General features: G+C 38.4%; 1 protein-coding gene across 1 annotated transcript; it reads right to left on the reverse strand.

Annotated features, from left to right (window-relative positions):
• Nucleotides 1-488: 488 nt before the first annotated feature.
• F9 (coagulation factor IX) lies at nt 489-33723 on the reverse strand. Its single transcript, XM_033201546.1, has 8 exons — nt 33612-33723; nt 26947-27110; nt 26734-26758; nt 22934-23047; nt 15663-15791; nt 12878-13080; nt 3245-3359; nt 489-2587 (listed from the first exon to the last, which is right to left on the reverse strand). Exons 1-8 carry the CDS (start codon nt 33697-33699, stop codon nt 2040-2042), a joined length of 1386 nt encoding a protein of 461 aa, XP_033057437.1. The 5' UTR covers nt 33700-33723; the 3' UTR covers nt 489-2039.
• Nucleotides 33724-72089: the final 38366 nt, after the last annotated feature.

Raw genomic sequence — 72089 nt, forward strand, 5'->3', positions numbered from 1 at the left:
CTGGAACACAGCTCACACTGCCTTATATGAAAGCTGGATAACAGAGCATCAAATCTCTGCTGTGTTATATTGCATTTGAAAACATTTTTCAGAGTGTTTTGTTGAATGTAGTGTTTGGGATACCTCTCCATGAATGATTTAACAAGAAACGCCTTAAGAAATGTATTTATTTATTTATTTAATTAATTTATTTTCTTTCTGAGACAGAATCTCACTCTGTCACCCAGGATGGAGTGCACTGGTGCGATCTCGGCTCACTGCAACCTCCCCCAACCCCCGCTCCCCAGGCTCAAGTGATTCTCCTGCCTTGGCCTCCTCAGTAGCTGGGATTACAGGCACACATTACCACGCCCAGCTAATTGTTCTATTTTTAGTAGATACAGGGTTTCACCATGTTGACCAGGCTGGCCTGAAACTCCTCAGGTGATCCACCCACCTCGGCCTTCCAAAGTGCTGGGATTATAGGCATGAGCCACTGGACCAAGCCAAGAAATTTAAAAATATGTTTATTTATACTTATATGTGAAGACAAAAATATATTGACTAAAAGAACTAAAGGAATTAGCAAGAGTGAGGCCTGGCTGGGGGTGAGGTGGGGGCAAGAGAAGGCAGCAGCTTGGTGGGGGTCGAAGTGATTCTGTCAGTAGTCCCATGCATCATCAAATATAGGATGGCTGAATCACATCAACGGGATTCACAAAAAGCCAAGGTATGAACCAGAACACCAGTTTATTAATTCACGAAGGGAAACATATGTCTGTTGGTCAGCAACTCTCTAGAACATTCAAGATAGAAGGATTAACTATAATCAAAATGTTCCACGGTGAACACGAAACCAGAAAAGGACAACTTAGTTGGCTGATTGGAATGACTTATGTCTTTGAGCCTGCTGCACCCTTCTCCACGTCAGGGGCATGCTAGTTAAAGGAGACATGATACTTATGTCCTCTGGTCTAGGCAACTTCAACTTCTTTCTTGACTCTGAACACTGCTGAAGACACACTGTTGAATTCTTCCTCAAAGTCTCTACTAGTTGTAGATTGCAAATGAGCTGTTCTCTTCTTTCTGTTAGCATTATTATTATTAATTTTTAGAAAGAGTACAATATCTGGGTCAATGTCAGCTTTTTTAGTCAGACCTCCATAACCATACAAGCTCTTAGAATGACTTACTGCTTCCATTATGTGTGTGTGTGTGTGTATACACACACTATATATATGTGTGTGTGTATATATATATGTATGTGTGTGTGTGTATATATATATACATATATATAAAATAACTCTCTGAAAGAAATTTTTCCCCCAAATTTTCAGGCACATTGCTTCATCCCTACGTTCTGAAAAGCAAGTCTCCACTATGAAAGCAAGTCTGGGTTTGATAGACATGTATAACTGTGTACAGATGTATAACAGAATGATGCTCCCCATCTCTCCTTTAATGACTGTGGAGAGTAAAAGGGAGAGAGGGAGTAAGAAAGATAAAAACTGATTTGGGGATTGGGATTGGGAAAGGTAAAAGATTCAGGAATAGGATAGAGGAAAAGGAGTAGTGTTTTTGATGAGTTTTAGCCTCTCAGCTACTCCTGTGTTCTTTCTTCATGAGTGTGGTACTGGTCTTGTGATAGAGTAGACCAAAGATCCTGTACTGTATACAGAACTAATAAACATTGATGTTTTGGTTGGAGAAGCAAAGAAGATCGGGAAGATGGAATGCTGCTAAGGAGGGAAAATCAGATGAGTTAGTTGCCATAGAGGAGAACCATAGTATCTGATGGACAGAGTGGTGAATTTCACTTCACAATTTTGTCAAGGGCTGGGCCCTTAGAAATGGCTATAATTTCCTAGCACATTATATTCCTCTAGTGATTCCATTTTCTAATCAATTTGCTCAGGTAAAACATGAAATTCTCCCTGTAAAGAGAAAAAGCAATAATCATAGAATGTATATATTCAAATATAATGAGATGGGAAAGTGATTAGTGAGAGGCCCTGTTAATTTTCAGTGCCAATCAATTAACCTCGGAAATCCATCTTTCATTAAGTGAGCTTTGTTTTTTCCTTAATCCAGTTGACATACCGGGATACCTTGGTATATATTCCATATTTGCCTTTCATTGCACACTCTTCACCCCAGCTAATAATTCCAGTTAAGAAACTGGTCCCTTCCACTTCAGTAACATGGGGTCCCCCGCTATCTCCTTGACACGAATCTCTACCTCCTTCATGGAAGCCAGCACAGAACATGTTGTTATAGATGGTGAACTTTGTAGATCGAAGACATGTGGCTCGGTCAACAAGTGGAACTCTAAGGTACTGAAGAATTGAAGCTGATCTTCCTTTGTTGAAGACTCTTCCCCAGCCACTCACATAGCCAGATCCAAATTTGAGGAAGATGTTCGTGTATTCCTTGTCAGCAATGCAAATAGGTGTAACATACCTGTTTAGCACTAAGGGTTCATCCAGTTCCAGAAGAGCAATGTCATGGTTGTACTTATTAATAGTTGCATTGTAGTTGTGATGAGGAATAATTCGAATCACATTTCGCTTTTGCTCTGTATGTTCTGTCTCCTCAATGTTATGTTCACCTGTTAAAAATAAATTTCATTTTAAGTCACAAACAGTATTTCACATACACAGATTTTCTAAGTGTCTACTCGGGATCACTGACCTAATTGGCAATGTCAAAGATCTCATTCTTATATTGTGATAATTTTGGTTAAATGTAACGAGAGCCAATGCATATTTTTCAGACCAAAAAGCCATTCAGGACTATCATAGAGATGGTTCTGTTCACTCATGCTGTTATAAGCTTTTCATGGATGATAATGGCTAGTCATGCATTATCCTAGATTTTCCAAATTTCAAGTATTCTGACCCCTTTTTTGAGCACAAATTCATTTGGCCATTAATTCAAATGTTTGTTTTCTAAGGACCTGCTACAGGTTGTGCCAAGCACCAGAGATAAAAGGATCAGTGACATGACACTGGTTTTTGGGAAGACTTTCTGGTAGGGAAATGACTACATCAAGAACTAATTGTACCTCACTGAAATGAGTGATAATATGGGTACATCAAAAGAACTATGGAGGGTTGGAGGATGGTGCAAGTTGGGTTCTGAAATTATGACCCTTCTGCCTTTAGCCCAATTTATTCAGCAACAATTTTATTAGACCTTAGTAAAATATGGTGTACAAATCATATTAAAGAGCTAGTGGTGCTGCAGATTATTATTCTTTATTTACCTGCGACAACTGTAATTTTAGCACCCGTTTCAACACAGTGGGCAGCAGTTACAACCCATTTTTCATTAACGATAGAGCCTCCACAGAATGCATCAACTTTACCATTCAAAACGACCTGTGAAAACAAAATGAAGACGCTTACTGCATAATATATTTGATCTAGAAAATAATAAATACGCATGCTGGTTACAGGAATAGGCAAAATATTGGCTTCTAGGTGCTGGCAGAAATGGAGTTTCTGGAAATGTGAGCTTTGCAGATGAATTAGTGTTTCCGGTACATAAACAAAGAAGCCATTTATGTAACTGCATTGAAAGCAACACACAGTGAGAGACAAGGAAGCTTAAGCTGAGGCAACTCTGAGGAATGGCTTCTTTTGGTGATTTGAGGTTCTTGGATTTTTTTCCCCATGAGTCAGTTTCTCTGATGGCAAAATTTGCTTCATGGGGATACAGCAGGTACATTAGGAAACACACTGACTTGACTCCTTGAGATTAATAGTTATTAGGGTGTTCCCTGTGCCTACATGATGAAATTTTTTTGCTACATGTTACTTGAAAAAGAAAAAACTACTGATTTTTCTAGGAGGTCTTTTCAAACCCTTTCCAAACTGGAATATTATGAAACAAGATCTGAGGCCTCCATAAGGACTGTGCTTATAGCCATGCAGGCAGTGAGGAATAGCAGGGCTCATTCATTCTTTCCACTCTCTCTTAACCATACTCTACTCCCCTCTGGCTGGATGGTAAGCTGCCTTTGTCCTAAAATATCAACTTAGCTGTTGTTGAATTTTGGGCAAAGTGGACAAAGGAGTGACGCATTGAGCCTGGGTATTGTTAGATAAGAGGCCATTCCATTATTTCAACTGGATATTCGTTGCATAATTACAGTGGACAATGAATATTTTCTCCATCTCAATGTCTAGATGGACTTGGAGGATTTCAGTTCCAGTTGTAAGCAAGTGCCTTGATCCACCTTCACAGGAAGAAAGCTGGGAAGTGTGAACACTAGAGGGCACACTCAACATTTGGTAAATCCTTTTCAGGCGCTGACTAGTTCTGAACGACTGCCCTTGTATTAAATGCATGCAGTCTTAGGCATAAACCCATTCATAAACAAGGGAAAGGAGGTGGTCCATCACTTTAAGTGGATATCAGATGGTCCTTGGGGCATGTTCTTTTTGTCCTGAATTTAATTTACGGAACACCTACTGTGTCCTGGACACTGAAGCACTAGCCTCCTACCTGGAGACCTAAGGGCTGAGTCATTAAAGGGCTCTGACTTCCTTTTTCATACTCTGGCTCTCCCTTTTTTTTTTTTTTTTTTTTAGACGGAGTCTTGCTCTGTCACCAGGCTGGAGTGCAGTCATGAGATCTCAGCTTACTGCAACCTCCGCCTCCCAGGTTCAAGCAATTCTCCTGCCTCAGTCTCCTGAGTAGCTGGGACTACAGGTGCATGCCACCACGCCCAGTTAATTTTTGTATTTTTAGTAGAGACGGAGTTTCACCATGTTGGCCAGGATGGTCTCGATCTCTTGACCTCGTGATTCGCCCGCCTTGGCCTCCCAAAGTGCTGGGAGGCATGAGCCACTGCGCCTGGCCATCTCCCTCTTCTCCTAGCTGTTGTTTTTTATTCTGAAATGTTGAAAAATACAGAAAAAAACTACATAATATAACAAACATCAGTGTGCATACAACCCAGACTTAACAATTTTCCTAATTTTTTTAAACATTTATTTGGGGGTTTACTTTGGGTTAATCATTGTGGGGTTTATAGACATTTAATACAACATAATATCCTTATGATGTGATATTAATATATTTATAGATGCATGAACTAAAGTTTAGAGAGAAACATTAACTCCTCGGAGGTCAGTTGGTAAAGCTAGGAAGCAAACTCAAGTCTGCCCGGCTCCAGAATTTGTGCTCCTAAGCACCCAATTTCAGTCCAGGCATGGTCTGTGGACCAGTTGCAGTAGAATCATCTGAGGGCTAATCATCCTTATAAAATCATCCTTATAAAATGCAGATCTGGGGGCTAATCCAAGCTTAGTTTACCAGAATATTTGGTGGGTGGGACTGGGTAAAATGAAGCTCTCCAGAATATTCTTTACATAATTAAGTGTGAGACCTGTTATATATCTACTGAATCAGAATTTCCAAGACTTGATAATCTTTATGTTTTAAAAGTCCTCACTCCAAACAGGAATGGCTACATACTTTGTGGGGCTCAGTGAGAAATAAAAATGTGGTGCTCCTTGTTCAAAAGCTAGGAAGAAAGGTGCCATTGAAGATACTAAAATACAAAACTTTTTTCTTTCCTCTGTAGTCTCTTTTGCAACCCATCATGTTACATTTTTTAAATTCGCCATTTAATATTTTGCTCCCTCTAGCATGGGGATATTTGCTGGGGCAGTGCAGACCCTCAAAGGTGTCCAGGAAGTGCACCCTACAATTTAACACCTACATGTCCTTAGGATCCCCTGCCTGCCAGCCACAGGATGCTGGGCCCCAGCAGGGGAGGGTGTGTTAATCTTCCCTTGTCACTGGCCTACTGTGCCAATCAAGGTGGAGACGTGATTCCAAGGGACTCAACTTTCATGCCAGGATGTGTTCCATGCCTGAAATGGAGGTGGACAAGGGGTGTGCCCCCACCTTTCACCCTCCAAATGTGCTGTGGCACATTCTTGGTCCAGAGATGCCACATGGCCAAGCAACCTTCCAAGACAGCATAGGACATGTGCACCTGACCAACTTTAACTCTCCCTGCACCTATGCCCATGTCCCCACCAGGGGAGAGGAGTGGCAGTGGTAGCTGGGTAGAGATGAGGAGGGAGAGTATGTCTGGGCACCATGGGGTGGCAGTGGTCATTGGGCAGGTGTTCGGAGGGAGAGCCAGGGCTGGCTAAGGCACCAGGTGGTAGGGGAGTGGGGGGTCGAGAAACTACCCTGGGAGGTGGTGAGAAGTGGGGTTGCAGGGTTTCAGGTCCCTAGGTAGCCCATGCTCTGGCTGGCTCATCAGACTTCAGTTACAAAACAAAAATGCAAAGCAGTAAACCCCAGATGCACCATCTGTCTGAGTGCAAAGCCCTGTGTAAGTACGCCGGTCATAAGACCATGTGTCTGACTGTAACTCCAATTGATTTTCAGCATCAATAAAACTTGGCCAACACTGTTATATACTGGTCATGATAGTTACAACTGAACATACCTGTTTAAGCAATTGGAATTAAGAACTAACATGCAATGATATCACGGTGCTTCTCCTCTGGCTAGTGTATTAGTGGGGACATTGAACATCTCTCAGCCCAGTAGGCTAGTTAGGCCAGGATGAATGACATCCACAGCCCCTGGGCAGAGAGATTATGATGTAGCTAGTCTGACTCCTGACAAAGACTTGTTTCCTGGAGCTTCTACTACTTTCTGGTGGATGGCTAAGAAATACGGTTGTGTTCTTTTAAGTCTGAAGAGCATTATTTTTGCCAACCCCTGACCAAATATCCTTGCCAAGGAAAAGGCCTAAAATATATTTGCATTTAAAGATATTACAAACTACTTGGTTTTGGAATGTTGGTCATTCAGGATCATAGCTATCAAAATATTAGCTATTTGGGGTATGAGATGTCTGCTCGGGGTATGAGATGTCTTCAAGGAAAAGTTCTTTTTAAGAACTTTTTAAGACACCATTTTGGGGAATAATGGGGAAAATGGGAAGGCATATGCTCTGAGTAAGGCATCTGAGTTATAATCTGTCAAACATTTTTGTTAGTCATAGTCTAATGGGAGCCTGTTTTCCCTCTTTCAGACACACATATATACACACACCAACCACACACATGCTTCTACAAAATATACATTCACATCTGAATTTGTGCTCTTCATTGACGATGCCAGCCCAGAACAACAGCTCTTACCCTTTTGTTCTCTTCCTGACCTTTAACTCCATCGTAACCATTCCCTGTGATTTCAGTAAAACCATTATTCTCCCTACCTACCCACCCAAGCTTTACAATAAAGAGTGTTTGCTCTCACTCATATACAAAGCAAATTCATTTGTCTGTGATATACAGCTTGCTATGCCACAGATGTGGTTTGCCTAGTCCTTTGCTCTAGGTCATTGGCTGGGAACAGATGGGACGTTCACTTTGGTTTTTAATGGTTAACTAGTCATTGAAGTGCATTTCATCAAATAATCTTAGAGGATAATTGTTTAAATGTCTGTCCAGAGTAGCTTTGTAGAGTCAGATGAGGTTACATATGTCACGTTCTTATTTCTCTTAATTGAATTTTTATCATCTGAGATAGGAATAATAGAGGGCTACCTTTTTCAAGTGAAGATACTGCTATAGGCTTAAGACCTTAGTGCAACATCGTGGCCCCTAAGGAAAAACAAGTTCTGGTTCATACATATAATAACTTTGCATGCTATCTGCCACTGGGATGTGTCCTAATCGAACAGAAAGGATTGAATCTCTGTAGCTAGCTGTACAGGGTAAGAGCTGTACAGGGTACCTTTAAGGGTAGCTTCAGACCAAAGCTGAGGGAAGTGGAGACAGGGGAAACTGTTAAGACATTTCAAAGATTTTTTTTTAGGTCAAAAACAGAATAAGAAATAGACCGTTTCCCTGGACATTTTCTGTAGGTTAATACGGTTAACCATCGGTAAATGCATATGCTACAACTTAATATGAGCATAAGGAAAGCTAATCACTTGGCTTCCATTGTATTCTTTTTTTTAAATCTGATAGAATGATCTTCAAATTGTTAAATATTTGAAGAATATATGCCACACACCGAACTGAGGCCTATGGTAAAACAGAAAATGGAAAAACCAGGTACTTCACATAAAGGGCAAATAGTTCTTTGGAAATGTGGGAGGAATTTTTGGGGCCAGTTTGCGCATGCCTAGAATTGTCGGCTGGCAGGGTCATGGCCATGGGATCCAAACCAAATTAAAGCTTTGTTGCTTCTTCAAATCTCTCACTTTTGAGTTGTTGATGAAAGCTATCTAGTAATACAGGCGTTACAGTTTCCCTTTTTTCACTAATGTTCAAAGGCTTTCATTTCTTCCCTATGTAGCGGTATGTAATTCAAGACTTGTTTTAGCTTACTACACCTCTAGACATATACTACTCTAAGAAAAACTCATTTCTGTTCCTGTGTAGTGCATTTAACCCTCTGGCTTCCTCTTTCTACTCCTGAAGTATTTCTTCAGAGACCCTGCTTCCTTTCCCGAGTTCTCAAGGAGCTCTGAGCCCATCGCTGGGCATCTGGAGGGAAACTGAAGTACCTCCTTCCATTGGCCTCAAGCCATTCCTATCTTAGAACTTCTAACCTCGCGCGACTTGAGAAGCCGGCCCGCCCCGCCAGTGCCTTTGGCTTTAGGAGGTAGCAAAGAGAATGGGGCCGGCAGCGCCGTTCCGGAACCATAGGGGGCTCCTGGGAAGCTACCGTCGCGAGCAAGGCGCGGCTGCGTTGGCCCTTGGCTCCAGCGTGGCAAGCTGAGGTGAAAGCCCTGGAAGCCTGTTATCCCAGCACTTTGGGAGGCCGAGACCATCCTGGCTAACACGGTGAAACCCCGTCTCTACTAAAAAATACAAAAAAAAAAAAAAAAAACAACTAGCCGGGCGAGGTGACGGGCGCCTGTAGTCCCAGCTACTCCAGAGGCTGAGGCAGGAGAATGGCGGGAACCCGGGAGGCGGAGCTTGCAGTGAGCTGAGATCCGGCCACTGCACTCCAGCCCCGGCGACAGAGCGAGACTCCGTCTCAAAAAAAAAAAAAAAAAAAAAAAAAAAAAAGAGCCCTGGAATAAGGTAAGAAAGGAGCGCGACCGCAGACGGGATACGTGCTAGGTGAACATGGCTCTGTAGGGTCTCAAAGCCGGACAGGTTCCCAGCGGTCCCTTAGCCTGCTCTGATCTCTCGCCAGGTGAACAAATGTCCTCTCCCTGAATGGGGCTATCCAGCCGCCGCTGTCCCCAGTGACAGAACAGCTCTTTAAGTCAACAATTCCGACAAACATTTGTTCAATCAACATTTGCTCCTAACGCTGCCCAACCTACCCAACCAACCCAGTGGTGGTTGGTTGGGAAGGGCTTTCTTAATGGAGGTCAGAATCTTCCTGCCCGCTTGAAACTTTCACCCTTAAGTCCACAAAGAAGTTGTCTTCCCCTTTCCCTTGTGGCTCTTGCAAACAGCTCACCTACACCTTTTCTTTAACAGACTAAACATTTCTAGTTTGTTCAATCTGTTCTTTACTCAAGATGAAAGTGAACTCTATGTTCTTCTTGGTGAGATTTCTTCACCAAGTGATCACTTTATTTCTCACCCTGGCTAATTTGAAAGATAAAAGAAGCCACTCTGAAGAGAAAGATTCTTATGAAGCATCAGCATTTTGAAACACTGTTTTCTAGGTGACACTGCTAAATAGTATTTCATATTTCAAAGCTAGGTATATAATGTTTTCACCACTGAAGCCCCAGCTGTTGCTTGCTTTCTCTTGATGCCTTAGTCACAGCAGGTTTGCTGCAGTCTGATCTGCAATCAAATCTAGTATTTCCTCCTGCAGATTAACCATGACATGGTGGAGCTGGCCCATCCACAAATGAGAGATTCTGGTTTGTTTCATTTTGTCTAGCAATGACTTTTATACACTCAATTTATCTCGTATTTTTGAAAACCAGTAACCTTTCATAAGGAACTAGATGGAGGTGGTGTGGAGGAAGCAATGCAGAAGTATGACGGGGTCTTTCACAACTACTCTGGAAAGTAGCTCAGCTTCTTGCCTTTGGAAAAGAATAAAAGTTAGTGCTTTGAATCTGTCCAGGTCAGTAATCTAAGTTCATATGGATGAAATAGGGAGTGAACATATGTGCACGTGCATGTGTGCACATGCATGTATGAGTGATCTTGAACATTCCAAATGATCTTAGCTAGGCTTGAGAGCAAAAAGACAACAGGTACAATAACTGTAAGTGTGCAGTGAGAAGGTCATGACATGATTTGAAATGATGTGTATCATTTATATCTTCTCCCTCCCAGAACAACCACAACCACCATCTCATAGTCTTTTCTGCTTGAAAAGAAAATAAAGTGTCTGCTTGAGTTACTAAACGTTCTTTCAGGAAAGATCTGCATTGTTAACACATTGGCAAACATCTGGTTTAAAGAGGGTGGGTGAGAAAGAGAAATTATGTGACTAAACTGAGCCTTTATACCCTGTTCCCCTTTTTAGTTCTGATTTAAATGTATTTGCCATTTCATTTCTGGAATGACAAGGAGACAATGCTAAACTCACAAAGCATACCTTTTTTTTTTTTTTTTAAATCTTGGACTTTTAAAAACGGAAGTTATCTTCTTAGCTAATATATTTTCTGGGGTTCTTGGGTCCCCCACTGTAAGCACTGTTCTATGTCCCACAAAGCCAAGGAAGATAATTGTCATAAAGTAGGATCTTTTTTTGTAACCATGTTATCCATGGAAGTTGGACACATAATGAATGAAAATACATGAGAACGCAAATGACAAAATTAGAGAGAATTAGATACATGGATATTAAATACATCGAAGGCATAATAAGAGTGCTTGCACTCGAGGGATTGTTCCAGGAAAGGTTCATAAAGAAGGTCAATATTACAGAATTGTGAAGAAGAGCAAAGATATGGATGAGTGAAGGAAGGGGTTATGGTGGGTAAGGGAAGCAGCCCTCATAGGATGCATTTAAGTAGAAACAGGAGGCAAAAAGGAACGTACAGTGTCCCATTTATGGGCTATAAGATCAGGTCCAGCAAATACTGTCTTTTTAAAAAGCAAAGGTAAAAGAAAGGGAAAACCTTGCTCGTGATGTTCTGCCACTCTTTGATACCATTCTCCACAATGCTTGTGCAATTATACCTACTGCCCCATCCCCAGGTGTATGTGTAATACCTTACATCCATTATCTTGGAAAATGGCAGGCATTCTCAAGAATCCTGGATAGATACACAGCTAGTCCCAGAAAAATTCCAGTGCTGTTAAAACTGAGGACATTTACCTGTTTCTGGCTTAAATTGTTACCAGTTTGATCATTGCAGTCTTTAAAGTTATCAGTCTGTAATGGCAGAGACTCAAACCTCAGTAGAGAAATCCGTGAAATTACTACCAAATCATGACTGTGGCAACTAGGGAGTTTTAAGTTAGACTAAACTATTATAAGTGCTATCCAATAGAAATTTCCGCAGTAATGCCATGTTCTATCTCCACTTGCACTCTGCAATACAGTAGTTAGTAGCCGCATGCGACTGTTATGCACTTAAAATTTGGCAGGTGCAATTGAGGAACTGAATTTTTAATTTCACTTAAATGTAGTTAATTTAAATTAAATAGCCATATGTGGCTAGTGGTTACCTATTGGACAGCACAACTTTATATAAGGACCATCTTGGCTTCCTGCCTGGGGAGGGGGGCCAAAGAGGTAGGTTATTCCTTCTCACAGATGGAATCTCTTAGGCTTTAGCTGTAGGCTAAGTTACAACCCAGATTTTGCTACAAATGTAGCTCGTGGTTGTTAAATGAAAAATGTGCATAGGTAATTCTACATATGTAGGTTGTTTGCAGACCACACTTGGAGAAATGTCTGCAGAGCACACTGGAAGGACTAGGTACAACAAGTCCCTTATTTGGTGTTTTGAACCCTGGCTTCTGTAACAAGTTCATTTCCTTTGGGCCAGTGTTTTTTGAGATAGGGTCTTACTCTGTCACCCAGGCTGAAGTGCTGTGGTGTGATCACGATTGACTGCAGCCTCGACTTTCCAGGATCAGGTGATTCTCCCACCTCAGCCTCCTGAATAGCTGGGAGCACAGGTGGGAGTCATCACACCTACCTAATTTTTACATTTTTTTTTTTTTTTTTTAAATAGAGATGGAGTTTCGCCATGTTGCCCAGGCTGGTCTCAAACTCCTGGGCTTAAGCGATTCTCCCGTCTCAGTCTCCCAAAGTGCTGGGATTACTGGCATGAGCCGCTGCACCTGGCCTAGTTTTCAAACTATAAAGTGCATCAAAATCACCTGTAGTGCTTGTTTGCACACAGATTGCTGGGCCCCACCCCCTAGATATTCTGATTTGGTAGGTCTAGGGTGGGGTAGGAGAATTTGTATTTCCATGTTCCCAGGTGATTCTGATGCTACCACGAGAACTATAGCTGTAGACCAAGACACTCCCTCATGCCATTTCTTGGAACCTAGTTCTTGCCTTAATCCTTCCTCCTTGATTCCCTTTCTTTACCCCCTTTTAATAATCCAATTTTCTTGGGCTAAAGACTTTCCAACTCTGACCAGTTTTTGCAAGGGCTGAGGCTGAAGTAGTGCCCTATGACCTTTCTTCCAGACTTTCATGTTGTTGACCAGTTGCCTGTCTGGAATCATGCTATGCATTTCCTTAATGCCAAATTCTTCCTGACCTGTATAGTAGCTGATTTGGGCCTCTCTTTCACCAGCTGCTCATCTCTGGAGGCTTTCTCACATTGGTTAGTGCTGAAACTTGCCTAAATACTTCTCACATCCCAATAGGGCTGTCTAGTAAAATAATCTCAGTCTCCCACTTGGCCTGTGTCTTGCCAGCTGAGTTCCAGTTTTGACACACCATCAGTATAAAGTACCTGCCAAGGGAATTGACCTGGTTTGGCATCTTCTCCACCAACAACCCGAGTGAAGTCATTAAATGATTGGGTGCTTTGAGTGATGTTATCCAAAATGGTTTCAGCTTCAGTAGAATTTACATATTCCACATCAGGAAAAACAGTCTCAGCACGGGTGAACTTAGAAGTTTGTGAAACAGAAACTCTTCCACATGGAAATGGCACTAGAAAAACAGAAGAAAAATTAGTAATCTGATATTTCTCATTGGCAAATGGAACATGTATTACAAAAATTGAGATTGAGGCCCATCCTTGTCACTTCTGAGAAGCAGGCCTATCAATATTTTAAAAAATCTAATCAGTGAATAGAATCTCAAGCTAAAAGGTTGATTGCATTATTTTCATGGGCAGTTTTCAAATCCTTCATGAAAAGAACACTTGGCTCTGGAATTCATCATCTTTACGGAAATAGAATAGGTGTTCCAGAATCAAATTTGGTAAGACTTTTACAGAGTCTAATTACTTTCTGTTTAGTTTCTTTACTAAAAAGTCTTACTCCCAGTTGCCATCCCTGAATGGAAGTCTGATGATTGATGCTTTGTAACTTTAACTTTCCAATTTGGTAAATGGGACTTCTGCTGCTTATCATTAAGAAGGTTTCTTTTGCAGACTAAAATGCCTTCTAGATTCCAAGGTGCATTTTACGTATTTTCTGGGGAGAGATCATTGTGATTCAATTACCTGGGTTTCAAATATTAGCCAAAGAGATTGCTAATATAATTATCACAGTCATATTCACCAGGACTTGCCCACCATTTTTCCTTGGGTTCGTTTATTTTCTGAAGAAAAATAATGTATTGATACACTGGGGACTACCAGAATGGGAATTTGTATTCAAACAAAGTCACTTCAGATTTCATTTTCATTTCTCACTTTCCTTCAAGCCACATTCCTTGTAACAGACATTTCTATAGCAACCAGCTGCGACAAAGTATCATGAAGACAGCAAGTGGTTGAGAAACCAGGAAATTAGTTCAAAACACTTATGTATAAATGTACACGATCAACAATGGCTACAGAAAAGGGACCATTATCATTGAAAAGGCAGAAAAGCTTATTTTAAGTTTGGCCTACTTGTTCTGCTAAAGCTAAGGCTATATTCAAATATAACACTTAATAGTTGGAGGTGGTTCTCAATTCTGTTTCTCTTTTATAGCTTAGAAGAGCTTGTAAGGGTTTAGCTACTATGCCATCTGTCTATACTGGAAGTTAGGTTTTTAAGGTTAAAATACACACACAGACACACACCCACACACATATTCATGCTCCTCTCAAGGTAGACTAGCTTTGAGACAGCATATGTGAAGAACCAGGCAGAAGGACAAGTGGGCAGGCCCGTAAGTCTTAGAGATTCTCCATTTTAGTTGCAGTATATATATTCCTGTCTTCTGGTTTGTTGGGAATAGGCCTCCAAATCTGGCCATAAACTGGCCCCAAAACTGGCCATAAACAAAATCTCTGCAGCACTGTCACATGCTCGTGATGGCCTTGACGCCGACGCTGGAAGGTTGTGGGTTTACCAGAATGACAGCAAGGAACACCTGGCCCAGCCAGGGCGGAAAACTACTTAAAGGTGTTCTTAAACCACAAACAATAGCATGAGTGATCTGTACCTTAAAGACATGTTCTGCTGCAGTTAACTAGCCAGACCCATCTCTTTATTTCGGCCCATCCCTTTATTTCCCATAAGGAATAGTTTTAGTAAGTCTTATGACCAACTTGCTGTCAATAAATATGCGGGTAAATCTCTGTTCGGGGCTCGCAGCTCTGAAGGCTGTGAGACCCCTGATTTCCCACTCCATACTCTGATTCTGTGTGTGTGTCTTTAATTCCTCTAGTGCCACTGGGTTAGGGTCTCCCCGACCAAGCTGGTCTCGGCACTGGTTCTTTCTTTAGTTTCCTCTGCCTGGTATAGTGCTGAGATAGGTACTGGAACCAGTTACAGAGAAATGGTGCGCGATTTAATGTACCAATTTAATAAGATATTAGGCTTTAGAAATGCAAAAGAAATTATATCTAGTTTGCTTCAAAAAAAGCCCCTCATTTATCAAATATAATTGACCCTGAAGAGCCTAAATTTTTCAAAAAGTAAAAGTGTCTACTGCTTTCATCTTTAGATAAGAGCTATACGAACATGGAGTGGAGATGCTCTGAATACACTAATCAGCTGTTAAAATGGGGGCATGGTTGATATGACTGGGAAACATTGCTTTGTTCACAGCCATATAGATTGTGCTGACCAGCCTAGCAGAACTTAAAACAGTTCATTGCCGGAATCATTCTGACACCATGTGTGTAAACTCAGCTTCAGACCCAACAATAAAAAATAACTTTCTCAGAGTAAACTAGCCAGCCCAGATGGAATCATGCTTCAAACTTACCGTCCTTGTACTAGAAGCCTATCAATTATTTGTATATATTTTATGATATAGTATTACTACATTGATTTGACTTGATGAATTACAAATATATATGCAGAAATCACACAAATTAATTGCTTTGTGATATAAATGTTAGAGAAAAAATTGGACAAATTGGACACAGAAAAGAATTCAGGTTGTAGATGATTACATAGTTTAAAATATGATGCAATCTAGAAAATTAATTGGTCTAATTCAAGCTACTGATCTTTTCTGTGATTTCAAAAGGAAGCAGATTCAAGTAGGAATTAAAATTATGTAGGTTTGTTAAAATGTTGAAGGTTCAGATACAGATTTTCTTTAAAAAATCTTATTTGGATTATGACCTGCTGGTTCACAGGACTTCTGGTTTTCTGCAAGTCGATATCCCTCGGTACAGGAGCAAACCACCTTGTTATCAGCAGTATTTTTACAAAACTGCTTGCATCTGCCATTCTTAATGTTACATGTTACATCTAAAAGAAGCAAAATAGACAGTAACAGCATAATTTAACATGCATTTCTAAAAAGTACATGGAAATATTGACTCATGTGTGGATCAAATATACGTTGGGGGCATTCATGTTGCCCCCAATGTACATTGGGGAGAGAAATTTTGGAGCCTTGAACTAAGAGTGGAAAGAAAGGTAAAATAAACTTCTCAATAAGGCATAAAAATGGTGGTAGCACTATAATGGATTGGTTTAAAACGAACTGTTTGGATATTCTACTTTCACTAAATCATGGACTACAGGTTTAAAAACCCTATTTATTAATGTATAACATATATTCAAAAAATACACAGAATTTTAGTATAAGTTTTCACAAAGTAAATGAGCCTGTTTAAACACTAAACTGACCAATACATAGCACATTATCAATACCCCAGAAGATGCCCCCTCCCAATCATTCCACCCTTTTTCCTTTTTATAGGTTACTATTACCTGGACTTCTAACACAGTAAACAGTTCTTGCCAGCTCTTGAACTATAAACAGTTCACAATATGTACCCGTCTGCGTCTTTAACATTTTGTCTATGAGATTAATCCATGTTTTGTATAGCAGCATACATTGCTGTGTAGTATTCCATTGTATTACTATTACAGCATTTATTTATTCATTCTACTGTTAATGAATATTTGGTTTGTTTCCAGTTTTTGGCTGTTATGTATAATAGTGTAATGAACATTCTTGTATATATCTTTTGGTGACATAACATGCCTTTTTACTGACTTATAATTATGAGTGAAATTACTGGATCAGATGTTCAGATCTAGTAGATACTGCCAAGCAATTTTCTAAAATGATTGTACGAACTTAAGTTCCCACCATCACTGTATGGGGTTCAGTTATTAGGTATCTGTATTGCAGATATCTTGTCTCAGTCTGTGACTGGTCTTTTCAGTCGAAGTAGTGTCTTTTGCTGAACAGGAGTTCTTAGTTTTAATGTAGTGCAGTTTATCAATCTTTTCCTTTATGGTGATCACTTTTTGTATTTTAAGAAACTTTTCTGCAAGTTATGAATATAGAATGTTATTGTTTTATACTTCATGCCATATGAATATCTAATTGACCTATCACTTTTTATTGAAAACCAGCAATTCCCTTCTCTGCTGCACTGGCACCTCTATCATAAATCAAGCCTCTATATAAGTTCAGGTGTGCTTCTGAGCACTCTATTGTATGTCACTCATCTATTTGTCTATCCTTGTGTCAGTAGCACACTGTCTTAATAAATGTAACTTGATAATAAGTCTTGACATCTAGTAGTATAAGTAGTACAAGTTTATTCTTCCTCAAAACTGTCTTGGCTATACTTGGGTCTTTGCATTTCTGTATGCATTTTAGAATTAGCTTATGAATCCTGCCCGACCTCCCCCCACCAAAAAAAAGCCTGCTGGGCACTTTGGTATTGCATTGAATCCATTAGTAAATATTTGATATGTTTACTATATTGTATCCTTTAATTGATGAACATTGCCTATTCATTCATTTATTTAGGTTTGCCTTAATTTTTCTCAAGTGTCTCATTTTTTATGTAGAGTTCTTGCACATCTTTCTCACATTTATTACTAAGCATCTAATTTTTAATGCTATTATAAAATCATTTTGGAATCATTGCTGGTATATAGACATGCAATTGATATTTGTATGTTGACTCTGTATCCAGTAACCGTTCTATACTTATTTGTTTATTTTAATTGTTTAGATGCTTTGGGTTTTCTATATGTACAAGCATTTTTTTCTGAAAGTTACAGTTTTACTATTTTTTTTTTCAGTGAACACAAAAAGCAACAGCAATTCCATAATCTCATGTAGATACTGCCTTTCTGAATTGAAGTGTAATTTCTATCGCTTAGTTATTCTAGAAATTGCTTGGCGTCCCGAGCTAGACTGTTTAACAGGTTACCTATAAAAGTAAAACCTGGAAGTCTTTAGAAATTACAGTGTTAGAATAGCAGACATGGAATCAACCTAAATGCCCATCAATGGCAGACTGGATAAAGAAAATGTGGTTCATATATACCATGGAATATTATGCAGCCATAGAAAAGAACGAGATTATGTGTTTTGTGGGAATATGAATGGAGCTGGAGGCTATCATCCTTAGCAAACTAGCATAGGAACAAAAATCAAATACTCCATGTTCTCACTTGTAAGTGGGAGCTAAGTGATAAGAACTTACAAACACAAAGAAGGAAACAACAGATACTGGGGTCTAGTTGACAGGTGAGAGTGGGATGAGGGAGAGGAGCAGAAAAGATCACTGTTGGGTACTGAGCTTAATATCTGCGTCATGTAATATGTACAAAAACCCCTGTGGCACATGTTTATCTATGTAACCTTCACATGTACCCCAAACCTAAAATAAAACATTTTTGAAAAAAGAAATTATAGCGTTAGGAAGTCCATTAGGGCCAAAAAGCAACTTGAAGCTGCCTGAGGTGGTTACATATCAAACACAAGAGAATGAAATAGGGTCCTGTACGCTAATTGAAGACCAAAGACCAATTGATGTCATTAGTGCTAAGCATTCCCGTGGTCTACATTTTCTTTACTCTCCTATGCAATTCCCCTTATTAATAAAAAATATATCTTGTCTTTTGAAATGATTTTCCTCTTGGATTCTATTTTGTCTGATATTAAGATTGCTTTCCTAGTTTCTTTTTGTTAGTTTTTACCTGATAGTTCTTTTCACATCCCTTCATTTTAGCCTCCCAGTGTAATTTTAGTTTAGGTATCACTTTTCTTAACCGTATACAATTAAAGTTTTAACTCCAAACTGAAAGCTGTCATTATTAATAGATTAGTTTAACCCCAATTCACAATAATTGTGTGTCCTGATATATTTGGCTTATTCCTGCCATCTTGTTTTGTATTTTCTAATTACTGTGCTTTCCCTTTGTTTCTCCTATGCAATACCAATAACAGGAAGTAGCATGTTTCAGGACTTGTTAGCTTAGACCTGCTGAATTAAGAAAAATGGGCTCTGCTCTTGAGCCTATTTCTGTTTCTAGAGCAGCACAGGAATATAAACAATGTAAGACCCCTTTCCCCTTATGTACATGTTTGACAACAGTAAAACTTTCAATAGAAATCCTCAGTGGTCAGTGCAATCATAACATGGAAAGTTTGAAAATGAGTGACTGCATTAGATACCTTCTATGCACCACCTTCATTCTTCTCAGCTTCACCTGTGTCTTTTTCCAGCATGGTGGTGATTAGCTCTGGGTGGATTTCAACCGACCTCCTATGGCTGTATCCTTGAATTGCCTTGGCTCACAGCTGCACTGGGTGTCTTTTGCCTTGAAGCTTCCCTGTTAATGCTGAGGCATGGATGCCATATGACCCTTTCGGTACCCAAGCATATCCAACTAAGAAATGTGAGGGAGTTAATTCCCCATAAGTCGAACTTCTAACCAATGAGAGACAGATACTGACAAATTCTTTCACCTCTTCTTCCCACTCAGGTGGACTAACCTGAGGCCAATTTGACTTATTGGAGACAGTCCCAGGAAGTTAAGCAATCAATTGCAGTGAGATACGAGTAGTTTGATAACTCATCCTCTTATTGGCTTTCTTTTCCTTTCTGCCTCACTCTTCAGTGCCTTTCTCTTGCCCCCTGGGATTGCACATGTTAATAAATAAGCTTGTGACTTTTTTTTCTGGGGGAACACAGGCTAACAGAGTGACTGTATGGTTTTGGAGAATATGAATTTTTGAGCGACGAATCTAAACTTTTAAACTCTATTTTACATACGCTAGCATAGCCAAATGTAATAATTAGCTCTTAGTCCTTACTGATACTTCAGGAAATAAAGGGAGGCAAATCAACTGTTGCCAGTGGGGGACAAAGGAACCAGCTTGAGCTTTAACCTTTGCTACCAATAATCCACTAAGGGCATGATCCAAAAAGACGGCACTTGGTCCAATTAATTAATTAATTGATTGATTGATTTAAAGGCCTTTCTCCTCACTAACAGTGGTAATATCCCTGGATCTTTTTTTGTTACCAGCTATCGTTTTGTTGCTACGAAGCAATGCTAAAGTGTTCAGCCAAATCAAACATTACCTGTAGAAAGTGTTCCGTCAATATGAGATTGTGATAAATTACGAAAGGTGCAGCTCGGTTTGTCCAGGGCATGCACAATGGGAATGAATAAAGTCTGTGTTTTCTCGATTGTGATTCTGTGTCATTGGCTAAGAAGTAACCAGAACTCTGTATCATTATCCATATTTGTCATTGCCCTTTAGGGCCCAGTACGTTGCTGCTGCTGTTGATCTTTGGCTTGTTTTGTGCAGGAGGTGGGAAATATTGCTTCCTAATCAGCAATCTTTTGCCCTCAGCTAAAAGGCTGAAGATTCCAGAAATAAAATAATGGCACAAAGAATTCCAGGGGAGAGTTCCATAGAGCAGGGCCTAAGGAACAGTTAGAATGGGACTCATTTGTCAATTACTGAGCATTTATATGTCAGGTACTGTGGTAGGTATGGACTCTCTCTGGTCCTGAAGGGAGTCTCAGTGCCTAGAATATCTTTTGAAGAACATCTCAAAGCATCTGTTTTTCTCCCTCCATGTTAACACAAACACTTTCTAATTCTCTTCATGCCTACTACAAATGTTAGTATGTTCTGCTTTATTTTATTCTGCCTTTATATTCCTGATATATCCACTGGTATGACAACCAAAGCTTGGACAAAAGATGTTTTATTTAACAAGTTTACCACAAAATATGCTGTGCTTCAGCTAAACTCAACATAGTTCCTTTTTTCACTCCTCAGAAATATGTAGTAAATAAGACAGTAGTGTCTGTGACATGCTGGAAAATTGAAAAAAGTGTTTACATGCTTGTGATGTTTTTCTTTCCATTCTGCTTTATTCTGGGAAAATGCCTCTGTTACTCTTTAGAAGAGACAGGAATGACCAAATTCTTACAGACCTTCATTTATCTGAGAGATATTTGGATTTGATGTACAGCTGGGAACATCATACAGAGGTCTTTATTCTAACCTAAGGGACCCAATAGCCAATTAATATTCTTTAACTAGAAAGCATGCCCTGAATGTTTACACCTCTCTCTTGCAGTGAAGGGCCTGATGAACAAGGGAAAAAGATAACAAAAAAAACTTATTGATGAAAATCTCCTTTCTTTTTTTCAAGACCACATACGACAAAAGACTTGGGGCCGAGATGCCCCCATAAACTCTGCTATCTAGTAGCTGTTGAAATTAGTCTTTAATTGGAAGCAACAAACTGAAATGGTAATTTGTTTATGCTTTTGCTGTTGCTTTCCTCTATTGTCTGAGATAAAGAACAATTTGTGGGAATTCTCATTTTGTTTGTGAGCTAACTGCGCTGGAAATATTTTTCTAAAACTTGATCAGATTGGTGGGTCAGATCAATATACCTTAGAGGCCAGGAGTGATAATGGCTGCAGTACAGCTGCACAGCCCTGACCAAACCAAAATGTGGGAACATGAGAGTATCCAAGTTGTGTCAGTTGTAGACTTAGCATTTTTGCTGTGTGGAACATAGCCACACATGTAGTAAACTCTGTTGTAAAAGTTTTGTGCTTCTATTTACATTCCTCAGGGTTATTCCCTTCCTCCTTTTAAAGCATCTTTATTTTTAACTAGGTAAAGATATTTATGTTTTCAATTATAGTTTACCACAATGTGCCCTTCAGTTGTAACTGAGACTAATTGAGTTACTCATTCCCTCAGCTCCAACGGTTATGTTATTTAAGCTGATAATGAGTAACTACTCCAAGGATTTCTAGAGGTTTCCACAATAGCAAGATCAAATTTATCCAGGTAAATCTGAATTTCAAATTATAACCTTTCGGATGAAAGTAGCACTTCAGAGATGTTGAATCAATCAACACACTCTCAAGAAAGGTAACCCAGGCATTAGTTTGTCCCTACAATGGAAACCTAAGGGAATGGGAGTCCAAGCCAGGTGTGCAAGTTCATTCAGTCTTTTCTTTCTTTTCAAATGCTTTGCCCTGTCACCTTTTCCTTTTCTTACCTTCTAAGAAATTTTCGAGCCCAAAGGAAGATGGTCAATGAATTTCTTTTTAGTACTGAAAGGATTTCTGAACAACATTACAGGTGACTTTTTTCCTATCTCAATAGGACAAGTGTAGCTGCTACATTTCATTTCATTTCATGCCTTTTTCATCTATCAGGTGGATTGCTATAATGCCTTAATAGAGTCCTGCTAATTTTCTACTCTTTATCCTTAGTCATGTAGCCTGTGGTGTTAAATTCTTCCTTAGGATTGCATCTCTATTCTTCTGGAGTATCAGAGTAGAAAGTGAATTCCTCATTAGCACTGTGTGCATTTCACAATCACAGTACCCGTAATATTGCATCTGGAGGTAATAAACAAGTGGGTAAAGGACACTGGGGTTTACTGCTACAATTACTGAAACCTCGGAAAATGAAACAGTCTAGGCTTTGAGAAGAAAAGGTACACAAGGATTCTAAGGTTGCTATGTAACACTTTTGATGTAATCAATATAGTCAAATTCAGGAATGAGCTTTGAATTTTGTCAATAAATTTAGCATATGAAGTGGTTTGTACATGTGGAGAATTCCTATTATATGGGATAATTGGCCAGTCATACTCCAGTTCTGCACTTAATTGACTTTCACTACCTACATTGATAGCAATTTAGTCCTGATTTCAATTTTCTGGGTTCAGTTTTCTCTGAGTTTTAAATCTAGTAGTTAGAATCATGGGTTTTGGTCACACTGAAGTTTAAGTCCTGTCTAAACCATTTATGCCTCTGTAACTTTTGGCTGTTGGAGTTGCAGTTTTCTCATCTGCATAGAATGGGGATAATGATAACACTAACCACATATAATTGTATTAAGGATTAATAAGTGAGTGGAACAACATTATCACTTAATATTAGTTACCAAATATTGTTACTGATTTTAATATAGCTTCTCCAACTCATATCCTGAAAACCATAACTACAGATGAAATGTTTATGAGCGTTGAAAGTACATTTTTAAGAAAAATTATGATATACGAATATTGCATTTTCCAGTTTCAACTTGTTTCAGAGGGAAACTTTGAACCATGAGTAGTCAAAAAATAGTTACTTACCTAATTCACAGTTCTTTCCTTCAAATCCAAATGGACACCAACATTCATAGGAATTAATGCCATCCTTGCAACTGCCACCATTTAAACATGGATTGGACTCACACTGATCTCCATCTTTGAGATAGGTTAAGAAATTGAATTGGCACATAAACTGCTTAGAATGCCCAGTCCTCCCCTGTAGATACCCATTGGGATGGGAGTCTGATTTTAGGGTCAGAGCAAAACTACTGACCTGGAAGCCAGCTGCCTATAGGCATATGATGCTCCTGTCTTCCTGAGTTTCTAAAAGCCACCCAAACAAAGATCCTTAGGCTGACACTGTCCTAGGAAAGTGCCCTGAGGAAGGCATGTACATAGTTTATGCAATGCAAGGGAAGATGGAGAAGGACGTTTTTGTATAGAAATGTACTATATCAGAACAGGGTGAGGATTTTCAATCTTTCCTTATAGAATGATGGCAGAGTTAATTCCAAGTCAAATTTAATTGCTTCAACAAATATTATCTCTATGTCACACAAGGCTCTATTGCAGGCCTTGTAGAGCAAACTGAGCTAGATAATATATGGTGTTTCCACTTTAGGAACTGACAGCCTAGGCATGGAGCAAATGAATCTGCTTTCTTGTATTGTCACTTAACTTTGATGTATCATATGCGGTAATGGTTCAAGACAATAGAAAAGATGCCAGAAGCATCTGTTACTGCTTAAAGGTAGTCTATGTTCTGTAAATTAGGTTTCAAATGGTCTAGGTAATGTGAGAGACAGCATTCGATATACAGAATTTAAAAAGATTCCACAGTGTGCTTTATTTATGTATGCATTGGTTATGTTTTCATTCTGCCTTTCTTGAAGTTTCTACATTTACTGTGTACTTGAAAGTCTTTGAAGACACTGATGGTAAGAAAACAGGAGGAAGGAATAGGCGAAAGGAGAAAAGTCAGGATGAGAAGGGAACCTTTAAGTCTGGTTTCTTAGTGCTCTGCCTTAATCCACACTTCTAAAGGAGCTTCGGGAGAGAATGATGAATAGAACCAGAAGGGAGGTGGTAGGCACTTTGAACTAGAAAAATATCCCTGAAGGAAAAAATGGGAGCTTGATCTGTAAGACTCAATATATGAGAAACAAAGGAATAAGAGATAAAGATAACAATAAGAATCAAAGAATGAGGGAAAAGGGGGAAACTGAGAAATTTCTAATTATCAGTCATATTTTAGAGCAAATCTCCTTGATATGTGGTGTGTAGATTCCTGCCTGTTCTCCCTCTTCTCTGTCAGAAGTGTGTATCCAGGTTCTGTTGACTAAGAGACTAATATCCCTTTATCATAAATAGTCCCTCCCTGGAAAATTTGCTTGCTGTAAAAATTAGACCTTGTCCCCTTTGCCCCTAGATCTGATATGCTTTTGCACAGATACTCCAATTTGTTCCAATTCTATGAAAACAAAATCTGTTATCTGGTTTATTATTATTGATGTTCAGAACTGGCCTAAAAATGAGCTACATTTGCCCGTTATATTATAGACCAACAAATGTGAATTATTCAGGATGTTTTACTGAAAGGGTCTGGGCTTTCAGCCAGCTACATAGGAACTCATTTTCCGAGACATGTCATTAAAATGAGTGTCATTTTATCCCACATTTGGTTCTCCTTTGGGTTCTTGTCTGTGTGTACTTTGGGTTCAGGCAAAGCCATAGACAGTTGGGGTCAAATACAACAAGAGACAAGACCTTACCAAGTGAGAGATTCCTGTTTAAGACTACCAGGTTCCTGTTTAATGAGTAACTGCATTTAGATTTGAAGTCCATGAGGTGTAATAGTGAAAACAAGGGGTTGAGCAGTAGAGAATTTGGCTTCTCTTCTGGGCTTCATGACTCTCCAACTAGGTGACCTTTGGCAGTTCTTTTAACTTCCCTAAGCTTCAATTTACTCTCCTGTAAAATGGAGTTAATAATGCTTTGGTCACAAGGATGGTGTGAGGGTTAAATGTGATAGGCCTTTTGTAAACTGGAAAGTCCTTGACAGATGCTAGTAATGTGATTCTACAATCATTCTTCTTCAACCAGGCTCTTTATGTGGTGAGTTGATGGTACAGAATAGCACAGCAGTGAGGAGCCTGGGTTTCTCCTATGTGCGAGAAGAAACATGGGCTAATTTTGTAGTGGTTAGGAATCTCAACTGCAAGCGAAAAGAGGCAGGGAGTTTGTTTCTTTTTTGTTCTTGTTTTTGTTGTTCTATTTTTTGGTTGACGAAGCAGTAGTGAAAGAATAATGCCCTCCATGTTTTCCAGATAGCTATACTTGTGGTATAGCAAACAGCGTTACCTATGTGACCCAAAAGGCAAGGGCCCAACTTTAAAATACGATCCTGGGGGTGAGGAGTGAGCAATGAAGGGATTGTAGGAGTTTAATAGTCAGGAATTTTTTGGTGGGGAAAATAGTCATGGATTTACTTTTAGAAATAAATCATGTGATTCAAAGTTCTAAATTCTGCAGGAATGGAGATTACAAAGACCTATTTGGACTAACTTTAGGGGGCACCTCAGTAGAAGTTGGCATGGTAGTATTCATTTCTAAGATCAAGAATAGTTAGATAAAACAATGTAACAGAGTCAACTATTTTTCTCTCATGATTTAAAAACAAAAGTGGAGGAATTATGAGTTACCAGAGTAAAAGAGTGTCCAGTAGTGTCTCCAGAACATAAACTGTAGGAAATAGAATTGAATTTCCAATTGATGGAAGTTGGTGAATTTGACATCTGGATTAATTTCTTTTTATTTATGCAGATAGTCCTGGGGAAGTCAATCACTGAAACTCACCCTCCCTCAAAATCCTACTGCTGAATTTTAAGTTATTGTAGTTTTAAAATTAGTTGTCATTAAGTTTTGAGTTTTCCTTCTTTTGGTCAATTCGTTTGATAAATATTTACTGAGTACCTCTTTTCCAGATACTGTTCTAGGTGCTAGGAATATATCAATAAACAAAACAATTGAATATCCCTGCCAACATGAAACTTGCATTTTGGTGGAGTAGGAAAAAATAAATGATAAATAGTATGAATAAGAAATTATATGATACATTAGATGGTGAAAAGCTCTGTTAAAAAATAGAGTGGGGTACCGTACAGGTGTCTAGAGTGGTAAGGCTACTGGGGCAGGTTGAAGTTTTAATAGATGGTGAAGGTAGGCCTCATTAAGATGGTAACATTTGGGCAAAGACCTGAAGGAGGTGAGGGAGCCAGCCCACAGGAAGTTGGGAACATCCAGATAAGAGAAACAGCCAGATAAAGCCTCTAAAGTGGGAGCATTCCTAGAGTGTGCAAGAAGTGGCAGGAAGGTCAGGGTGACTGGAGCCCAGTGTGCGAGGAGAGAAGTAGCAGAGGAGGCAAAAAGGGTAATGGGGAGGGGGGGAAGGACAATCATGGAGGGGTTTGGAGGCCATGATAATGAGGAGGACTTTGAAGCTATAAACATTTAAGTCAATCAGCATTCTCTGATTTTACTGAGGAATGCAAACTTTCATCAGGTCCTAAGACACAATCATTTCAGTCTCTTCCTTCCACCTTCCTGGGGTGGAACAATGTTCTTTGTGAAGACATAGGGAGGATTAAACTTATTTACCAGCAATAGTTCCCACACTGGCATAACCTGTAGTATATCACCATTCAGTTTGGGTTGGAGGGTTGGACTGATCTTTCTGGGTCCTTTTGACAAAGTTTAATATATTGTCTATTTATGCAGAGAAAAAACCCACATAATTCTCAAATGTTTCATATACTAGCTAGAGGATAAAATGAATTGCTTACCAACATACTGCTTCCAAAATTCAGTCTATAAAGAATAAAAGAAGACAAATTAATGGTAATATTGAAAGTGTTTTGATATTGATTCCCTATCTTTTATAACATTTATAATACGTAAATATATATGGATGCTTTAAAATTTTAAAGAGAAGTGTCTTTTTAAAGATTTTCTGTTCTGTGCTCTGCATCTGAAGGGTATTATGTGGAAATACTCACTGTTTTTTCAGTGTTTTCAAAAACTTCTCGTGCTTCTTCAAAATTACACTTTTCTTCCATACATTCTCTCTCAAGGTTCCCTCGAACAAACTCTTCCAATTTACCTGAATTATACCTCTTTGGCCGATTCAGAATTTTGTTGGCATTTTCATGATCAAGAAAAACTGAAATGTAAAAGAATAATTCTTTAGTGTTAGCAAAAAAGAAAACATCATGAAAATTTTACATCTCTTAAGAAAGACTTTGTTTTTAATACAAATAATCCCAAAGCCAATTTCTCTTTAGGGCATAGAGCCAAAATCTGTGATGTTCCCACAGTACTGTATACACATGGAGATTTAGGAATTAAAATTCAATTTTACTTTTAGTCAGGAGAGTTCCAGTAATAAAAGGTCAGATTTCTAATCGTATTTGAATTTACTTTGGATGAAAAAGAAAGTTCTCAAATGAGCAGTTAACTTCACACTTTGTCATCACTTGAAAATAGCTCATTGCGGATCCTTGCAAAGTGATCCATCACCCTGGCTGGGCTGTTTTCAGAATATGGTTGCCCAAATGACTTTGAACAAATGTCTCCTGAAGAACAGAAGCCTAATTATGGTCCAGCTGCAAATGTGACCCCAATGTCTGTCACTAGATGTTAAAGAAAAACCACTGCATTAATTTGAAAAAGCAATTTCAGATCAACAGCACTGTTGGTTGGCAAGTGTTATAGGAATTGCAGTGATCTGAACATCTCTCCAGAATTCAGGATGTGGTTTTTTTAAGCTACATCTACCTAGTCTGTAGAGACACTCCTGAACTCTGGAGGACTGATGTCTCTATCTGAATTATCTTTCTCCTTCCCTCCCTCCTTCCTCTCTCCTCTGTCTCTCTTTCTCTGTCTCTCTGTATATGTGTGTGTATATATATACACACACACATATATATATCATATATATTATATCTCATATATATATGATAATCATTTGTTGCATAATGACATTTGGTCAATGATGACATTATATGACAGTGGTCCCATAAGGTTATAATAGGAATTGCAGTGATCTGAACATCTCTCTAGAATTCAGGGTGTGTGTTTTTAAGCTACATCTGCTAGTCTGTAGAGACACTCCTGAACCCTTTAGGATTGATGTCTCTATCTGAATTATCTTTCTCCTTCCCTCCCTCCTTCCTCTCTCCTCTGTCTCTCTTTCTCTCTCTCTCTATATATATATGTATGTGTGTGTGTATATATACACACACGTGTGTACATGTGTATATATACAGGTATACGTGTACATATACATGTATACATATATACACACACATATATATCATATATATGATAATCATTTGTTGCATAATGACATAAATATATATACATGTATACATGTATATATACACACATATATATCATATATATCATATATATGATAATCATTTGTTGCATAATGACATTTGGTCAATGACGACATTATATGACAGTGGTCCCATAAGGTTATTATACTGTATTTTCACTGTGCCTTTTCTATGTTTAGATCCACAAATACCACTGTTGCCATTGCCTACAGTGTTCAGTACAGTCACATGCTGTACAGGTTTGCATCCTAGGAGCCTAGGAGCAATAGGCCACATAAATATAACCTGGGTATGTAGTACACTATACCATTTAGGTTTAGGCAAGTACACTCTATTATGTTCGCACAATGATGGAATTGCTTAATGACACATTTCTCAGAATATATCCTCATTGTTAAGGAATGCATGGCTGTATACACACACATGTGTTTGTGTGTTTTCATGTATATACATATATGTGTGTGTATGTATAAAATTAACAGGGACTCAAGAAGTTGCTGGAGTTGTTCCTTTCTTCAAGGGTCTAGCAATATATCTGATACCATCTCAAGAGGACCAAGGGCTTATAAGACGAACTTTCCAGGGTATTTGGGACTACTTCCTGATTAACTCCAAAAAGGAAGAGAAAGGAAAGTAAAAAGGAAAGGAAAGCAATGGAGATGAACTAAACTTTCTTCCCTTATTTTCATTGCAGCTGTTCACTCTATGAAGTGTTCTAGTCCCTTGACATCCCTGCTTTTCCCTGCTCTTCAAGTTCCTTTTGGGCTCACTTTTTGTCTTTGGATTTAGCCTAGACTTTTTCTCTTCAACTTTTTTTTTTTTTTTTTTTGAGACAGAGTCTTGCTCTGTCGCCCAGGCTGGAGTGCAGTGGTGCGATCTCAGCTCACTGCACCCTCCATCTCCCAGATTCAAGCTATTCTCCTGCCTCAGCCTCCCGAGTAGCTGGGATTACAGGTGCCCGCCACCATGCCCAGCTAATTTTTGTATTTTCAGTAGAGACAGGGTTTCACCATTTCACTATGTTGGCCAGGCTGGTGTCAAACTCCTGACCTCAAGTGATCTGCCTGCCTGGGCCTCTCAAAGTGCAGGGATTACAGGTGTGAGCCACCATGCCAGGCCTCTCTTCAACTCTTCATTTGCCAGATTTCTTAGTTTCCTTCACTTCTTTGCAATGCTGTGCCTATCCTGCAATCCTAGACCCTAAATCTGAGCAGCCATCTGCCTTCATCCTTCTCTTCCCAGACAGCCGAGGACTATGAAGGAAAAAATCGCCAATCTGCAGATGGATGCCACCAGATATTGATGCCTCACAGCCTCCACCCACCTCTCTGCTCAGCAACTCATTTATCTGGCCCTGGACACTCCTAAATAGCATCCATACCTGCATCCATTTACAGTCGTTCCTCAGTATCCATGGAAAATTGGTGGCAAGACCCCCTGCAAATATCAAGATCTGTGGGTGCTCATGTCTCTGATATAAAAATGGCTTACTATTTGCATATAATCTAAACACATCCTCCTTTATACTTTAAATCATCTCTAGGTTTCTCGTAATAGCTAATACAATGTAAATGCTATGTAAATAGTTGTTATGCTGTATTGTTTAGGGAATAATGAAAGATAAAAAAGTCTGTACACGTTCAGTAGAGATGCAACCATCCATTTTTTTTCTTGAATATTTTTGATCTGCAATTAGTTGAATCTGTGGCTATGGAACTCACAGGGAGAACTGACTGTACAGTGAGGTTGAGTGAAAAAACAGACTTTAAAATCAGATCAGGCAGAAATAGGTTTGAATCAAGTATCTGCCTCCTCTAGACCTGTGACCTTGGACAAGTCACGTAAGCTCTGAACCTTAACTTTGTCAAATGTACAATAGGTTTAACAGTAGTATAATAAGAATATCTACCTCACAGGTGTTGACAGGATCAGTGAGACAATATGCTGGTTATCTCTTTTTCTCCCTACTCCTTTCATGTTGGCCCTACTTTCTTCCATTTTAAATTTCTTAATTCTCTTTAGCTCTTTAATAACTTTTGTGTAGCTCTTTTCCTTCCTTAATCACATTTATATAATGAAATGACTATTGTCATGATCCGAAATGACCTAAAGAATAATTTTGAGTTTGTGTGTTTACTGGCTTCTCTAAATAATTTCTAATTGTTGATCTCTCCCTTTTTAGGAAACTCTTTTTATAATAATCACTCTATTCCGGTTCCCCTCTTTGCTGTAACTCCTGTTATCCATCCAGCACTTGAATTGATTAACTCCTGTTCCTCTCCGTGGCCCTTAGAAATCCAAGGTTCTCCCAGGCTCCAGCCTCAGCTTTTTCCTTTTTCACTTTATACATACTTGCCAGCGCTGGGACAAGAGTGAACTAAACAAGGCATGTAGGGCACAATATTTAAGAGGTCCTCACTTCTCGGGGTGTACAAGTATATTTATGCCCTACAGGCCTTGCTTACCACACCCTAGTCCGGCCCTGACCCTGTTTACAAAATTTACTGAGCATATAACCACTACTGCCAGGCACTGTACTAGGCATCACAGTATCCATGCTCACTCTCTAGATGCCCACACACATGGCTGTAACTACTGTTTACAGAACACTGAGTTCCAAATACTCATCTATAGTCAGATATGTCTCCTGAATTTCAGATTATCTTTCCAACTCCCTAACTGATTATCATAATGTAGCCAGTAATAGCTGATGTATATGTAATGCTTCTGCTGTGTTGGACACTGTGCTCAGTAACTTTGCATCCATTATCTCACTTCATCCTCACAAAAGTCCCACGAGATAGGCACTATCATCTTATTTTTATAAATGAAGAAAACTGAGATTCATAGAGGCTAAGGGCTTTGCCCAAGGAAACATACTAAAACATCAGACCCAGGATTCAGACTCTGGCAGTCAGACTAAAGAGCCAGTTCTCCTAGACATTATGCTGTGGCCCATAATCACATCAAACACAAAATGCCCAAGACTCTAGCCATTTCCCCTCCCATACCCAGATGGTTAAGTCATACCACTTCTACTTCCTTAATATCATTTAAACTCCCCTCTTTTTTTGTACAGGTACTGTTCAGGTTCCAGCCTTTATGTCTCCCGTAGATAATTGCAATAGTCTCAAGACTGCTCTCTCCTAGTCTGGGTACGGCCTCCCTCCCCAGCTATCATTTCATTAGAGTGTTGCCAGACTGGGCATCCTAAATCAGCCATCAGTCGTACTCCTTATGTTTATACTTTGGTACCTCCATATTACATTTTATTGCCCAGTCTCCTTAGGTTAACGCCTTCATTATCTGATGACCAGCTCTGCCTAGTTTACCTGCCTCACTTGTCATACTCCATATGGAACCATACAAAACTCCTGAAATACCTCACGTTCTTGCAGATCTGAGTCTTTGCACATGAGTGATCCTCTTTGCATAAAATGCCCTTATATCAGACATTTAAAGAGACAGAACACCTCATCTCTTTAGACCCAGATGAAGATATTTTCTCTCTATCAAGTGTGTCCCCATTAATATGTTCTTTTCTCTATGATCCTTGGTAACTGGTGCACATTTTATCACATTATATTGAAACGTCTCACCTGGCCTCATGGTGCTTTAGATCAAAGAGGGAGTCTTGTTTGTCCCCATACCCCGGCACAGTACCTGGCACCGTAGTTGTAACTCAGAAATATCTGAATGAATGAAGGATATCTTTGACGCATACACTTTACAAAACTAAACTGGTTTTACAGAACTGTTTTAATTTCAAAATTCCAAACTGTTGCAATAATACCTAAAGGCAGCAGCCATGAAAATGCAGCATCTCAGCAAATCACTCACAGAAACTCCTTTTAGAAGCCAATGAGAGTTTTAATAGCAGAAGAGAGGGCTGCATTAATACTGTCCATCCTTAGAAAAATTCCCCTGGCCCCCTCCTCAAGGGCTTCTTATCTCTGGCTACAATGACTGCAGAATCACATTCCCTTTCTCCTTAATATTGTCTGGGGATCACATATTTAACTTCCCTTCAGGTTTATCTCTAGTCATTATTTCCCTTGCTCCAAAAGCCTGGTTCATCTTTATTCTTATGTATCCTTTCCCCAGCATCTGAAGTCTTCAAGGGGGTGGAAGCCCTCTACCTTGATCATCTCACCACTTCTATAGAAGAAAGGGTTTGGATCCTTTGTCCTCCCAGATGTCACACTAATGAGATATGTCTAATGACCTTGCTTTATGTCCTGCTTTGTGAGTTTTCCAACAAATTTTCTTTATCCCTTGACTTTACTCACTTTGCTAGTTTAACCTCTGTATTTTTTAAATCATTATTTCAGCATTTCAGTCTGATTTCACAGCTGACATCATGTCTGGAGTGGGAACCACAGGGCCAGTCAGCTTTCTGGGGGTGCTTAGGGTTGGCACCCCTGATCTTGGGACTGTCAGCTACTAGATTTGATTCTAGAAGGTTGACAAGTAAGTGTGATAAATGCTTCCTGTGAGAACATGCTGTTTGCCCAAATGGGATAATTTCTTCCCCATATGCCTTCCTCTGGGGAATATATAAGTCACTGTAGTTGTGAAAAAACAAAGTGATATATGTTGCATTAGCTAACTTCCTACTCTTCATGTCCATTCTTAGACTTGCTTTTCTCCCCTCGGAACTCAACTGAGTATTGTGTTTCCCCAAATATCAACTCCAAGATGTTTTACATAGAGACAGAATGATTTTTTCCTAATCCATAAAAAGTTTTGGTGATAACTAACAGCTTGCTAATGAAAGGTTAAAATTTATGCTTTAACTGACAGTTTAAATTGAAATGTCATGTATCTTAAAATCAGACTTTTTGTGTAAATAAGACCATTGTGCTTTTGTTTCCTAGTTTGATTTCAAAGTGGTAAAGTCCAAACAGAAAATAATGTGCTTAATTTTTTCACTGTATTCTGCTATTTCTTTGTTTTCCCACTTTAGATTTTTTTAAACCAAGGAGATGAATGTTTTCTGACAGGAATTACATGACCAAATCATAAACTGAACAGTGTTTGTTCAACATAAATGCATCATAAGCATTGTCTATCTGTTTAGTTTTAAAAATGAAGAAGTCGTCTACGGCCATACCACCCTGAACGCGCCCGATCTCGTCATCTAAAAATGAAGAAGAAAACCTAGCTAACAAAGAACCAGTACTTACCAACCTGCATGCTGGCTGCTAGACTCTTCAATATTGCTGTCAAATCATGTAATCAAAATTTAGTGAAGAAGACAGCATCAGATATTTCTATATCTAAAAGGCAAGCATACTCAATGTATTTTAAAAAAGGAAACAAACCTGTACATTCAGCACTGAGTAGATATCCTAAAAGGCAGATGGTGATGAGGCCTGGTGATTCTGCCATGATCATGTTCACACGCTGCATAACCTTTGCTAGCTGATTGTGCAAGTGGTAAGGTCGATTAGTTGTACCAAAGTACAAGCTGAGCTGTATTTACTTCTGGGAAATAATGTCCATCTCCCTCAATGGGTCTTTGGACTATTTCCAGTGGCCTCTTGGGACAAGTGAAGAGAATGGGCAGTGGTCATTATCAAATTTCGCCTCTGACTTTGTGGGCTTCTGCCACTGTGGCTGATTTGAGGCTGAAACAGGAAGTGACACATCTTCAGAATGGAGATAGGCATAGTGGCTACATTTACTGGGGCAGCACAATTCATCAGTGGGACACGTCTTATCTTTGTAAGAGAGCACTGATGTTTGCCAGAATGGCTGTACCACTTTACATTTCCATCAGCAACCTATGAGTGGTCCAGTTAGTTTATTTGATTTTTTTTTTTTTACTGTCAGATTCTTAAGATTGTTTATATAGTCTAGATATGAGTCCTTTCATAGATATGGGGATTACATATATTGTCTCCAGCCCGTAGCTTGTCTTTTGTTTCCTTAATTAAGTCTTTCACAGAGCAGAATTTTTTAGTTTTGGTGTAGTCCAATTTATTTATTTTTTTATTTTATGGATTACTTTTAGAACTCTTCCACTAACACTAGATCCTGATGATTTTTTTCTAAACGTTTTACATTTTGAAGTTTTAGATTTATGCCCATGCTCCATTTTGAGTTAATATTGTGTAAAGTATGACATTTAGGTCCACCTTCATTCATTTTTTTTTTCCATAGAGATGTCCAATTTACCCAGCACAATTTGTTAAAACAAAAACGAAAAAACCACCCCATCCTTCCTTGATTGAATGGCTTGCGAAATTTTTTCATAAGTCAGTTAACCATATTGTTTGGGTCTACTTCCAGTTTCTCTATCTATTCTTTGTGCCGTTGATGTGTTTATCCCTCTGCCAGTACCACATTGTCATAATATTCTAGCTATATAGTAAGACTTTATAATAGGTGGAGTGATTCCTCCAACTTTATTCTTCTTTTGGTAAGATGTTTTTAACTGTTCTAAGGGCTTGTATAAATTTTAGAATGATCTTATATGTATCTAAAGAGATACTTACTGAGATTTTTATAGGAATTATGTAAAACCTGTATGTGAATTTGGGAAAATTGATACCTTCAATGTGTTTTTTTTTTTTTAGATGGAGTCTTGCACTGTTACCCAGGCTCGAGTCCAGTGGCACGATCTCGGTTCACTGCAAACTCTGCCTCCTGGGTTCACGCCATTCTCCTGCCTCAGCCTCCCAAGTAGCTGGGACTATAGGCACCCACCACCACGCCCAGCTAATTTTTTTGTATTTTTAGTAGAGACGGGGTTTCACCATGTTAGCCAGGATGGTCTCAATCTCCTGACCTCGTGATCTGCCCACCTCAGCTTCCCAAAGTGTTGGGATTACAGGCGTGAGCCACCGCGCCCGGCCTAGAATTGTGATATTTTCATGTTGGACAAAGCCTTTTATCATTATATAATGCCTCTCTTTTTCTTTTTTTATTGCTGTTCCTTAAAGTTTGTTTTGTCTAATATAAGAATAGCTACTCCTGCTTGTTTTTGGTGTCCATTTGCCTGGAATGTCTTTTGTCACCCCTTTACCTTAAGTTTATGTGAGTCCTTATGTGTTAGGTAAGTCTCTTGAAGGTAGGAGATACGTGGTGTGTGAATTCTCATCCATTCTGCAATTCTGTATCTTTTCATTGGAGCTTTTAGGCCATTTACATTCAATGTTTGTATTGAGATATGAGGTACTGTTCTATTCATTATGCTATTGTTGCCTGTATACCTTGTTTTTTTTCTGTATTTTTGCTTTTTAGGTCCTATGAGATTTATGCTTTAAAGAGGTTCTGTTTATTGTTGTTGTTGTTTGTTTGTTTGTTTCCAGAATTTGTTTCCAGATTGAGAGCTCCTTTTAGCAGGTCTTGTAGTGCTGACTTTGTAGTGGCAAATTCTGTCAGCATTTGTTTGTCTAAAATAGACTAAATCTTTCCTTCATTAACGAAGCTTAGCTTCGCTGGATACAAAACTCCTCACTAATAATTGTTTTGTTTAAGGAGGCTGAAGATAGGGCCATAATCCCTTCTAGCTTGTAGGGTTTCTGCTGAGAAATCTGCTGTCAACCTGATAGGTTTTCCTTTATAGGTTACCTGGTGCTTTTGCCTCACAGGACTTAAGATTCTTTCTTCATCTTGATGTTGGATAACCTGATGACAGTGTGCCTAGGCAATGACCTTTTGGCAATAAATTTCCCAGGTGTTCTTTGAGCTTCTTGTATTTGGATGTCTAGGTCTCTAGCAAGGCCAGGGAAGTTTTTCTTTGATTATTCTCCCAAATATGTTTTCCAAACTTCAGACTTCTCTATTTTCTTCAGGAATACCAATTATTCTTAGGTTTGGTTGTTTAACATAATCCCAACTTCTTGGAGGCTTTGTTCATTTTTGTTTTTGGTCTTTTTTCTTTGTCTTTGTTGGGTAAGTTAACTTGAAAACCTTGTCTTTGAGCTCTGAAGTTCTTTCCTCTGCTTGTTCAATTCTATTGCTGAGACTTTATACTACATTTTGCATTTCTCTAAATGTGATCTTTATTTCCTGGAGTTGTGATTGTTTTTTATTTATGCTATCTATTTCACTGAAGATTTCTCCTCTTATACCTTGTATCATTTTAAAATTTCCTTAAATTGGTGGTGCCTTTTTCTCATTTCTCTGGTGCCTTCTTTATTAGCTTAATAATCAACATTCTGAATCCTTTTTCAGGTAATTCAGGATTTCTTCTTGGTTTGGATCCATTGTTGGTGAGCTAGTATGATTATTTGGGAGTGTTAAAGAACCTCATTTTGTTGTATTACCAGAATTGTTTTTCTGGTTTCTTCTCATTTGGGTAGGCTATGTCAGAGGGAAGATCTGGGGCTCAAGGTTGCTGTTCAGATTCTTTTGTCCCATGGGGTGTTCCCTTGGTGTAGTACTCTCCCACTTTTGCTTGGGATGTGGCTTCCTGATAGCTGAACTGTAGTGATTGTTATTTCTCTTCTGGATCTAGCTACCCAGCAGGGCTACCAGGCTTTGGGCTGGGTCTGGGGATTGTCTGCACAGAGTCCTGTGATGTGAATTGTCTTCAGGTCTCTCAGCCATGGATACCAGCACCTGCTCTGGTGGAGGAGGCAAGACAGTGAAATGGTCTCTATGAGGGTCCTTAGTTTTGGCTATTTAATGCTGTCTCCCAAGGTCCTGCAGGAGCAATCCACTTCTTTACAGCAAAAGGAAACTATCAACAGAGTAAACAGACAATCTACAGAATGGGAGAAAATATTCACAGGCTATGCATCCAAGTAAAGTTTATCCAGAATCTATAAGAAACTTAAACAACTCAACAAGCAAAAACCAAATAACCCCATTAAAAAGTGAGCAAAAGGCATGGACAGACACTTCTCAAAAGAAGACATATTAGCAACTGACAAACATATGAAACAATGCTCAACATTATTAATCATCAAAGAAATGCAAATCAAACCCACAATGAGATACCATCTCACACCAGTCAGAGTGACCATTATTAAAAAGTCAAAGCCCAACACATACTGGCAAGGCTACAGGGAAAAGGAGACACTTATATACTGTTGATGGGAATGTAAGTTGGTTCAGCCACTGTGGAAAGCAGTGTGGAGATTTCTCAAGGAACTCAGAACTACCATTTGACCCAGCAATCCTGATGCTGGATATATATCCAAAAGAAATAAATCTTTCTACCAAAAAGACATATGCACTTGCATGTTCATTGCAGCATTATTTACAGTAGCAAAGATATGAAATCAACCTAAGTGTCTATCAACAGTGGATCGAATAAAGAAAATGTAGTACATATACACCATGGAATACTACACAGCCATAAAAAGAATGAAATCATGTTCTTTCAACAACGTGGATATAGCTGAAGGCCATTATTCTAAGTGAACTAATGCAGAAAAAGATAACCAAGTACCACATGTTCTCACTTATAAGTGGGAGCTAAACATTGGGTACTCATGGACAAAGATGGCAATAATAGGTAATGAGAACTACTAGAGGGTGAGTAAGGGGTAAAGGTTGAAAAGCCACCTATTGGGTACTATGCTCACTACCTGGGTGGTGGGATCATTTGCATTCCAAACCTCAGTATCACATAATATACCCATGTAACAAACCTGCATATGTACCCTCTGAATCTGAAATAAAAGTTGAAATTGTAAAAAAATTGACAATGATTCCAAAATACCATCACATATCCAATCAATGTTCATTTGGTTCTGATTTCCTGATTGTCCTATGACTATCCATTTCATAGTATGTTTTGCCAATGTCCTTCACAAGCAATTAATGAGGTATTTAAAAATATAACGAACGTTAAAAAAAATTTTAGGTTCGGGAGTACATGTGCAGGTTGTTACATTGGTATTTATGTAATGCTGGTTTGGGCTTCTACTGAGCTCATCACCCAATTAGTGAACATAGTACTCAATAGTTTTTCAACCCTTTTCTCATTCTAATGTGAGCATTAACTGCTCTAAATTTCTTTCTCAGTATTGCTTTAGCTTCATTTCACAAAATTGACATGTCCTATTCTCATTTTTATTCAGCTCAATGTTTTCTTTAATTTCCTTTGAGGCTTCCTTTTAAACCCATGGCTTATTTAAAAGTTAGTTAAGTTTCATGTGTTTAGATATTTTCATTTTATCTTTCTGATATTGATTTCTAGTTTGATTCAATTATTGTCAGAGAACACCCTATATAATTTCAGTTCTTTTCCATATGTTGAGTTTCTTTTATGGCCCAGGATATGGTCTGTATCTGTGAATCTTATGTGGCTCTTGAAAAAAAAGTGTATTCTGCTATTGGGGGTGGTGGGGGAGCATTGTATATATACCGATTCTATCCTGTTGGTTGATTGTGTTATTCATATCTTCTGTATTGCTAATATTATGTCTAGTATTTCTTTCAGTTACTGAGAGGACAGTGTTGAAGTTCCCACCTATAATTTTGGATTTGCCTATTTATTCTTTCAGTTCTATCACATTTAGCTTCATGTATTTTGAAATGCTGTTATTTAGTGTGTACCCATTTAGGGTCATTATAATTCCCTGGTAGATGGATCCTTTTATGTTTGTTATGTCCTTCCTTGTTTTTAGTAATTTTCTTTGCTCTTCTGTTGACTTATTTATATTAATATAGCTACTTCTGTGTTTTGTTTTATAATGATTACATGATATATATTTTTCTATTTCTATCCTTTTGCGTTCATCCTTTTAAATTTCATTTAAAATTATTCATTTATTTGTTTGTTTGTTTGTTTGTTTTGGAGGTAGAGACTTGCTTTGTTGCCCAGGCTGGTCTCAAACTCCTGGGCTCAAGTGATCACTCTGCCTCAGGCTCCTGAGTAGCTGGAACTATAGACATGTGCCACCCATCTGGCTGAGTCATATGTTTTTAATATCTCTGTCAATTTCTGTCTTTTGATTGATGCATTTAGACCATTTATATTTATATGTCTGCTCATTCCATCTTCCTATCCAATCCTCCAAGATTTTTTCTTTTATTATTTGCTTCTTTTTAAATAATTTTTAAGGCCATTCATTAAAGATAAGTCTGTTGGCGACAGATTATTTTCATTATTCTTTGTCTGAAAATGTTTTATTTCCCTTTTACTCCTAAAGATTGGTTTCACCAAACATATCATTTGTGGTTGATAGTTCCTTGTTTCTTCTTCAGTACTTGAAAAATGTGCCACTTCCCTCAGACCTCCATGATTTCAGGTCAGATATTGATACTTATTCAAATTCAAATAGGTAATGTGTCATTTTCCACTGAGTGCTTTCAAGATTTTCTTTTTTTTTTTTTTTTCAGAAGCATACTTATTATGTGTTTTGGTATGCATTTATTTGTGTTTATATTACTTGAGGTTTATTAAACTTTTGGATCTTTAAGCTTGTGTCTTTTGCCAAAACTGAAAAATTCAGCATAATATCTTTGGCCTCGTTTCTTTTTCTTCTACCTTTGGGACACTGATGATATAAATGTTGTATCTATTTTATTGTCTTACAGGTTCTTTAGTCTCTTTCACTTTTATTAGTCTTTATTATCTTTTTCTCTGTTCTTAAGTGTTGGGGACCAGCCTCAACACCACCGTAGGGTACCCAAAGTCCGGTGGCGACAAAGGAATGAGAAGAGACAGGTTAAGAGTATGTAAAGAGTGGGGGCAGGGGTCCAATTGTAAAATGGAGGCTGCAAAATGCTCAGAGCTCTGGTCTCCACATTATTTATTGAGTACAATTACTTAGATTTAAGAAGCAGACATTCAGGGCGAAACAGTGAAAGGGAGACAGTATGTCATATGCATAATTTATAGCAGTGGCGGTTTAAGTGAATCTTCTTTGTGTTCAAACAGTATATCCTTAACTTATCAGAGAGTCGCTGGTGGGAGCGGGCTTAACTAGGAGCCTGCATATTTGTCCACATTCCAATGCTTTAAGGGAGTGTCTTTCTCCTTGAACACAGCGTTTATAGATAAGAGAACAGATCTCACTCTGAGCATGGGAACATGATGGCAGTTAGGAGGCTTTCCTCCTCAGAGGACTCTTGTGGCTTTCCACAACTTATTGTCCCATATTTTTATGGCCAGTTTAGACAGGCACCCATAAGCCTTTCCCCCAACACTTAAGTAAATCTGTACTGAACTCTCTAAGTTCGTTGATTGTATCCTTGCTTGGCTACACTATAATATTGAGCCCATCCAGAGATTTTCCAAATTTGGCTATTGTTTTTTCAGTTTTATAATTTACATTTTCTTCTTTTAAAAAAACAACTTCTACATTTTGCTGAGGTTTTCAGCTTTTTAATTTTTGAGATAATTTGTAATTGATTATTGAAACATTTTTATGATGACTGCTTTAATATCCTTGCAGATCATTTTGACATCTGATATATTTCAAAGATGGCTCTCCTTGACTATCTCTGTTTATTAAAATTGTGATTTTCCTGCATCTTGATATGAAAGGTGGTTTTTACATGTATTCTGGACATTTTGTAAAGTATGTTAGCAGACTCTGGATCCTATTTAGCAGGCAGTAACCCTTTTTAGGGTTAACACACAGGTCCTGGCCTAATTTTCTGGGCCATAATTCCAATTTAATTATCAGATCCTTTTGGTGTTATTTTGATAATTAAAGTTCCAAGTTAGTTGATGTTATGATATAGAGAATATCTATATGAGCCTGACACAATCAGGTGCGTACTTTAGATGCAGAGAGCTTTCTACAGCTGATAGCAAAAAGAGAAGTCAGAGACACGCAAAGTACCTGAAGGATTTGGTAAAGCATTTATGACTTTGAAGATGGAGGAGGCCATGTGAAAGGACTGAAGATTGGTCTCTGGGAGCTCAGAGTCACCCCTGGCTAACAGCTAGCAGGAAATTCAATTCTGCCAACAATCTTAATGAGCCTAAAAGTGGATTATTTTCTAGGGCCTCCAGGCAGGAGCCCAGTAGGCTTACATCTTGACTTCAGCCTTGTGAGATCTTAAGCTGAGCTCTCACCTGAGACAGCTTATACTTCTAACTTACAGAACACAGCAAAAGAAAACTGTTACTCCGTCATTAGTGTTTAATTCGTGCTAAGCATAGCTTTCTCTCTGAAATGCTTTTGAATTGTCCATGCCTCTGAGAGGGCCAACACATACCACTTTTAGAACATTAATCAAGTTTATAAAAGCTTTATAGTTTTAGCATTTATGTTTTAGATTATCATATATCTTGAATAATTTTTGTGTATGAAATGAGGTAATAGTTGAGGTTTTTAATTTTATATGGATTTAGAATTTTCCCAGAACTATTGATTGGTAGTCTGTCTTTTGATCCTAGTATTACCTTGCCACTTTTGTCAAAAATCAGTTGACTCTGTAGATGTGAATTTATTTCTGAACTCTCCACTCTGTTTAGCTTGCATATATTTTAATTTATAAGAATAGGATGGTATTATATATCTCATTGTTTTCTTTAACTTTTAAAATCAGTGCCATAATTTTAAGATACGTTTTTATTGCCATACACATATCCAGTCTAGTGCTCCTAACTGCTGCCTGGTGTGCAGATACCACATTTTTTCCCTAACTACTTTTCCAGTAAATGACATCCGGTTGCCTAAAACACCTTGTTTCCACAACGAATGCCTTCTTATCAGTACTCTTATGGAGTGGTGTGATAACTTACTTGGGATTTATGTACAGGAACATAATACCATGATGTTGGAGTATTCATATCTCTGATTGGTCTAGACACTGCCAATTTGTCTCCAGATTGGCTGCACCAATCTAGACTCCCACTAGTAGTGCATATATATTTCTGTACTGTAATTCTTGTCAATTATTTGCATTATCCTCCTTTATAAGTTTTTCTAGTTTAACAGAAGTGAAGTGCAATCTGTTTTAAATGATATTCCCTTATTGCATTTTAGAATACGTCTTGATAGGCTTTTCAGAATTTGGGTTTCTCTTTTTGTAAATTGTCAGCTCACAGGCTTTGCCTAGTTTTCTACCAAGGCTGTTAATTTGAAGGCTTTTCTTGAATATTCCAGATGTTAATTCATTGTCAGTTTTAGACATTACAAATAATGTTTCCTAATCTGTCACATGTCAATTAACTTTGTGTTTTTCTTATACTTTGTTGAATAGAAGCTCTCAATTGGAATTTGTTAAATTCATTAGTTTTTGCTTTTATAGTCTGTGTCTTTAAAGTCTTATTTAAGAAGTACGTCCCTGCTTCTAGGTCATAAAGATATTCTCTTAAATTTTTATACTAACTTCGTAGCTTTATCTTTCACATCTAAATGTATAATTTAATGTAAAATTTAAGTCTATAATTTGACAACAGGGTTGATGAGAGTGTAGGAAAATGAGCACTCTCGTATACTGTTGGTGGGAGTATAAAGTTCTGGAGATCATTGAGGCCATACCAAAAGCTTCAAAATGCACTCCTTTTAACATAAAAATCAAGGCGATAATTATAAAAGTACAAAAAAAAATTGGAGGATATTTATTGTAGTCATTATAATAGCAAAATATTTCAAAACAACCCAAATACCCAACAATAAGAATCATTCAAATAAATTATGGTAACAAACAATGGAACAGAAATCTATTAACATACTATGGTTTGCCAGAATAGCCAAAACAATCCTTAAGAAGAATGAAGTTGGGAGACTTAATGTTTTCCGATATCAAAACTTACAGCAATGCTAGTGTAATCAAGAGAGTATAGTATTGGCATAAGGCTAGACATGTAGATTATATTAGTTTCCTGTTGCTGTGGTAACAAAGCACCACAAATTTGGTGGCTTAAAATAACAAATGTATTATCTTCTTCTCTGGAGGTCAGAAGTTCAAAATCATTTCAGTGGACTAAAGTCAAGGTGTTGCCAGGGCTAATTTCTCCTGAAAGATCAGAGTAGACATTTGATTTCCTCACATTTTTTGTTTCTAGAGGCTGCCAGTATTTCCGACTCATGGCCCCTTCCTTTTGTTACTCCAAACTCTTACTTCCATCATTAAATCTCCTACTGAGTATGATCTTATTGCCTTTCTGTTATAGGAATTCTTATAATTTCATTGGGCCTATTGAATAGTTATGGAATATCTCCCCATCTTAAGATTCTTACCCACATTTGCAAAGTCTCTTTTGCCATATAAGGTAACATATTCATAATTTCTGGGAACTTGGAAGTAGACATAATTGAGGGGCCAATATTCAGCCTATCATATGGATCAATGGAACAAAATGAAGAGTCTGTAAATAAACTCTCACATTTATGGTCATTGATTTTGACAAGGGTATCAAGATAATTCAAAAGGGGAAAATAATAGCTGTCAGTACTGGGACAATCAGATATCTACATGCAAAAGAATGAAGTTGAATCCCTAACACATGCTATATGCAAAATGGATTACTAGGATAACTATAATCAACAAGATGAAAAATATTAGGCCAGGATGTGGAGAAAGTGGAACCCTTCTACACTGCTCTTGGCAAAGTGAAATGGTATACTTACTGTGGAAAACAATGTGATGATTCATTAAAATGTTAAACACAGAGTTACCTTGTGACCCAGGAATTACACTCTTAGGTATATACTCAGAAGAAATGAAAACATGTCTACATAAAAACTTGTACATGAATGTTCATAACAGCATTATTGCTAATAGTCAAAAAGTGTAAACAATTCAAGTACCTATCAACAAATGCACAGATAAGCAGAATTTCGTATATCCATACTATGGAATATTATGCAGCCATAAAAAGAATGAAGGATTTATACATGCTACAACATGAATGAACCTTGACAACGTTATGCTAACTCACAGAAGCCAGCCACAGAAGGCTCATATTATATGATTCCATTCATGTGAAATGTCAGAAGAGGCAAATCTATAGAGACAAAATAGTAGACTAGTGGTTACTAAGGGCTTTATGGGAAGGTTGGGGGAAATAAGGAGTTACTGCTAATGGGTATAGAGTTTCTTTTGGTGGTGATCAAAATATTTAAAATATTGTAGTAATGGTTCCACAGTTTTGTTAATGTGCTAAAAAGCATTAAATTGTACACTTTAAATTGGTGAATAGCATGGCATGTGAATTATGGTTTCAAGCAATGTATACAAATAAATGAACTAGATCTGAAAAATAATATAGTTTACAATGATTCTAAACTGGAACATCTGCTTTATTTTCAAGGAAGCTTAAAATATACAATTTAAACTGGATTTAAATTGCAATAATAGGAAAGGATATTTGATATGAAAAGATGCTCACAATTGCTAAGGTAGGGAAAAATGAGCATGTTAATGTAAGTATATTCACCGTGTGTGTGTGTGTGTGTGTTTGTATGTGTTAATTTTAATACATACATGTACACTTACACTAAGTTACCCCAAAATTTTCAGCGTTTTTTTTCCTCTGAGGCTGGGTTACAGGTTTTTAGCATTTCTTCTTTTCTTGTTTATACTTTTTTTTTTTGTAGTGAGTATTTAACTTTTAGAAATTAAGAATAAAACAGCTAGAGCTAATGTACTCAGATATAGTAGTGGCACTGAGGAAGTAGAAATGTTCACTGAACCTGTTTCCCCCTCAATGTTATCTCCTTTGGTTCAGGGCAGGGGAGAGGGAAGACAAACCTTGCCTCAATTGATATGAAAGAACCAGCCTGCTCCTTTTCAGTGGAAGAATGGGGGATAATGGGCACAACGTTTCTGTTTATTTTGGGGTAAAATCTCAGAACAGCAGACGTATCCAAAATCAAATATAAGTACTCAAAACACCTATACACCTAAAGCTGAATATAAATGCATTTAAAAATGCCTATCATACTTCTGATTGGATTCCCTGCATCTTTGTTAGTTTGTGTGAATAAAATTGATAGGTTTTTTGGTATTTGTTGTAAGTTGTTTCACTTCTATATGTTTGGTGTCCCTGAGCAGCTTGTAAGTTTTTTGAGGTCATGTGATCTTGGCTTTAATTCCTGTTCTTGCTCTCTTGAAGCCCAGTAATGGTGCTTTGCACATAGCAAGGACACAGCCAAAGTAGATGAAATGGTTGTATTGGCAGAAACCAGAAGAGATTTAATAATCAACTAGCCCTGCTATCTATTTGTATCTAGAGAGATTTTCTGTACTAGTCTCAAACCAAAGATTTCTTTTTTGGTAGGTGGTCCATACCATTTAATTGGCTTATAGCTAACAATGGACTATTATTTTGGCACACATTTTAGAACAAATCTATCTTCTATTGGGTACTTCTTTTCTTTTCTTTCTTTTTTTTAAGATGGAGTCTCACTCTGTCTCCTAGGCTGGAGTGTAGTAGTATGATCTCAGCTCACTGCAACCTCTGCCTCCCAGGTTAAAGTGATTCTCCCACCTCAGCCTCCTGAGTAGCTGGGATTACAGGTGCGTGCCACCACGCCCGGCTAATTTTTGTAGTTTTAGTAGAGACGGGGTTTTGCTATTTTGGCCAGGCTGGTCTCAAACTCCTGACCTCAAGTAATCCACCTGCTTCGGCCTCCCAAAATGCTGGGATTACAGGCACGAGCCACAGTTCCTGGCCCTATTGGGTACTTATTTCTGTACAACAAATTATTACAAACATAGTGGCTTAAAACAACATGCATTTATTATTTCACAGTTTTTTGTGATCAGTAATCTAGGCATGGCTTAACTGGGTCCTCTGCTTAGGGTCTTATAAGGCTACACTCATGGTACCAGTCAGGGTGTATAATAATTTGAATACCCAAATGAAGAAGAATCTCCTTCCAAGCTCAATTAGGTGGTTGTCAGAATTCATTCTCTTGGGATTAAGAGTACAGCGGGCCCTAGGTTTATGTTGACTGCTGGCTGGAGGCTGTCTTCAGTTCCAAGAGGCTGCCCACAGTTTTTAGAAATCATCCATAGTTGCTTACCATGGGGGCTTCCCCAATATGGTCACTTAACTTTACTGAACCAGCAAGGAGTCTGTAAAAACAGACTGCTAACAAAATGAAGTGGTATACAATGTAACCTGATCATCAGAGTAAGATCACTTTTGCCATATGTGTCAGTCAGAAGCAAGCCACAGGTCCCACCCACATTCAGAGGGAAGGCATTATATAAGAGTGTGGATACCAGAAAGAGGGCATCATGGAGGCGACCTTTTGATTTATTTTATAAATTACACTTGTGATTTATTTTAAAGGGTGTACCAGGAAATTATGTTGTTTTATGTTAGACATTTTATGATTATTTTATATTTTTTAAATGACCGACATGAGTATTTGATTCACTACAGCTAGACTCACTGCTAAAGTACATGATTCTGTTCTTCACTGGTAGTCTAAAGGAGCTCCATTTTAGTGACTTGTCAAGGAACGTTTTCAAGGACCTCCTGATGCTAAAATCCAAAACTCAGTTGTGGGCGCCATGGTTGGGGGGGATCACCCAAATATTGTCATCCGTTCATTCCTACAAAAGTTCTAAAACCTCTCTCTAAATTAAGTCAGACCTTTGGAGAGCTGCTTGCCTAAATCCTGTAACTCTGGCTCCTGTAGAAGCTGGACTGTGCTTTGGCTCAAAGTCAATGGCCTATAGGAGGGATCATAGAGGAAATAGCCCTATGAACTATGTTGTTGTAGATAATGTAATGTGATGTCTTGTCTTGGTACCCACGAATACCCATGCTTCTCTTGTTTGGCTTATTTCCTATAGGCATCGTAAATCATGTAACTGCTTTTCCTTCTTCACACTGGCCAAATTTGTAGCTCACCAATTAGCAAATGTTTTGGGCTTCCAGTAGACATTTTGAGTCCTAACCTTTCTCCTGTCCCTGTTTTAACCTTTCTACCATTATTTTCACCTTCCTCTGATTGCCTGACTTATTGTTTTTTCTTTTACAATTTTAAAAAATTCGTATAACTTTATGGGGTACAAGAGTAATTTTGTTACATAAGATACATTACGTAGTGGTGTAGTCGGGGCTTTTAGTGTATCCATCACCCAAATAATGCACATTGTACCCATTAGGTGATTTCTCATCATCACTTCCCTTCTCACTCCCAACCCATTAGATAGAGTCTCCATTGTCTCTCATTCCACACTCTATGTTCATGTGTACACATTATTTACAGTAAGCTACCTTACATTTTTTTTTGTAACAAGGAAGGGTATAAATAACTTGTCTGATTGCTACAAAAGTCTCAAAGTGTACACTGTAATTGTGCCCATAGCCTCCAACACATGCTTCCTAAATGGAAAGGTGGATGTTGTGCCATTCAGCTGAACCTGATGAAGACACTGGTGTGCTCAGTAGCAACTCAGAAAGAGGTTTCCTTGGTTGCAGTCACTTGTCTTGGCTAATGGGAATGCCAATCCAAATAGCTACGTACTGATAAAGAAGACTTATGGAGGGAACATTAATTTAGAGCGATAGTGGAGATTGATCTTAAAAGAAACTACCACTGGGATAATGCAAGAAGTGAGGTGATAAAAAGAGAGAAGTGAAAGGGATAAAGGTTCCCTTGTCCCTCTCGCCGGGTGGATGACAGGGGGAGTGGTTTGCTTCTTTAGTGCCCTGCTACTCAAGCCTTTAGGGGAAGCGTGCAGACAGGTTGTGGGGCTCTGACCCCATGGCAGTGTTTAGGGGTGAATGTTCAGAGCTCCTAAAGCCCCAGTGGGCGTGTGTTACAGTATGCTCTTTCAGTTTTGCCGTCTGTAGGTAGCTTGTGTTTATCAGCTCAATTAGACCCTCTGCCTTATCACAACGACAGAGGGCTTTCTGTATACTGGATTCTTGCCTTGGTGTACTGGAAAAATCGGATCACGTGTGGGCTTGGAGAATGAGTGAAAGGTTTTATTGAATGGTGGAAGCTCTCCTCCTACCGCCCCGGCTGGTTGATGGCCTGCTGGTGTATTCTTCTGCTGGTGTGTTCCTCTCGATGTCCATCTGCTTGTGTCTCTGCCTGCTAGGGTCTCGGGGTTTTTATAGGCACAGGATGGGGGCATGGTGGGCCAGGGTGGTCTTGGGAAATGCAACATTTGGGCACAAAAACAGAAATGCCTGTCCTCACCTAGGTCCATGGGCACAGGCCTGGGGGTGGAGCCCTAGCAGGGACCCCGTCCTTCTTTTCCCAGCACTTCCCTGCCACCCCCCTCCCCATACCAGAGGGACCCTGGAAGAAAGGTTTATTCCATGAAAATCCCATTTGCCTTCAAGTTCAGCCTTTGGCCGGGATGATTGTTGGGGTGCTGATCCCTCTTACTCACACAATCCAGGGCTGTATAGAAGGCTGTGGTAGAACAGGTTTAGGAAGCTGCTGGCAGTGGCAGTGTGTGGGCTGAAGTTTTCTATGGTCAATTTAAGAGGAGTTTACTCTGAGTTACCAGCAGGTGCTAGGTGGGGAGATCACAGAATCATCTGAGCAGGAGGAAGCCAAAGTAATATGTCTGGATGGACTAGATTATCTGTCCAGCTAAGGGAGTGATTTAGAGTTGAAATGGTTGAGGGTCAGTGGATGAAAGAAATCAGAATGAGGAAAAAGGTACAGAGCGAGTGAGAGTGGGAAGTTGTGAACACGGAGCACGTGGCATGTTGTAGTAGGGGCAGCTTGTGAAAGTTCTGTCCAGAGTGGAGCCCTGTCTCTTGCTGGTAAGAGAGCAGTTAGTGTTTCTGGGAACTGACAATTGATGTGTGTTACCATTAAGATGGAGTTTGCTGATAGATTGATTTCTGACTCTGCTTGCCTGACATCTGTATTATCTATATTTGGTTAAAATGGAGCCTCTAAAATGGCTTATTCAAATGTCACAATATGCTTTCTTTCAGTAAACATGACCCCAGTGAAGAACTATTGAAGTAGTTGTCAAGTGAATAAAACTGAGAAATAACACCACACTCAAATAAAAATAGCACTATTTTTAGAAGTAATATTGGAAAAAGCTAAGATAAAAATATCCTTTCAGCTTTCTTCCAAGATGGCTTGATTTTTCCGTTTATTTCTCTACTATATTTCTTCCTGTGAATTTTGGTGTAATGTTTAGATTTAAAGCATGATAAGGTAACATATAAACTCATTCATTTGCTCTTTTTGTCCTAACTTATAAGGAGAGAAGGAAGTAGTCTAACATTGAACACCTGTTATGTGCCAGGAACTTTATTTACACTATCCCCTTAAATTCTCACAACAGCCTATGAAATAAGAAGTATATTTTTGCTACAGATGGGGAAATGATACTCTGTTTACTGAAATAAGTGCTATGGCTTCTCCAAAGTCACCCAGCTACTAAGTAGGGGAGCTGCATTTCAAACCCAGATCTTTCTGATTGCAAAACCCTTGTGGTTAGCTACTGTGTTGGCACTTACCTCATAGAGTGGTTGTCAGGATTAAGTGAAATCAAGTAAAACAGTGCATGTAAGGTACTTAACAGAGCAGTATACAGAAAGAGCTCAATAAAGGGTAACTGCTATTACTGTCACCACCACCACCACCAATATCCTGCCTTTCAAGTAGTAGAGGTTGACTGGAATAGAGGACGTGTGATTAACTGACAGCAGAGTCTGGTAATAATGAAAATATTTCTGATCAGCAGAGCTTCTTTGGTCATCTGCCAGAGCCTATTCTCAAGTTTTTTGTGTCCTTACTGTCTTCATCCTTATAACATTGTGAAGTTGGTATTTTTGCTCTTCCCACATTGTAGATGAACTGATTGAGCCTCAAAGACATGAGGTAACTTGCTCAAAGTAACAACTAGGAAATGGCAGAACTGGGATCCAGGTTTGCCTGAGTCCAAAACCCATGCTTTTAAAACTCCACCCTCCTTCCTTTCTGTAATTGTATGACCAGATTACTGAGGTTCTTTTGTGCCTCACCCATATGTTGTGCCATAGATGTAATATCCTGCATACACTAAACCATCATTTATGTGGATCCATCCATAGTTCCCACTACAGAGAGTTTTGATTGTGACTGAAAATTTCCAAGGACTATAATAACTTTTTTTCTAACTGATTTGTTCATTTTTAAATAAAGTGACACAATCAACTGGCGGGAATTTGAGAGTATTAAATGCTCTGATTAAATCTTTGTCAACCACCAGTCTGATCTCTGTGGCTGCAATATGGGATAAAAGGCCGGTTCAGAATTTAATGTGGACACAGCTCTCAAAAGCACTGTCAGGGTTAAAAAGGCTACTTCAAAATATGGTCTCGGGAAATTTCCACATTGAAGTTTCACGATCAAGGTAACTCAGAGTCTTGAATAGTGAGGCCTGTGGAGAGGAAGCAATTGTAATTGGAGAAGCAGTTACAATCAACTCATAAAGAGTTTTTGAATAAAAAGAGCTGGTAACTGTAGTTACTTTAATTCACCAAAGCCTATGGAATGAGAATGGTTGTTAAATGGACAAAGAATACTGAAATAAATAAAGTACCCTGTATTTTGGAGGTTGAGAAGAAAATGGTATTGGAACAACTGAGCTATTAGGCAGAAATGGTGTTAGACTTATCCTCCCAGATTTGACTCAGTCATCCACAAAATACATAAACCCTCATGCTGCAATATACCTGGGAAATAATTATGGCTGTTAAATGGCCTCCTAGTTAGCAAGACAAGCCAGTATACTCGGAAGATGAAAGCCCAAAGAACCAGCCTGTGCAGGGCTGGGCAAGAGAAGCTCATGCCAAGAATGTCTAGGGTATTTGCTGGCAGAATTTAATCTCATCCCTTTTACTTTTCTCTGGAACTTGGCTAGCTTGGGGACAGAAAGACTCCAGCATTCTCTCTGTTGATATTCTCTAAAACATTCTGCATTTCTCCAAGAGAAGCAGGCACAAGAAGTGATGGAGGGTTGCCTTAGAAATGAGTGTGCTGATTTTTAGAGATGAGTTTATGTTATAGGAGCAAAATAGAAGGTCATAGAATTGTTCCATTCCCATACATCAAACTCTGCAGGGAGACCATATTATTTTCCTCTGTGCAATAAACTACTGAACATTCTCTCTGTTCAGGGAAAGCTCTGACTGTCAGTCTCTGCCTCTCCAGGGTCCAACCTGTGTACTTACCCCAACCAGCTCTGAGGCAGAGGGGATATTAGGACGTCTCATCCCTACCATCAGGGAAGGCTTGGATCTCCTTTTATTCCCAGGGCCTATATTCATTATGGCTGAGGTGAACTGCCCCAGTGAGGCCATATGATTGGAATTTTGCCTTATTTTCTTCCACCTGCCCATCAATTTTCCTCTAAACCCTCTTCTGCCTGTCTACAACCTCCTTTACCCACACTTTCCTTGAAGCCTGGAGCCAGCTCTCATAATCTCAGCTGCTTATAGTTTTCAATTCTGAAATGCTAATGAGAATACACACACACACACACACACATATATATACATATGATATTTTATGACTAGAATGTTAGGAGCTGTTTCTCACATGTGAAGTCATGCGTCAGGGCATCAGGAAGACATCTGCTGACCAATAGTCTGCCCAGCAGCTGGTTGATACTTATGAGACAAATAGTAGTTTCCAGTTCTTAGATTAAGGTATGGCTCTGCGACTTAGTGCATAGAAACTCAAAGATTATGGATTTGATTACACTCAAAGTTTGAAGAGGCAGCATGTAGTCGTGAACAGAGCATGGGCTTTAGAATTACACAATCTGGGTTCAAATCTTAGCCACTTAGCGGCGATGTGACCTTGGGCAAATTGATCAGTCTCTTTGAATCTTTGTTCTAGCCTATTAACACCACTCTCATACTATTTTTAGTTGTTGTACTAGCAAATACATATATATATATATATGTATACACACACACACACATAGTTGCATTTGCTAGTTGCTAGTTGGAGAGATATATATATCCCTAAACTTTACCAGTTTGTTTAGAATGAATATTGTATCATTTCATGGAAAATGTAAAAACTTTTAAATCCTATAGGTCCCTTTAACCCCCACTGTCATCTTTTATGTTATAATTATCATATGTATTACATCTACCTACATTGAAAACCACACAAGAAAATGCTATGCTTTTTCTTCAAGCAATAATGTTTGTTTTAAAGAATTTAAGAAGTAAATCATTTTAAATTATTTTCATTAAAAATTCAAAGCCTCTCTCTAGTACTATTTCCCTTTAGTCTAAAGAACACCGTAATGGTTTCCTTAGTTTTTCTTTTTCTGAAATGTATTTCACCGTCATTCCTGAAGGATAGTTTTATTAGATATAGAATTCTGGGTGAACTTTTTTTCTTTCATCACTTTAGGTATGCTATTCCATTGTCTTATATTTTTACATTTTCTAATGAGAAAGCCATAGTCATCCTGCTTCATTGTCATCAGATAAATGTAAATTAAAATCACAATGCAGGCCCTCTAGCTCCTGTTATAGTGGTGTAACTCCTCAATAGATTAACTCTCTCACTGGTGTAACTCTTCACTCTGGGCAAAATACAAAGATAACTACCTGGGGATACTGAGGAGAAAGCACAGATGGGCAAACTGTGAAGGAGAACTGAAACTTAAAATAATGGACATGGGCATTTTGTGCTAGTATCATTTTTTGTAGCTTTGACCCAAGAGCAGGCATCAGTTGTTCAGTGAGGCAGGACAGTAAAGGTAGCTAAAACTCAAGTAGAAATGGTGCTGCCTTCCTGGCTAGGAAAATTAGGGTAAGAAACCCAGGTAACCACGTCTGGAGAGTGAAGGATAATTCCCAGAGGGTAGAGAGCTGTAGAAGGAGATCTCCTAATCCTGTGTGTAAACATCGTGAAAGTCTCAGGCTGACCCTTGAACCGCATTGTTACAAAACAGACTCCAAGGAGAATAGCAAAGACTTAAAGACTTGAACTTATACTTAAACTAACATGACCCATTGGTGATAGTTGTTTTGTGTGTACTGTATAATTTTCATTCAGTTGATTTTTTTTCCTAGTTATCTTTCTGTTATTAATTTCTATTTTAATTCTATTATGGTTAAAAAATTCTGAATGATTTCAATATTTTAAAATTTGTTGAGGTTTTCTTCATATAACTGATTTTGATAAATACTCTGTGTGACATGAAAAATGTGGATTCTGGCTTGTTTGTATGCAGTGCTTTATAAATGAATATAAATGTTAATGAGTTATTTTACATCAAGTTTGTTAATAGTGCTCTTCAGAAATTTTATATGTATACTGATTTTTTTGTCTGCCTGTTCTATCAGCTATTAAGATAAGTGTGTTAATATTCCTTTATGATTGGAGAGTTATCAATTTCTCTTTTTAGTTTGTGTGTTTTTTTTGCTTTATATACTTTGAGGCCATGTTATTCTGTGTATATAGTTTTAGGATAATAATATCTTCTTGTTGAAGATAATGACTTCTTTATCATTTTGAGGATACTGAAGGGTTTTTACTGCTTATTATAAAATGCTGTTCTATTATCTATAATAATGCTTATTGCCTTAAAATTTACTTTACCTGATATCAGTATAGTTACGACAGGCTTTTTGGTTAATGTTTGAATTACTTATTTTTTTTTTTTTACTCTTTAACTTTAGACTTTTTGGTGCCCTTATATATTTTTTAAAAATATTAACTCTTGTAAGAATAATAAAGTTAACTGTATTTTATTTTATTTTATTTTTTGTTTTTTGAGACAGAGTCTTGCTCTATCACCGAGGCTGGAGTGCAGTGGCACGATCTCAGGCAACTGCAACCTCCGCCTCCTGGGTTCAAGTGATTCTCATGCCTCAGCCTCCTGAGTAGCTGGGATTACAGGCGTGCACCACCACATCAGGCTAATTTTTGTATTTTTAGTAGAGACAGGTTTCACCATGTTGGCCAGGTGGTCTCGAACTCCCAACCTCAGGTGATTTGCCCACCTCAGTCTCCCAAAGTGCTAGGATTAGAGGCGTGAGCCACCACGCTCAGCCAAGATATAATTTCCATACTTTTAAGTGTATAATTCAATGGTTTTTAGCCTATTCTCAAAGTTGTAACCACTATCTAATTTTAGGACATTTTCATTATCCCCCAAAGAAACCCATTATTCTCATCCAATTTCTCCCTCATCCCAAGACCCCAGAAAATATTAATTTACTTTCCGTCCCTATAGATTTGCCTATTTTGGATATTTCACATAAATAGAATTATACAAAATGTGGTCTTTTGTGTTTAGTTTCTTTAATTAGCATACTGCTTGTAAGGTTAATCCATCTTGTAGTATAGATCAGTCCTCAATTTTTTCAACAATATTTTGTAGTTTTCAATATATAAATCTTGCATTCCTTTAAAAAATTTCTAAGTGCTTTATTCTTTTTCATGCTATTGTAAATGGAATTTTCTTAATTTCATTTTCATAATGTGCATTGGTAATGTATAGAAATACTACAGATTGTTGTATATTGATCTTGTACTCTAGAACTTTGCTGAACTCTCTTATTAGTTCTAATAGATTTTTGAGGAGATTTCTTGTGATTTCCTCTACATGTATAAGATTGTGTCATCTCTGAATAGAGACAGTTTTATTTCTTCCTCTATAACTTGATGAATCTTATTTCATTTTCTTGTGTAATTGCCCTGCTAGAATCTCCAGGACAATGTTGAGTAAAAGTGATGAGAGTGGACATCCTTATCTACCTTCTGATGTTAGGGAGGAAACATATTTTTTTTCCACTAATGAGTAAGATGTTGACTGTAGGTTTTTCATAGATGGCTATTTTTCGGGTTGAGAAAAATTTCCTAGTATTCCTACTGTGTTCAGTGTTTTCATCATGAATGAGTGTTGGATTGTGTCAAATGCTTTTTCTGCATCTATTGAGATGATCATGTGATTTTTGTCCTTTATTATATGGTATATTACATTGATTGATTTTCATATGCCAAATTAGCTAGAATTCCTAAGATAGACTCCCTATGGCTATGGTACATAGTTCTTTTTATGTATTGCTGAATTTGTTTTAGTAGTATTTCATTGAGAATTTTGGCATCTATATTCATAAAATATGTTGGTCTGTCATCTTATTTTTTGTGATGTCTGTGTCTTGTTTTGGTATCATTGTACGTAGTTTTGTTTTGGTTTTGGTTGTTTTTTTTTTTTTTTGGTCTGGTTTTGTAATCTTGGTCTTTTATTTGGAGTAATGAGTTATTTTACATACATTGTAATTACTGATATAGCTGAGTTTATATGTACCATGTTGCTTTTCATTTCCTTCTTGGCTCATTGTTTTGTATTTCTTCTGTCATCTTTTCTTACTGTCTTTTGGATAAACTACAAAATATATTGTTCTGTTCTGTGTTTTCTTCTAATGATTTGTTAGTTATACATATTTGTGCTATACTTTTAGAGGCTACTCTAGAGATTATATCATGCATTTGTGAATTATTTCACTGTACTGAAAATTATTATTTAGCCATATCTCCATAACCAATATAAAACCTTAGAACCTCAAAACTCTGTTTACCTTATCTTGCTTTTTGTTATTGTTGTCATTGAATATGAATTCTACATGATAGTATTGTTATTACTTTGTGAAGTTAATATTATTTATATTAACCCACATATTACTTCATTCCTCTATTCTTCATTCCTTCCTGCATTTCCACATTCCTGTCTGGTATCCTTTTTTTCTGTCTCAAGGATTCCTTTTATTCTTTTTTGTAGTGCAGGGCTTGGAATGGTTGTCTACTCTATGGAAGTTTAGTTAATCTAGTCCTAATTGTTATCAAAGCTCTCTCAGGCATCTAAATATCACTTTTATAATTTATCATATTTAAGTAATTATTACAGCAGAAGTGTCTATTTACTGTGACTTATTACATTCTACTTGGAAGCAGAAGTAGTATGATAATTTTTAAATAGCTGTCTCTCACACTCAATTTTAAGCTACATGAATGTAGGAACATTGTCTGCTTTGCTTATTTTGGGTTGTCTAACATTTAATAAGTTATTTATGAATAAATGAATGAATGAATAAGTGACACAGTATCTGTAAGTCCTTGTCATTTGGTAAGTACTCAATAAAATAAATATTACCTAACCTTTTAAATATTTGATCTCTATTAATCACGTGTCACATTAGGGTGGGGACTAAACTTTGCACCAATTACCAATCATTTTTGCCTGCCTCTGAATACAGGGATCAAGAGAAAGTATCAGGGAAGCCTGCAGAGTTGGGAAGTTGAGGCACAACTGACTGAACTATTTACATAGGTTTACTGAAGCTCTGTCTTGTAACTAACAACTGGAGAATACGATAGTAATCACTCAGTAGCCTCCACATGTAAGAATCTTCAAATTAGCAAAGGAGACCAGGAAAAATGATGTACAATTGTACAGCATAAAGTGACTATGTGGATAAAAGGGAAGACAGAGGACACTGTTCTACCCAAGTTAGATGATAAAGTTTTTGACATATTAGAAAGTAGTGTTATATAGGTAGTGGTTTTCAATATGTATCTCAGGGTCTTGTAAAAGTAGTTGCTATATCCCTGCATTCTAGAATCAAGAGACATATTGGGTAGATATAACCAATTACAAGTCAGCCAGACACTCTGGTTATCAATTGCTATGACATAAATTGAGGGTAAAAGATTTATATTTGGCCATTTTCAAAAAAGATCTACTAAGAGAAATTATTATCCTCAAAGCTGTGACATTTTTAAAAGAGAAACATCATATATTGTCTCCAAAGATAACACATCATAGCAGGTGAAACATAAAAGGAATTTTTTATTGATTCAGCACAATAATGTTCTTTTGCTTTTTAAAGCATTTTATTTTCTATGGGGGCCAAAAGTTTTGACATTTTAACGATTCTGTTTGTTCACCCAGCTTGGGAAATAAGTAGAAAGCAAGTTCCCCGTACTTCCCCTGTAGTTTGGACAGCATTGGACATACATGGACAGCATTTTATCATTGACAGAACCCATTCCCATTGTTTTCGTATTTGAGTTTCACAGTAATCCATTGAGAGAGGCAGGGAAGAGAGCTACTATCAGTCTTACAGGTATAGAAACCAAGACTCCGAATTCTAGCCAGTGCTTTTGTTGTTATCCAGCTTTGCCATCTTAGAAGCTGAGTTGATGTTTGGGCTAGCATTTATTCAGTCATCTCAAACCCCCACATTTCAATTTTAGTATATTAGAAAGAAAATGAATAAATAAAATTTTCAACTCTTGCTGGTTCAAAAGACCTATTTTCTCAAATATTTAATTAGACTTGTGTGTAGTAACCTACCTTGAACTCTGCTTTCATCTGAGAAATCCTATCATGGTAAAATATGTCTTGGAAAAAAATATCAAAAGATAAGAATTGAAAATGCAAGTTAAGCTGAAGTTCCCAACTTAAAAAAGATTATTGCAAGGATAGCTTTCTCACTCAAGTGAAGGAAATGAGTGGTGAGAAAGTCCAGGCTTTATAGTAGAAAGGACAAATATGATCATTAAGTCATTAGTCAACCACATTTCCCTCTTCCAGGACCTATCTTTGTCCTGAAGAAACTGGTCTGTTTTTCTATTGGTGATGAAATATCAGATAAAAAATAATTATGCTTGGGAATTTTGTTTATATCTATAATTGATTATAGCCATTTTATGCAACAAAATAAAAAGTTTTTAGTTAGAGGCTAGATGAATCTGCCTTTTTTGGATGGCCAATTGAATTGTCAATAACACTTTGTCATAAACTTTGCAAGTTACTTTTTAAAGCATTCAGGCTACAAAATTGACCTTGGCTGCCTTGGTGGTGCCCCAGGGACTAGGGTTACCTCTGCTCGGCCACTCCACCCTCATTTCTGCTTCTATTGCTTAATTGCTAACTGGTTTAAGTTCTTTCTCTCACTCTGTGTCATATATATATGTATATATATATATGAATATATATATATGTATATATATATGAATATATATATATGTATATATATGAATATATATGTATATATATGTATATATATATGAATATATATATGTATATATATGTATATATATGTATATATATGATATATATGTATATATATAGTATATATGTATATATATGAATATATATATGAATATATATATATGAATATATATGAATATATATATGAATATATATGAATATATATATGAATATATATATGAATATATATGAATATATATGAATATATATGAATATATATATGAATATATATATGAATATATATGAATATATATGAATATATATATGAATATATATTGAATATATATGAGAATATATATGAATATATGAATATATATGTATATATATGAATATATATCCAAATAATTGAATAATTGGCTGGAATGAATATTTAGTTGAATACATAACTGCTTTAATAGATTTTCCTTAGTTTTATTCTGAATTGACTAGTTGCCTTGGGATTTTAATTCATTTATTGTAATGATGTTTACTGAGCACTCACCATGTGCTGGGTATATTGTAGGGGCTAGGGATAGAGCAGAGAACAATAGAGGCATAAATCCCTGACCTCATAGACTGTACATTCAAGTATCAGGGGAGACAGAATTAAACAATAAATGCAACACATAGTGTGTTGATGATAAGTGCCATTGAGTAAAATAAAGGATGGTAGTAGGACAAGTAATGCACATGTGGTATATAGGAGAGTGTAGCATATTGAATTGGGTGGCAACGGAAGGCCTCACTGGGAAGGTGCCATTTGAGCGAAGACCTGAAGGAGTTGAAGGAATGATACATGCAGCTATCTGGGGAGAGATCATTTGGGAGAGGCAGAATAGCAATTGTAAAGATCCTGATATGGACCTACGTGTAGCCAGGTGGTGAAATGCTGGGTAGCTGGAGCTGAGTGAGAGAGGCAGAGTGTGGTAGGAGACAATGTCAGAGAGCACATGGAAATCCAGATCATGGGGGTCCTTGTAGGCCAGTACAAGGAGTAGAGTTTATATTCTGGGGGAGATGGGGAGCCAGTGGAAGGATTTGTGCAGAGACATCATATGATCTGAGATGTGTTAAGGGGATCACTCTGGCTGCTGTTTTGAAAAGAGACTGAAGAGGCAAGGGCCGAGGCTGACCAGTGAGGAGTCTGTTGCAACAATCTAGGGGAGAGATGATGGTGGCTAAACCAGGTGGCAACAATGGAGGGAGTGAAAAATGATTGGGTTCTAGATATATTCTGAAAGTATTGCCAGGAGAATTTTCCTACAGATGGGGTGTGGAGTGTGGGAGGAAGAGAGGAGTTAGGATCATCTTAATGATTTGACCTGAACAACTAAAAGCATAAGATTATCATTAACTTAGATGGAGAAGGTTGAGGAGGAGCAGGTTTTTGGGGGTAAAGTCAGGGTTTTGATTTTGGATATGTTAAATTTGAGGCACCTATTGATATCCAAGTGGAGCTATTGAGGAGGCAGTTTGAAACATATATCTGGGCCTCAAAAGATCACATCCCCCTTCCCACACACACACACAAACATTTAGATGTTGTGTCTATATAGATGGAAATTAAAGCCATGACACAGATGAGATCACCAAGAGCATAGAGAAGGGAAAAGGTCCAAAGACAAGGCCCTGGTGCCCTCTAACATTTGAAGTTCAAGGAGATACAGAAGAGGTAGCAGAGGTCACTTAAAAGAGAGACCAGTGAGGTAATTGGAGAACACTTAAGTGTGTGCCTGGCGGTGAGAGTAAATGAGAACAAATTTTGTTTCTTAAGAGTCTGTTGACTCTATTAGGCTTTGCCCCATCCCTGGGTTGGCGGGATCTCAGAGTAGACTGTATGTCAGGAGATTCTTCACTTATTTTTAATATTTGGTGGGAGATAGTCCCCTCACAATTTTGTTGACTACAACATGGAAAAGAGATATTGGGCAGTGACAGTGTGTCAAAGCAAATATTGTAATGGAAACACTTTTTGTTCTAACCAAGACAATGTGTTATAATTAAGACATTGGTACATTCCATCATCATGACAGGCCAATTGAGTTCTTTGCTGATTTTGAGTGGGGAGGAGCAGGGTGTGGTAGGATAAAGATGGAAAGGTTAGCATGAAGCAAGAAAGAATAAACATTGGAACATGTAACATCATTTATTCTGACATCCAACAAGTCACACAAAAGAGGACACTTGGAGTTTTCCCCACCATTAAATGTCATGTCAGCAGTGACAACTTGGAGGCTTATTCCATATCTCTGCTAGTTTGAAGAGCCAACCTTGATATATAAATCTCTTCTGAAGCAGAAGTTTAAGGCCATGTGTATTGTGAATTGAAGATTTAGCCCAATTTTTGGTTCTTTGCTCTTTCACTTTTACCCTCTATGAAGTGACTGCCAGTATCTGTCATTTGTAAGAATCAATTTAGAAAATAGGTGAGATAGTGCAAATTCTGAGTGTAGCTTCAAGTCCCAGGTGAGTTTCCTAAAGCACAATGGCACTACAGCATCCTTGCTGATACCTAGGAACGGCATTAATTAATTTTCAGGGCCTTTCCCCATCTGATAATTTTGGTCACAAAGGTTCATTTCTAAAAGATGGCCCGGAGCAGATTTAAGCATAGCGTCCTTTAATTGGCATGAGTAAGCAACAGTTGGACTTTCTGAATTGAGTTCTTCCGTGGTTAACCAGAGCACATAGAGACAACATTAATTGCCTCATAGCTCCCAAATGGAGATGAAGGGAGGGAAGAAAGAAAAAGTCATGAGTGTTCTGACTGAATTAGTCCATGGGAATTGTTTCTGGGCTTTGTTTCTTCATGTAAACTCTGCTTTGAAAGCAAAATATTGGAGTTATAAACAGGTAGTATAACAGTTGGACTACATAATAACATTTATAATTTGATACAAAATTTCAAAAACCATTTTCTATGAATAATGCCTTAAAGAGAAAGGGCTTAATGGTTGAACCTGTCAGGGTTTTTGAAGTTTTCATTTTATTTTTGGGATGGCGTTTATGAAATTTAGGCCTTTATTGCTTTATGTACTAAAATATTCTCTTCTTTATGTTATACACATTCACACACGCACACACACACACACACAGAAGATACACACACAAAGGTTGCTGGTTTATGAGAGCTTTTCATTTCAAAAGAGAACTGTCAAATTTGTGAAAGAATAAAGTGTGTAGAGTAAGTGCTCGCTTATAAGATACCACATTTTATATAGAATGAATCATGCTTTTAGGTAAGCTATATAAGCTATTTCCATAAATGTATACTATGTGTATGAGTCCAAGGGAAATTGTGATGGGAGAGAGAAATACTGATGATGCTATCATGCTTGTATTTTGTGTTGTGCTATATTCTTGAGCCTACTGTTGTTAATGGTTAGAAGACAAGCTGGGCACTCAGTGGGTTTTAGGGTCCTAGTCTGTATCCTTGCACTAACTTGATAAAAGCTCCTGAGGAAAGCATTTCAACTTTCTCTAATGGGCTCTCTTAATTTGCCAAAATGAGCATGATGTGATAGCAGGAGGTATGCGCTATGAACTCCCCAGATCAGCAGCACCAGGGCCAACTCCCAAAAGCACTGCCAGAATCACTGGAGCTGTGGTGGCTAATAGGGTCATCGTATCCAAAATGTCCATTTCCAAAAGTGTCTATTTCACATCTGTCTGTAGGACTTGCCTCTTGCCTAGAAGCTCCAGATTTTGACAACTGGGTTGAAATATTGAAACTCTAGGCAATAAGACATGCTTTTTATTCAAACTGTTCATTCTACGATAAGGTTTTTAGGTCCACACCTAAATGTTGCTTACCCTAGCAGGAAACGAGGGTGAGGGATTTTGTAATTGTTTTCTGAGTGTCCTGTTCTTGGAGTGTGAACAGCTGCAAATGGATGGCTCCTCTCTGTCACATGTCTTGGCCCAGGCATACGCTTTGTTGACACCCTTGTTCAGTGCTTTCTCTCTGTGCCTGTAGGCCTTTGCCTCAGGCATGCTCAACCTCAGATGTACAGAGCAATGAGCTATGGTCTGGTTTAAGAAGCAACAAGACCTGATTGTTCTGTGTGACATTGTCTCCTTCTCTTTATATGTGTGTGCTCATTTGTTCAATTGCTTGTCTTCTGTGTTGTGCTATATTCTTGAGCCCACTGACATTTTTCTTGAAATAACTATGAGAAAGATCCTGTGATACTTTGTATCAAGTGGTAAACAGTACCTGAGAATTTTAAAGCTCCAGATGAAGCTGTTATAAAGTTATAAAGCTAACACTGCAAGTTACTGAAGGAATATGAGGCAGACCTTATGAGAATCTGGAATGAGATTTGGGCTGAGGTGATGAAGATACCTCCAGAAATTCCCACAAATAGAAGTTGGTTAAAGCTTCTTTTCCCTTCTCTTTTGTTTCCAAAGAAGTGGCATCCTACCTTCTTTCTGATAATTCATTGCTCTCATTCCCTTCAGGACTGTGCTCTGTCAATTATCCTCTCTCTGTAGATCTTGAAGTTCTCCTTCTTTCCTGGCGCCTTTCACCTGTAAAACATTCGCCAGCCTCCTCTAGCACCCTACTCCCAGCCAATTTCCATGACTTATCATATCTCAACCTGTATCCCTTTTTGGTCTGCCTTCTGTGTATACTACTGAGCTGAAAGTGCTCATTCAGTGGGTATTTTGAGATGAATTGTGCCCTCCCAAAGTAGATGTGTTGAAGTCCTAGCCTCCGGTACTACAGAATGTGACCTTATTTAGAAATAGGGTCTTTACAGAGGTAATCAAGTTAAAATGATATCATTAAGGTGGGCCCTAATACAATATGACTGGTGTCTTTATAAAAAGGGGAAATTTGGACATAGAGACAGATGATATGAAGACACAGGGAGAATATAATCTACAAGCCAAGGAATGGCTGAGGCTATTGGAAGCTAGGAGAAAGGTCTGAAACAGTGCCTTCCTCACAGCGCTTAGGAGGAACCAACTCTGCTGACACTTTTATCACTGACTACTAGCCTTCAAAACCGTGACACAATAAATTTCTGCTGTTTAAGCCACCCAGTTTTTGGTACTTTGTTATGCAGGCCTAGGAAACTAATACAGTGGACACAAATATGATTTCCTAATGATTGAATCCAAGGGCTCCTTCTTACCTACTGTGTTAGTCCGTTTTCCCGTTACTATAAAGAAATACCCGTTACTGGGTAATTTATAAAGAAAAGAGGTTTAATTGACTCATGGGACTTGCCTTGTCTCAGATGGAACTTTGGACTTTGGACATTTGAGTTAATGCTGGAATGAGTTAAGACTTTGGGGGATTATTGGGAAGGCCTGATTGTATTTTAAAATGTGAGAAGGACATGCGATTTGGGAGGGGCCAACGCAGAATGATATAGTTTGCATATGTGTCCCCACCCAAATCTCATGTTGAAATTTAATCCTTAATGTTGAAGGTGGAGTTGGTGGGAGGGGACTGGATCATGGAGGTGGATGTCTTATGAATGGTTTAACACCATCCCCTTAGTGCTGTCCTTGTGATAGTAAGTTCTCACAAGATCTGGTTGTTTAAAAGTGTATAGCACCTCCCTCCCTCCCTCTTGCTTCTGCTCTGGCCATGTGACATTCTTCTTCCTTGTTCACCTTCCACCATGATTGTAGTCTCTCTGAGGACTCCCCAGAAGCTAAGTAGATGTCAGTACCATGCTTCCTGTACAGCCTGAAGAACCATGAGCCAATTAAACCTCCTTTCTTTATAAATTACCCAGTGTCAAATATTTCTTTATAGCAATGTGAGAATGGACTGGCACACTCGTTCTGGTCAATCCCTCTGTACACTTTAATTCTATAAATCTCTTTTAAAATTTGAGAGTCAGCATAGTGAGGCAGAATAAACCAGAGCTTTGGAATTAGGACAAACTATGTTCAAATTCTTGGGTAATTTTACTTATCTTTTCTAAGCCCATGAAATAGAATTTGTATCTACCTTATATGGTGATTGTGAGCATTACATGAGACAATGTATGTAAAATATGTGGCATATAGTAAGCACAAAATAAAAAAAATATAAAGCACTGTAGTCAGCTTGGGAAGAACCTAGACACTGAGTGGTCAGCTGAGATGCTAAGTCAAATATTAGTATCTGGGAAGTAAAAACATGATGATGGTTTAGGGTAAGTGTTCGCTCCTCCTCCATGCTCTTACCTTTTGCACTATACTTGCAGTGTCATTTATTTACTGAATTTTATTTGTGTGTTTCATCTCCTGTTTGATTTCAAGATCATTGATAGTCGACATAGAGAATAACTGATGAGTGAAAAAATGAGTCAATGGGACAAATCTAGAAACTCATTCTTGGCCAGTCTGAGGGGTAAGGGATCACGCTGTGTATCAAGGCTACTCAGGAGGCTGAGGCAGAAGAACCAGTTGAACCCAGGAGGCAGATGTTGCAGTGAGTCAAGATCGTGCCACCATGCTCCAGTCTGGGTGACAGAGTGAGACTCCATCTCAAAAAAAAAAAAAAAAAAAGAAAAGAAGAAGCTGCTATTAACAAATTGATTGCTTGGACTAAAATGTGTTTTTTTCAAAGTTCTCAACAATCCTCCTCTGCCAGGATCGGATCTTTTTTTTTTTTTTTTTTTTAAATCACTACTGGAGTGGATTTACTGCAGTCAGTCAAGCTGAGTGAGTGATGAATATGCACTTCCAACATGTTTCTTGAAACTCTGTATACTAGTGTTGTGTGTTGCTGTCACCACTTCTGTAATTCTATCAGATTTGTCCACTTGTGCTACCCAGGCACAGAAATAACTATAATATTGACTTATTTTTTGCTAACTTTATGAATGCACAATGCCAAATCAGAAAGAACATTCACTTTATGGGCCAAAATTATATGGCAGTAAGCCTGGAAATCACAAATATCAGTACATTGGAACCGTCTACTTCTCTTGTAGTTTCAAAACGTAAGCTGGATGTTCACAAGAATGGGCTTCCTCATTGATATAGTTTGGATGTGTGTCCCCACCCAAATCTCATATTGAAATGTAAATCTCAATGTTGGAGATGGGGTCTGGTTGGACGTGATTGGATCATGGGCTTGAATTTCTCACGAATGACTTAGCACTGTCCCCTTGGTGCTGTCCTTGTGATAGCCAGTGAGTTCTTGTGAGATCTGGTCATTTAAATGTGTGTGGCCCCTTCCTGCTCTCTCTCTTGTTCCTACTTTTGCCAAGTGAGGTGCAAGTTCCTACTTCACCTTCTGCCATGATTGTAAGCTTCCAGAGGCCTCTCCAGAGGCATATGCTGGTGTTATGCTTCCTGTACAGCTTGCAGAACTGTGAACTGATTAAACCTCTTTTCTTTATAAATTACCCATTCTTGGGTATTTCCTTATGGCAATGCAATGTTGGCCTTATACACTCAGCAAATGTTAATTTTCTTTGATGAACAGTCTGGAGGCTGTTTGTATTCCTCCTTATATGATCCTCCCAGATGGGTTTGTACTGACTTTTTAACAATTCAAGCATAAGCTTCCCTTTCACCCCAATCTGAGGATATCTTTCTAGTTATTTAGGAGTCTAAATAGCTTTTTCTTCTTTTCTTTTCTTTTTTTTTTTTGTTGAGACGGAGTCTCGCTCTGTCGCCCAGGCTGGAGTGCAGTGGCCAGATCTCAGCTCACTGCAAGCTCCGCCTCCTGGGTTTATGCCATTCTCCTGCCTCAGCCTCCCGAGTAGCTGGGACTACAGGCGCCCGCCACCTCGCCCGGCTAGTTTTTTTTTTTTTAGTAGAGACGGGGTTTCACCGTGTTAGCCAGGATGGTCTCGATCTCCTAACCTCGTGATCCGCCCGTCTCGGCCTCCCAAAGTGCTGGGATTACAGGCTTGAGCCACCGCGCCCGGCCAGCTTTTTCTAACAACTCTGTATTTACTCAGTTTACCTATGACCCTTATCCTCCTGTCCATTTATTCTAGTCTAGATACAAATATTTCTCAGTGCAGGTATAGAAATAATAAAAAGTAAAAGTAGACTTTTTTCTTAGTGCTATTCATTTCTGGCTTTATCATGGAACTGAAAATGAAAAGCTATATTAATACTTCACTGAGTAAGATGGTTTGTTTGGCTAGACAAGATAGTAGGCATTAATAAAATATTAATAACATTTTAAAAAGAGGAAATAGGTGTGTTACTCCCACCCTTTTAAGAAAATAAAAAGCATAACGTAGAGAGTGGCAAGAGAGGAAGCTGAATAAATGCATTTTTTTTTTTTTTCTGACAAAGAGAAGTTATAAAGTGATTCTGTGTTTCAGGCCAAATTTTTTCCTAACTTGGGCCTGATTAAGTATAGTCAAGTGCACACTTTACTGTAAAACTCGGAGTATTTAGGGTATCCACAGTCAATGTCCCATTGTATCATGCAACCCATGTCTTCTTTTAAATACCCTGGCATGCATGTCCTCATCTCAGTGTTACTGATAACACTGAAAAATTGGGGACAGCCTAAATGTCAAACAGTTCAAAAGCAATTCATTAAACTTATGATACAGACATGTGATGGCATATTATGCAGCTGATAAAAATTTTGTTATGGAAAGAGATTTAATGGCATGGGATGATGTTCACAATATGTCTATAATTGAGAAAGAAGCAGACTTCACAATAGTAAGTACCATAGGAGCCTAACAAAATCAGTACGTATAGTCATAGAAGTCTGGAATATAATTTCTCAAATTTTTACCAGTGGCTGGCTCTGGGTTGTGAAATTAAAGGTGAGTTTTAAGTTTCTTTGTGCTTTTCTATATTCACTATATTTTTATAGTGAACATATATTAATTTTACAATCAGGAAGAGAAAAAGGGAAGAAATCTCTCCCCCTTATAAACACTATGTAATGGGTTGAACAGTGGCCCTCAAAATATATGTTCACATCCTAACCCCCAGAACCTATGAATGTGACCTTATTTGGAAAAAGAGTGTTTGCAGCTATACCTAAGTTAAGGATCTCATGAGTCTTTCTGGATCATCCACGTGATCCTAAATCCAATGATAAGTTTCTTTATAAGAGACAGAAGAGGAGAAGGCACAGACACGACGAGAAAGCCCCATGAAGACGGAGGCAGAGATTGCAGTGATATGGCCACAGGCTAAGGAGTACTGACAGCCACCAGAAGCCAGAAGAGACAAAGAATGATTCACTTCTAGTGCCTCCAGAAGGAGTGTAGCTTCGTTGATACCTTGCTTTTTGGCCACCAGAACTGCAAGAAAATAAATTTCTGTTTAAAATTTGTGGCAATTTGTTTCAGTGGTCACAGAAAACTAATATGTGCTGCAATGGCCCATGCTGCCAATTGGTTATTTATTCTGTGTGAGCATCTGACTGGGCTTTTGCCTCTCCCTCTTCTTAGTCCCAAGTCACTATATTTGCCATTTTCAAAGTACCATGCTGAGCTCTGTTGCCAGCTCAATGTCCATTTCAAATTGTGTGCTTCCTCTTTCCTTCTTCCTGCCCATCTCCTCTTTGTTCTCATTTGTGAGATGTTCCTTTTGATCACTACAGGTTGCACCTATCATTTGGTCTTCCAGTTTTCTCTGGCAATTGAACATTTGTTACTTGTGACATTCACAGAAGGACCTTAATGGCTGCCTAGGGCCTCTGTATTTTCAAAGGAGACCTAGTGACCTTCACCACCCTTTAAAATATCTGCTGTGACTTAAAGAAGCTCCCAAGTGACATTGGCACCCAGGATACCTGGGATATATTACTATCCGGTTAAGGGAGAAAGGGAACTTCTTTAAAGCAACACGGGGAAAATTCATTCCCAGGTCCCTGAAGATATTTCCCAAACATCACAGGTAGAGAATTTGCAGATATTTTGTTGTTTCTATTTGCTTAGTAGAAGAGGCTTGTTGGTAACCTGACACTGCCTACCATGCCAGCCTCATTTCCTTCCTTTTGCTGATGGGCCAGTGATCTTTAGGTGCTGTGTGTCATTGCCAGTCCTCATCCTGAGGCCATTACTCCCATTCTCTGCTCTACCATAGATGAGACTCTCTTAGCCTGACTTGTTCTCCTCCCTCTCCCCTGATCCTTCAGTCTTGGTTCAAGTATTACCTTTAAGAACCATTTGCTGACTCCCACTTCCCAGCCTGGGCCAGGCACTAGGCCCAACCTTTTGTGTTTCTCTAGTAGCATGGCCTCATCTCTACCCTCCATGTATTCACAATACTGGGAAGTGATCTCTTTGTTAAAGTTGGACATTTTTAAGTTCTGTGTTTCTTACAATAGGGGTTCCATAAGACAAAAGGAAGATGAAATGAAGCAAGCTCTCATGCTAATGGAATATTTTCTATGACGGAATAATCTCTGCAAGGAAAATGCTATAAGTAAATCACTACCATGGAAATCTTTTATCTTCTGTCCACTGGATCTATATACTAAATTCCCTAAGCAAAATTCATTTTCTTTTGCAAGAAGAAAAAAGAAGTGGGCAAGAAAAAGTTGAACAGAGGCCTCCTGAATGTGAGAAAATGCTTATTTTAAGTGATTATAATAAGAAAAGAAAATGATGTGTTTGGGTCTTTCCTACTTTATGTGAACTACTTGAGAGAAGCAAAATTTGGATTCCTTCCACTTGGCGTAGAGTTGGTACTCCCCAGATGTTTACAGAATGAGTAAATATTTTCCCCACAGTCCTATACTTTTTGTTTCATAACTGTGAAGAGAGAAGCAGAGCAGCATGCTGATATCAGATCTGCCATTTGTCTGGATTAGTGTCCTGAAGCCCTTTAGTCAAGACCTTCCTATCACCCATCTCAGAAGCATAAAAGTGTGACAGGATTTTCAGCAGGTAAGAATGGGAAAAAAAACAGATAATGCTTTTTCATTTTAGTCTAGAAAAAGTACCAACAAGGAGCTGTATGCTGGGAGGTGATAAGGATGCCACACACAATGGGGAAAATCAATGCACAGTCCCTCTCTGGCACCAGAGATTTTGCTAAGAGGCCAATCAACTTTGATTCTGACATCCCTCCACAACAGAACCTAGAATTTCAAGAATAATTGATGGAAGGTGGTGCGCCGAGGCATTTGCAAGCTATACCACTCATGCTAAAACAAGACAACAGATGGTTTTAGTTACTGCCATCAGACTTGAGCACAAAATTTGAAAGCAGCCCCCTAGTTGTATGGTTTCTCCTGGCATGGGATAGAACTACGCTCTTCCTAGTCATGAGGTCCTGAGGCCAAGCCAAATGCTGTCTTGGAACTGAGTCTGAGAAAATTCTGAGTCTGGAGGAATAATGTAATTTATACCTAGGAAGAAAAGCAGGAAGGTCAAGAGTCAGGAGATTGATCAAACAGGTCATCACGCTTGAAGGGCAGTGTTTGCTGGAAGCCAGATAAGCATAAGGGAGCAAGCAGAGAGGAAAGCAAGATGCAAAGGGTTGACCTTGGTGCCAAAAGTAATTTCACGAATACAGCCTTCCTCTGTATGACCTGGCATGTTTCCCTGGGCAGGGGGCATGCTCTTAAAGCTCCAGAATGGCTGTCTTTCTTCATTTTGTGGCCCAGTTAGGTTAGCCCAAAGCTGACAAACATCAGCCACAAAGAATTGTATATTTTGGGGTGGGAGTGAGATTAGTAGAGTCCTGCCAAATGCAGAACCTATGTTAACAAGCAAATCTGAAGATGAATAATATATCCTCTGTGAACCACAGAACACCACATACTTCCACAAATATGTACTGAGTTGTCTTTCCTGAGTGCAAGGCACTCTAATTACAGTAAGGAGGGTAGAGAGGTGATTATTAAATTCTATGCTCTCAGTAAATACAGAGTGTTTTATCTCAGCTAATTAAGGCATGCAGAGGGATTGGAAAACATGGGTCATGGTCAAGGTACAGTACCAGGTAAAGTTGGGGAGTGATAAGAAACATGGCTGTAAAGAAATATGGGGAAACTCCAGTGTCAGCTAGAGCAGCTCTTACTTTGAACATGAATTGCATAGCACTCTGTAGAATATCTTGAAAGTATGAAAGGTAGTTAGGCCACTGCAGTGGTCTAGGTAGAGATGATGTGAGCCTGACTTACTCTGGTGGCAGTGGAAAGAGAACAGAGGAAACAGGACTGACTGACATATTGGAGAGCTAAATTGGTTCTGACTTGGTGTCAGGATTTTTCACAAAGACAGAACAGATAGGATGTAGATATTGATTATATAGATCAGATATAGATGTAGATGAGGAGGGGATTTTTTAAGGGAATTGGCTCACATGATTATGGAGGCTGAGAAGTCCCCTAACAGGCATGGCTCAGTTCAAGTCTGAAAGCTTCAGGTCCTGCAGTCCTAAGGCCAGAGAGTCTGGAGTTCTAATGTCCAAGTGCACGAGAAGAATGTCCCAGCTCCCGGAAAGACAGAGAAGAAAACACCATTCCTCCACCCTTTTTTGTTCTACTGGGGTTCCTATCTGATTGGATAGTGCTTGCCCACATTGAAGGTAGATCTTCCCTACTCAGTCCACTGACTCATGTGTCAGTCTCCTTTGGAAACACCGTCATAGACACACCCAGAACCAATCCTTTACCAGTCCAGTCATCTGGGTATTCCTTAATCCAGATGACACCTAACGTTAACCATCATACTAGGTAACTCACTGAATGTTGGAGATAAGGTAGAGAGGAAACAAAGGTGACAGCAAATTTGTAAGCCTGGGTGACTAGATAAATAGGATCACTCATAGAACTAGAGAAATCAGTTTAAGTCATTGATTTGAAAGATGAGAAGATTTGCTTGGTTTTGAACATGTTGGGTTTACAATGGTGGTTAAACATCTGAATGGAGATACTGCCAAAAGGCAGTTGGAAATGTAAAACAAAATTAGGGTAGATCCTACTGCAATAGGTTTCCATAAGTGCCTGCACTCTCCCTACCTCAAATGCTGGCAAGAATGTGGAGAAAAGGAAACACTTGTGCACTGTTGGTGGAAATGTAAATTAGTACAACCACTACGGAGAACAGTTTGGAGGTTCCTCGAAAAACTAAAAATTGAGCTACAATAGGTCCCAGCAATCCCACTGCTGGGTGTATACCGAAAAGAAAGGAAATCAGTATGTCTAAGAGATATCTGCACTCCTCTGTATATTGCAGTACTGTTTACAATTGCTAAGACTTGGAAGCAACCTAAGTGTCCATGAACAGATGAATGGATAAAGAAAACGTGGTATCTATACACAAGGGAATACTATTCAGCCATTAAAAAAATGAGATCCAGTCATTTGCAACAACTTGGATGGAAGTGGTGATCATTATGTTAAGGAAAATAAGCTAGGCACAGGAAGACTAACATTGCATGTTCTCACTTATTTGTGGGGTCTAAAAATCAAAACAACTGAACTCTTGGAGATAAGAGAGTAGAAGGATGGCTACCAGAGGCTGGGAATGGTATTGGGGATCTGGGGAGAAGGTGAAGATGGTTAATGGGCACAAAAGATATAAATAATGAATAAGACCTACTGTTTGGTAGCACCATAGGGTGACTATAGTCAATAATAATTGTACATTTTAAAATTACTTAAAGAGTATAACTGGATTGTTCAAAACACAAAGGATAAATGCTTAAGGGGATGGATACCCCATTTTCCATGATGTGCTTATTTCACATTGCATGCCTGTATCAAAGCATCTCAAGTGTCCCATAAATACATACAGCTACTATGTACCCACAAATTTTTTTGAAAAAATTTAAAATTAAAAAATAAAATGGCTTAAAAATCAACCATTTAAAAAGCGCAAGAGCACAATCAAACTGAAATCTGTCAAAATGAATTAAAATGTTGTTAAAAAGTATAGGGTCACTTTTACTAAGGATGAAACAAGAAAGAAGAAAAAGAAAAACACATTGGTCACAGGACTGAAAGTCAAATAATAGTAGCATCATGTCACGAAAACTAAAGGAAAAGA

The sequence above is a fragment of the Trachypithecus francoisi genome, unplaced genomic scaffold (genome assembly GCF_009764315.1).
Source record: "Trachypithecus francoisi isolate TF-2019V2 unplaced genomic scaffold, Tfra_2.0 Lachesis_group6, whole genome shotgun sequence".
Classification (NCBI taxonomy): Eukaryota; Metazoa; Chordata; class Mammalia; order Primates; family Cercopithecidae; genus Trachypithecus; species Trachypithecus francoisi.

Coding starts and splice junctions, on each gene's coding strand:
- F9 (XM_033201546.1), bottom strand. CDS start 33,699: ATGCAGCGTGTGAACATGATCATGGCAGAATCACCAGGCCTCATCACC. Junction 26,759..26,946: donor TTGAAAACACTGAAAAAACA/GTGAGTATTTCC, acceptor TATTCTTTATAG/ACTGAATTTTGGAAGCAGTA. Junction 2,588..3,244: donor TAAAATTACAGTTGTCGCAG/GTAAATAAAGAA, acceptor TATTTTTAACAG/GTGAACATAACATTGAGGAG.